The sequence below is a fragment of the Coregonus lavaretus genome (genome assembly GCF_964263955.1).
Source record: "Coregonus lavaretus genome assembly, chromosome: 37".
In the NCBI taxonomy this organism is placed as follows: Eukaryota; Metazoa; Chordata; class Actinopteri; order Salmoniformes; family Salmonidae; genus Coregonus; species Coregonus lavaretus.
This window is the reverse complement of record NC_140024.1, coordinates 15,249,747-15,320,816: the sequence shown is the minus strand read 5'-3', so window position 1 is coordinate 15,320,816 and position 71,070 is coordinate 15,249,747. Positions and strand designations below refer to the sequence as shown.

At 44.8% G+C, this 71,070-nt stretch overlaps 7 protein-coding genes across 9 annotated transcripts; 4 read left to right on the top strand and 3 right to left on the bottom strand.

Annotated features, from left to right (window-relative positions):
• Positions 1–13,793: 13,793 nt before the first annotated feature.
• Positions 13,794–18,152, bottom strand: LOC311111547 (putative sodium-coupled neutral amino acid transporter 8; the record flags this gene model as incomplete). The annotated part of the gene is made up of 10 exons (XM_084154299.1): positions 13,794–14,425; positions 14,629–14,680; positions 14,827–15,029; positions 15,120–15,267; positions 15,569–15,683; positions 15,909–15,966; positions 16,115–16,219; positions 16,367–16,523; positions 16,720–16,918; positions 17,964–18,152. The coding sequence occupies 10 exons, from the start codon at positions 18,150–18,152 to the stop codon at positions 14,323–14,325; spliced, it is 1,329 nt and encodes a 442-aa protein (XP_084010425.1). The 3' UTR covers positions 13,794–14,322.
• Positions 18,153–23,463: 5,311 nt separating this feature from the next.
• LOC311111356 (uncharacterized protein) lies at positions 23,464–26,999 on the top strand (the record flags this gene model as incomplete). The annotated part of the gene is made up of 10 exons (XM_084154074.1): positions 23,464–23,581; positions 23,703–23,841; positions 23,938–24,029; positions 24,218–24,439; positions 24,535–24,701; positions 24,901–25,022; positions 25,142–25,308; positions 25,415–26,175; positions 26,405–26,470; positions 26,697–26,999. The coding sequence occupies 10 exons, from the start codon at positions 23,464–23,466 to the stop codon at positions 26,997–26,999; spliced, it is 2,157 nt and encodes a 718-aa protein (XP_084010200.1).
• Positions 27,000–29,485: 2,486 nt separating this feature from the next.
• LOC311111355 (neuritin-like protein) lies at positions 29,486–30,783 on the bottom strand (the record flags this gene model as incomplete). The annotated part of the gene is made up of 3 exons (XM_084154073.1): positions 29,486–29,795; positions 30,136–30,283; positions 30,744–30,783. 3 exons carry the CDS (start codon positions 30,781–30,783, stop codon positions 29,486–29,488), a joined length of 498 nt encoding a protein of 165 aa, XP_084010199.1.
• Positions 30,784–35,895: 5,112 nt separating this feature from the next.
• LOC311111839 (THAP domain-containing protein 11-like) lies at positions 35,896–37,609 on the bottom strand. The gene has a single exon (XM_084154741.1). It carries the CDS (start codon positions 37,534–37,536, stop codon positions 36,712–36,714), a length of 825 nt encoding a protein of 274 aa, XP_084010867.1. The 5' UTR covers positions 37,537–37,609; the 3' UTR covers positions 35,896–36,711.
• On the top strand, positions 37,255–46,259 carry LOC311111837 (uncharacterized protein). Its single transcript, XM_084154735.1, has 14 exons — positions 37,255–37,522; positions 38,342–38,445; positions 38,610–38,739; positions 39,512–39,668; positions 39,803–39,896; positions 40,016–40,155; positions 42,655–42,721; positions 42,821–42,972; positions 43,203–44,234; positions 44,447–44,788; positions 45,054–45,153; positions 45,264–45,431; positions 45,671–45,775; positions 45,891–46,259. The coding sequence occupies exons 2-14, from the start codon at positions 38,357–38,359 to the stop codon at positions 46,021–46,023; spliced, it is 2,709 nt and encodes a 902-aa protein (XP_084010861.1). The 5' UTR covers positions 37,255–37,522; positions 38,342–38,356; the 3' UTR covers positions 46,024–46,259.
• Positions 46,260–48,456: 2,197 nt separating this feature from the next.
• On the top strand, positions 48,457–56,255 carry LOC311111815 (glucose-fructose oxidoreductase domain-containing protein 2-like). 3 transcript variants are annotated; one of them, XM_084154678.1, is made up of 4 exons: positions 48,471–48,783; positions 52,458–52,602; positions 52,873–53,245; positions 54,138–56,255. In XM_084154678.1, exons 3-4 carry the CDS (start codon positions 52,993–52,995, stop codon positions 55,058–55,060), a joined length of 1,176 nt encoding a protein of 391 aa, XP_084010804.1. In that variant the 5' UTR covers positions 48,471–48,783; positions 52,458–52,602; positions 52,873–52,992; the 3' UTR covers positions 55,061–56,255. The 3 variants fall into 3 exon arrangements, with proteins under 3 accessions (XP_084010805.1, XP_084010804.1, XP_084010806.1); XM_084154679.1 differs by lacking the exon at positions 52,458–52,602 and having other exon boundaries at positions 48,457–48,783; XM_084154680.1 differs by lacking the exon at positions 52,458–52,602 and having other exon boundaries at positions 48,471–48,725.
• Positions 56,256–61,975: 5,720 nt separating this feature from the next.
• On the top strand, positions 61,976–70,675 carry LOC311111148 (uncharacterized protein). Its single transcript, XM_084153836.1, has 3 exons — positions 61,976–62,442; positions 68,379–68,843; positions 69,024–70,675. The coding sequence occupies exons 1-3, from the start codon at positions 62,199–62,201 to the stop codon at positions 69,461–69,463; spliced, it is 1,149 nt and encodes a 382-aa protein (XP_084009962.1). The 5' UTR covers positions 61,976–62,198; the 3' UTR covers positions 69,464–70,675.
• The last annotated feature ends 395 nt before the right edge of the window (positions 70,676–71,070 follow it).

The window sequence follows — 71,070 nt, the reverse complement described above, 5'->3', positions numbered from 1 at the left end:
GTCTGCCAGACATGCAGAGATGCGATTCGCCACCTGGTTATCAGCCGAACCCCAACACCGTCCAGCCTCTCTAACCCTTTCACACAATCTCTCCCTATCTACGTCATACAATTCCCAAAATATCAACACATGCTCCACCGTTTCCTCCACTAAACAGTCATCACATAGACCTGTTTCATGTCTCCCTCTCATCCACAATGTGGCATTCAAACCTGTGCCCAAACCGTAGTCTACTCCACACAACTTCCTCTTTCACACATCCCATACTCCCCACCTCTTCCTTTACTGACCGTTGCACGCGATAAAATTGCCTCCCCTTACTACTAGCATCCCACTTCCTTTGCCAAGAATCAAGCCCTTTTGCCCGGATCAAGGACTTGACTTCCCTGTGGCCCAGCGGGACCTGAATATCTACCCCCTCTCTCCTCACAGCACTCTTAGCCACCACATCGGTCTTCTCATTACCCTCCACACCCACATGGGGGGGAACCCAGCAAAAGCTTACCAACGCTCCCATCCTCTCCAATCCCATTAACAGCACCATCCTCTCCACAAACAAGTCTCCCCTATCCGACCTGCCCGTCTTCACACTACTCAACACTGCAGCCGAATCAGAGCAGATCATTTCTCTGAGTGGTTTCACCTCTTCCACCCATTTCAAACCTATAATGTAGGGACTGAGGACACAACTCCGTCCTCCCAGAGTGCGAAGAGCCTTGGCGTGACCCTGGACAACACCCTGTCGTTCTCCACTAACATCAAGGCGGTGACCCGATCCTGCAGGTTCATGCTCTACAACATTCGGAGAGTACGACCCTGCCTTACACAGGAAGCGGCACAGGTCCTAATCCAGGCACTTGTCATCTCCCGTCTGGATTACTGCAACTCGCTGTTGGCTGGGCTCCCTGCCTGTGCCATTAAACCCCTACAACTCATCCAGAATGCCGCAGCCCGTCTGGTGTTCAACCTTCCCAAGTTCTCTCACGTCACCCCGCTCCTCCGCACACTCCACTGGCTTCCAGTTGAAGCTCGCATCTGTTACAAGACCATGGTGCTTGCCTATGGAGCTGTGAGGGGAACGGCACCTCTGTACCTTCAGGCTCTGATCAGTCCCTACACCCAAACGAGGGCATTGCGTTCATCCACCTCTGGCCTGCTGGCTCCCCTTCCTCTGCGGAAGCATAGTTCCCGCTCAGCCCAGTCCAAACTGTTCGCTGCTCTGGCACCCCAATGGTGGAACAAGCTCCCTCACGACGCCAGGACAGCGGAGTCACTCACCACCTTCCGGAGACATTTGAAACCCCACCTCTTTAAGGAATACCTGGGATAGGATAAAGTAATCCTTCTACCCCCCCGCCCCCCCGCCCCCCCCCCCCCCCCCCCCCTAAAAAAATAATAATAATAAAAATAAAAAAAATAAAAAAAAATATTGTAAAGTGGTTATCCCACTGGCTATAGGGTGAATGCACCAATTTGTAAGTCGCTCTGGATAAGAGCGTCTGCTAAATGACGTAAATGTAAAAATGTAAATGTAAATAATCAAGGCCATCAACAAAGCTGCATACACTGACACACAATCAGTTAACTGCTTAAATACTCTAACATTGTTCTTCTTCTTCTTTAAATGTGTATTGGCGGATCGCAACCGTGAGGTGCATACACCGCCACTTACTGTACTGGAGTGTGAGGCCATTCAAGGCCTCCCTAGTAATCTATTCCGCTTATCTAGCTCTGTGTTTCCACCTACTATTCTGAAGGGTGAGTTCATTACACTTCATAGAAAAATTGCAATACCAACTAACTTTACACCCATTAACCCCACCCCAGTTATCACTCCTTTCAACAGCGCCCTGCTCCTGGGAGCAAAGCAAGTCACAGTACTTGTCCCTAGGCACTTGGTACGAAGCGTCCATTCCCTCTGTGTGGTAGAAAAGCTAAAAATCATCATGAGTCCTCTTCAAGATACTTTCGCCAACTCAACAGTCCCCAACCTCTTCTCCACCCAACCTAACACCACATATGGATCTACCAGAAGGCAAGGATCCATTCTTTCTAAAAAATCTCAGTCACACTGGGCCAGAATCATCTTTGTCATCATCAGGACAAGGCTCAATCTCGGCAGTCTTCACCGCATCTGCCACCACAGGTAATTCATCCTCACTCATGTCAGGTGTAGAGGTAGATGTTGCCTTCTTCCACCTTTTACTTTTCTGTTTTCCTGCCATGCTGAACATACTTTCATTGACCTCCACGCTCTGCCGCCTTATGCTGTCTCTTTTCCCCGCCAACAAGACTGACAGACTTTCTTATTTTTCTCCATTCACCCAGCGGGTAAGGCGCCGGGCACCAACAACACCAGGAATTCTCTTCAGGTATTCAATGTTAACATCCATCGTCACCCCTGAGATGACTCCTTTAACGGGCACTCTGCTCTAAAGTTCAAAGCACGATACTTATGTTGTATGGATTATTTTGAGGCTTACTGCAATCTTCCTCTGTTCTTCAGAAACACAATTAATCAGAATAATAGCACTTCTGGTCACTTTGATAGATTCCTCTTTTCCCAGCGCATGCTTCAACATCTTCGACACCTCAAATTGGACGCCCAGGTATGCATCCTTAATCAACAAACGCATCCCAACAAGAAACAAATCATTATCCGACATACACGAAGATCTATCCTCCACTCCAACTTTAGATAATTTCCTTTTTGCTCCATTCTTTGACACTACTGTTGTCCATTCTGCTTCACCAACTTTGCTCAACGCACTGCTCGATTCAACCCCGGCATCCACTTCCGCCATCTTCCTCCAAATCGACCGCTTCCCACTTTAGGGCTCTTCTTCCCCCATCCTAGTCGTCCTCCCATTATTAGGCTATATATAAGCTTACATCTTATCACTCTTTTGCTTTTCCACCAGATCTATCTGGATTTTGTGCATTTTATAACAAATCAATCCAGTCTGTGAACCTCATCCAGACAAACACCCACACAAAACCAATGGTTTGCTACATAACATTTTGAAAAGATTGGATGATGATGACCTTAGGCTGCCTGGTTGGCAATGGGCAGTGCTTGACTTTGTCTGAAATAGGTGCCGGTACAATTTTTGGGTCCGGTACTGTTTGTATTTAGGTGCTGGAACTCTGCAATAGATTTAAGCCAATATTTAAGGTGTAGGAACTCAAGAAGTAGAACATTTGAGGTGCCAGTACAGTTCATGTGAGCTTGGGCCGAAGTCAAGCACTGGCAATGGGGCCATTTGTCAAGGCTGATGTGGATGCGGTGTTGGAGTCAGGCGCAGGACACAGAAGCTTAGTCGCAACGACTTTAATGGTCAAAAGGCAATACCCCAAAATACCGTGCCTCTAACACAGGAGGCGAGCGATTACGCTAACAGTGCGTAAAATACTAAATACTCGAGAACACAATAACGATACACCACACGGACAGGCGTACAACAACACACAACTGCAAACAAAACCAAAGGAAACTTATAGGTGACATAATCAATACATAATACGAGACAGGTGCACCAACAAGACAAAACCAAACAAACATAGAGAACATCAAACGGTAGCAGCTAGTACTCCGGGGACGACGAACGCCGAAGCCTGCCCGAACAAGGAGGAGGAGCAGCCTCGGCGGAATTCGTGACAGTACCCCCCCCTTGACGCGCGGCTCCAGCCGTGCGCCGACCCCGGCCTCGGGGACGGCCAGGAGGACGTGGAGCAGGCCGCGTAGGATGACTCCGGTGGAACTCAGTCAGGAGGGATGGATCTAGAATGTCCCTCCTAGGCACCCAGCACCGTTCCTCCGGACCGTACCCCTCCCACTCCACGAGATATTGTAGACCCCCCATCCGACGTCTCGAATCCACGATGGACCGGACTGAGTACGCCGGAGCCCCCTCGATGTCCAGTGAGGGCGGAGGGGTCTCTCTTATCTCACACTCCTGGAGTGGACCAGCTACCACCGGCCTGAGAAGAGACACATGGAACGAGGGGTTAATGTGATAATCATTAGGCAGTTGTAACTTGTAACACACCTCGGTCAATCTCCTCAGGACTTTAAATGGCCCCACAAACCGCCGGCCAAGCTTCCGGCAGGGCAGGCGAAGGGGCAGGTTTCGAGTCGAGAGCCAGACTCAATCTCCAGGGGCGTATACTGGACCCTCACTGCGGTGGAGATCGGCGCTCGCCTTCTGCCTGCGGATGGCCCGCTGCAGATGTACGTGTGCAGCGTTCGGCAGCGCCGAAACCACTCATCCACCGCAGGAGCCTCGATCTGGCTCTGATGCCATGGTGCCAGAACCGGCTGATACCCCAACACGCACTGGAAAGGGGTTAGGTTAGTAGAGGAGTGGCGAAGAGAGTTCTGAGCCATCTCTGCCCAGGGGATATACCCTGACCACTCCTCCTGCCGGCCCTGGCAATATGATCTCAGAAACCTACCCACATCCTGGTTCACTCTCTCCACCTGCCCATTACTCTCCGGGTGGTAACCCGAAGTAAGGCTAACCGAGACCCCCAAGCGTTCCATGAACGCCCTCCAGACTCTAGAGGTGAATTGGGGACCCCGATCAGACACTATATCCTCGGGAACCCCGTAGTGCCGGAAGACGTGGGTGAACAAAGCCTCAGCAGTCTGTAGGGCAGTAGGGAGACCCGGCATGGGAATGAGACGACAGGCCTTAGAGAACCGATCCACAACGACCAGAATAGTGGTATTCCCCTGAGAGGGGGGAAGGTCCGTGACAAAGTCCACCGAGAGGTGAGACCACGGCCGTTGTGGAACGGGCAGGGGTTGTAACTTCCCCCTGGGCAGGTGTCTAGGCGCCTTACACTGAGCGCACACCGAGCAGGAGGAGACATAAACCCTCACGTCCCTAGCCAATGTTGGCCACCAGTACTTAACACTAAGGCAGTGCACTGTCCGGCCAATACCTGGATGTCCAGAGGAGGGTGACGTATGAGCCCAATAAATGAGACGATCACGGACCTCGAGCGGCACGTACGTCCGACCCACTGGACACTCTGGGGGAGTAGGGTTGGTGCGTAACGCCCGCTCAATTTCCGCATCGACCTCCCATACCACCGGTGCCACCAGACAAGACTCCGGCAGTATGGGAGTGGGCTCAATGGACCTCTCCTCTGTGTCATACCGCCGGGACAGGGCGTCTGCCTTACCGTTCTGGGACCCTGGGATGTAAGTGATCTTAAAAATGAACCGGGTCAGAAACATGTTCCACCTAGCCTGACGAGGGTTCAATCTCCTAGCTGCCCGGATGTACTCCAGGTTACGATGGTCAGTCAGAATGAGAAAAGGGTGTTGAGCCCCCTCAAGCCAATGCCTCCACACCTTTAGGGCTTGAACCACGGCTAACAGCTCCCTGTCCCCTACGTCATAATTACGTTCCGCCAGGCTGAGCTTTTTAGAATAAAAAGCGCAGGTACGGAGTTTAGGAGGCGTGCCGGAGCGTTGCGACAGTACTGCCCCAATACCGGCCTCTGACGCGTCCACCTCTACCTGGAACGCTAAAGCGGGGTCCCGGTGCGCCAGCACCGGAGTCGAAGTGAACAGGTCCTTCAGTTTACAAAACGCCCTGTCCGCTTCAGCCGACCACTGCAAACGCACCGGGCCCCCCTTCAGCAGGGAAGTAATGGGAGCTGCCACCTGTCCAAAACCCCGGATAAACCTCCGGTAGTAATTGGCAAAACCCAAAAACTGCTGCACCTCTTTAACAGTGGTTGGGGTTTGCCAGTTACGCACGGCTGACACACGGTCAATCTCCATCTTCACCCCTGACGCTGACAACCGATGACCCAAGAAGGAGATGGACTCCTGGAAAAACAGACATTTCTCTGCCTTGACATACAAGTCATGCTCCAACAGCCTACCCAACACTCGGCGCACCAGGGCTACATGCTCGGCTCGTGTAGCAGAGTACACTAGGATGTCGTCAATGTACACTACCACACCCTGCCCATGCAGGTCCCGGAAGATCTCATCCACAAATGATTGGAAGACTGAAGGAGCATTCATTAACCCGTATGGCATGACAAGATACTCATAATGACCTGAGGTGGTACTAAATGCCGTCTTCCATTCATCTCCCTCCCTAATGCGCACCAAGTTATAAGCGCTCCTGAGAACCAGTTTTGTGAAGAAACGCGCTCCGCGTAATGATTCAGTCATACTCGCAATCAGAGGAAGAGGGTAACTGTATTTCACAGTGATCTGATTGAGACTACGGTAATCAATACACGGGCGCAACCCTCCATCCTTCTTCTTCACAAAAAAGAAACTCGAGGACGCAGGGGAAGTGGAGGGCCGTATGTATCCTTATCTCAGGGACTCAGCTATGTATGTCTCCATAGCCGCCGTCTCCTCTTGAGACAGAGGATACACATGGCTCCGCGGGAGTGCCGCACCTGTCTGGAGGTTTATCGCACAATCTCCCTGTCTATGAGGTGGCAATCGCGTCGCCCTCGTCTTGCTGAACACGAGTGCCAAATCCTCATACTCAGGGGGAATGTGCATTGCGGGCACTTGGTTCGGACTCTCCACCGTGGTCGACCCAACGGAAACACCTAAACATCGCCCAACACACTGGCCAGACCATTCCTTGAGAGCCCTCTGTTGCCACGAAATGGTGGGGTCATGGGTGATTAACCAAGGAAGCCCCAGCACCACGGGATACGCAGGGGTCAATTAGATACAACTGAATAATCTCCTCATGACCCCCCTGCGTCTTCATCTTTAGTGGCGCTGTGACCTCCCTAATCAACCCAGATCCCAACGGGCGGCTATCTAGGGCATGGACAGGAAAGGGTGCATCAACGGGCAGGAGGGGAATCCCTAACTCAGAACAAAATTTCAGATCAATAAAATTCCCAGCTGCGCCTGAATCGACTAGCGCCTTATGCTGGAAATGAGATGCAACCTGAGGAAATACCACAGGTATACACAAGTGACAAAAGAGAGCTCTGGGTGAGTGGGGCGCCTACTCACCTGAAATGACTCCCCAGTGCGCGACCTGTTGCCCCGATTCCCTGGAGACCCTCCCCAGCACCTAGCCGCAGTGTGTCCTCCACGGCCACAGCTGGTGCAGGGGACGGCCCCCCTCGGGTTCTCTCTCCTTCTCTCTCTAGCGCCAGCACCCCCGAGCTCCATAGGGCTCGGCTCGGAGGTGCTGGGGGATGGAATGGACGGCCCCAACTCGGGACGTCCGCGGGTGGCCAGCAGGGTATCCAGATGGATGGACATGTACACTAGCTGGTCGAAGGACAGGTTGGTGTCCCTGCAGGCCAGCTCTCGACGAACATCCTCACGCAGGCTACACCGATAGTGGTCGATGAGGGCCCTCTCATTCCACCCCGCATCCGCCGCTAGAGTCCGAAAATCCAGGGCGAACTCCTGTGCGCTCCTCTTCCCCTGTCGGAGGTGGAACAGACGCTCCCCCGCCACTTTACCCTCAGGAGGGTGATCGAAAACAGCCCTGAAGCGGCGGGAGAACTCCATGTAGCTGATGGTGGCGGCGTCTATTCCCCTCCATTCGGCGTTGGCCCACTCCAACGCCTTGCCGGAGAGACAGGAGATGAGGGCGGAAACGCTCTCGTATCCCGAGGGCGCCAGGTGTATGGTGGCCAGGTAGAGTTCCACCTGAAGGAGGAACCCCTGACACCCGGCTGCGGTGCCATCATACGCCCTCGGGAGCGAGAGCCGAATCCCACTGGATTCCGGAGCTGGTCTGGTGGGGCTGGCCGATGGTGGTGGTAATGTAGGAGGAGGTGTGGGCACGCCTCCCCTTTCCCATCGGCGCAGGGTGTTCATCACCTCCTGCATGGCGGAGCCGAGTTGCTGGATCCTGGCGTCCTGACAGCTGACCCGATCCTCCAGCGACTCGGTCGGCGCCGCTGCTCCTGCTGACTCCATAGTAGGGTGTGTTGTTCTGTCAAGGCTGATGTGGATGCGATGTTGGAGTCAGGCGCAGGACACAGAAGCTTAGTCGCAACGACTTTAATGGTCAAAAGGCAATACCCAAAAATAACGTGCCTCTAACACAGGAGGCGAGCGATTACGCTAACAGTGCGTAAAATACTAAATACTCGAGAACACAATAACGATTCACCACACGGACAGGCGTACAACAACACACAACTGCAAACAAAACCAAAGGAAACTTATAGGTGACATAATCAATACATAATACGAGACAGGTGCACCAACAAGACAAAACCAAACAAACATAGAGAACATCAAACGGTAGCAGCTAGTACTCCGGGGACGACGAACGCCGAAGCCTGCCCGAACAAGGAGGAGGAGCAGCCTCGGCGGAATTCGTGACACCATTAGGGCAATCCCACACTAAATAGCAAAGTCTGACCTAAGTCCTTCTCTGACTGTACCGAACCATTGGGAAACCAGCAATCCACAACTTCACCCCCATTCCCCAACGTCTCAGCCTGAAGAGTGGGACTGCGGGTGATGTAATGGCCTTAATTTGACATGATAATAGTTTGTTTATTAGTCTGAGAGAAAAACATGAGAACAGTGTGCATTCTACCCATACTGCCCCGAGGCGTGTACATCTGTGCTCTGTCTCACACTATGTTCCCATATTACTACTGCTGTAACTATGATAAGAGTTAGACATCTTAGATATTCCACTTATGCCAGTAATGTCACAATGGGGTTGAAATAATTGGAATTATTGTACATTTTACAAAATGTATTCACTAACCAAAATTATATTGTTTATTTGTGACATGCTTTAGCTTGAGGTAGTCTCAGCCTTTTCTCCACACTTGAGGATGCCATTCTCCTATTCAGACCATTTTAGAAAAGTAAACACACAAGTTATTTGTCTGCCTCTGTGACACACCCACTTTCTATTTTTCTTGCTTTGCTGTGTTTCCCTCTCTAGAGAGATGTTTCACTCTTCCTCTATAACGATGTGTGTGTTTGTAGTTATCTATGTCTGTGACATCTATGTCTCTTCATGATGTCACTGTCATTGTGTGTGTGTGTGTGTGTGTGTGTGTGTTAGAGGGAGCAGTGTGTTGGAACTGTAACACACGACAACAGAGACACTGCTGCTGAATGCTGGGAACAGGGCGGGCCTTTTGATGCCGTCATACAACTGTACACTACATGACCAAAAGGATGTGGACACTTGCTCGTCGAACATCTCATTCCAAAATCATGGGTATTAATATGGAGTTGGTCCCCCCTTTGCTGCTATAACTCTTTTGGGAAGGCTTTCCACTAGATGATGGAACATTGCTACGGGAAATTGCTTCCATTCAGCCACAAGAGCATTAGTGAGGTCGGACACAGATGTTGGGCGATTAGGCCTGGCTCGCAGTCGGCGTTCCAATTCATCCCAAAGGTGTTCGATGGGGTTGAGGTCAGGGCTCTGTGCAGGCCAGTCAAGTTCTTCCACACCAATCTCGACAAACCATTTCTGTATGGACCTCAATTTGTGCACGGGGCATTGTCATGCTGAAACAGGAAAGGGCCTTCCCCAAGCTGTTGCCACAAAGTTGGAAGCTCAGAATCATCTAGAATGTCATTGTATGCTGTAGCGTTAAGATTTCCCTTCACTGGAACTAAGGGGCCTAGCACGAATCATGACAAACAGCCCCAGACCATTATTCCTCCTCCACCAAACTGTACAGTTGGCACTATGCATTGGGGCAGGTAGCGTTGGTGAAATATAATTCATCACTCCAGAGAACACGTTTCCACTGCTCCAGAGTCCAATGGCGGCGAGCTTTACACCACTCAAACTGACACTTGGCATTGCACATGGTGATCTTAGGCTTGTGTGCGGCTGTTCGGCCATGGGAAACCATTTCATGAAGCTCCTGACAAACAGTTATTGTGCTGACATTGCTTCCAGAGACAGTTTGGAACTTGGTAGTGAGTGTTGCAACCGAGGACAGACAATTTTTACTGTTCCGTTCTGTGAGCTTGTGTGACCTACCACCAACGCTTAGCCGTTGTTGCTCCTAAACGTTTCCACTTCACAATAATAGCACTTTCAGTTAACCGGGGCAGAAGTTTAACGAACTGACTTGTTGGAAAGGTGGCATCCTATGACGGTGCCACGTTGAAAGTTACTGAGCTTTTCAGTACGGGCATTCTACTGCCAATGTTTGTCTATGGAGATTACATGGCTGTGTGCCTGATTTTATACCTGTCAGCAACGAGTGTGGCTGAAATAGCCAAATCCACTAATTTGAAGGGGTGTCCACATACTTTTGTATATATAGTGTATGTGAATGTAGTGGCAGCAAGAGACACACACACACGTTCCTTCTGCTCGGCAGTTTTCTTTCCCCATGATGATTGTGAACATCAGATTACATCTGATTAGGAATAACCGAGCTTAAAGTGTCCTCTAACTGTCAACTCAATTACTGAATAACAGCCTGAGAGAGGCAGAAGCAGAGGGAGAGAACGATGGAGAAGGGGCGAGCCAGTTGAGAACACTGCAATATTGTTGTGCAGTTCAAGTACACACTGGTTGTGTGTGATGTCTGCAATGTGCTGTACTTTAGTTCGGGCCAAGCTGAGCTCATTGGTGTGTGTCACACATCCCCATTAGGTGACAATTTTGGCTCTGATGCAGAAAGACTTGTGTGTGTATTCGTGCTTGTGAGTGCTTGAATGTATCCATGTGTTGTGAATACATGTCCACAACCATGACCTGGGAGATAACCACCACCTCAGAGTGTCTTTCTCCAAATCTACCATCTAACACACACACACACGACTGTAACTTCAGAGTATAGACCAAACCTGTTTATCAGAATGCCTTCCACATCGTCTGTATGGCAAGTCTTATTCCACACGAGACACACTTAATCATTCCTTAGTTATTATCTTACATTTTTTATGTTTTATCATTATTTTTACACAATTATTTAGGTATACTACGGATGTAATCGGTTCATATTTTATTCTAGTAGTTTGACTTCTATGGAGGGAAACTCATAGAACTCTCCAAGATGCACATCTAGTATTTCTGTTTCTATACTCTTCAGAATGCACATCGAGTCTTTGTTTCTAGATTGTTTTCTTGTTTCCATTTGATATACAAAAAAAAAAAAAATCCATTGATTTGTTTATGATATATTCAATTGATTAATGTTTTCTGTTTCTACAGTCTGTCCTTGGGATCTTCACCACTAGTCATATTGATCTAACAAAATGCCTTTCCACAACAGTCTAGTGCCTTACCCAGACCAGCCGGCTAGCCTTTCCATGCTATTACATTGATTTGATACTATTGGCCTTTTTTTGTTTGAATATCAACGTTTTGATTTTAAATATATGGCTGTGGTCTTCCCTTTTGATTTCTAGATGTACACTATGCATTCAATTGTATTTTTGTAACATTAGTCGTTCTAGTTCTATACTCATCATTTTCTATATCGTGTACCGTTTGATATCTACCAGTCACTGTGCCTCAAGTCTTAATGGTCCTATGTAGCTCAGCTGGTAGAGCACGGCGCTTGTAACGCCATGGTAGTGGGTTCGATCCCCGGGACCACCCATACACACAAAAATATATATATATATATATGCACGCATGACTGTAAGTCGCTTTGGATAAATGCGTCTGCTAAATGGCATATTATATTATTATTACACTGAGTATACAAAACATTAGGAACACCTGCTCTTTCCATGAAATAGACTGACCAGGTGAATCCAGGTGAAATCTATGATCCATTATTGATGTCACTTGTTAAATCCATTTCAATCAGTGTAGATGAAGGGGAGGAGACAGGTTAAAGAAGGATTTTTAAGCCTTGAGACAATTGAGACATGGATTGTGTATGTGTGCCATTCAGAGGGTGAAAAATGTACAGTAAGTGTCGCCTTTGAACAGGGTATGGTAATAGATACCAGGCTTTTATGTCAAGAACTGCAACGCTACTGGGTTTTTCACGCTCAACAGTTTCCCATGTGTATCAAGAATGGTCCACCACCCAAAGGACATCCAGCCAACTTGACACAACTGTGGGAAGCATTAGAGTCAACATGGACCAGCATCCCTGTGGAATGCTTTCGACACCTTGTAGAGTCCATCCCCCGACAAATTCAGTCTGGGCAAAACTCAATATTAGGAAAGTGTTCCTAATGTTTGGTATACTCAGTGTATTTCATGCATATACTGTAGATTATGTATCATGTGTTTACTTCCTGTTATCCCAGTTTCCAGTTATTCCCTAACTCATAGAGAAACACTGCTTCCCGCAGGGACAGAAATCCCTCTCATTACCAATGATGGACGGTGCAGCAGTGAGACGATAATTGCAATATCTGCCACAGATTACAGCGTTAGCATTTGTTCTCAAAATTAACCTATTAACAAACAGCCTTCAAAAAGAAAAAAACACCTATAAATAGAAGCAGAGAGTTGCTCCTTGATGGTGCCTTCAATTACATAATCAATCTCTTCATCTGCGATACGGTCATGTTTTGAACATTTACTTTATTCAAGCTCTGACGTGTGTTTTAGATACCTCAGGCAGTACAGAGCAATGCAGTGTAGGTTATGATAGCCTGCTTGTGCATGGATCACAGGGCAATCTGTCAGCTACTAGCGATATAATTATTGTATATTTGAAACGCCGGTACAATCTTCAAATCACACAAACTTCAATACACACACACCCACCCACACACACACTCGCTCACACGTTTAAAGTATTCTCAAGAAGCCTGACAGCAAAATAACAAAGCAAATAATGCGTGACTAAGAGGATTAAATGTGTTTATGATTGATCATCCGAGCACAGTGTTTCCCTCTCAGTCACTCCCTGCCAGTAAAGATCTGGGGGGGGAAATGCACAAACCCCAATCTCCTCTCCCTCTGCTTGAGCCATAGTAATCATTACCATATTCTACCGTCAGCTTGCGAGCTATCAGAGCTGTGTGTGTGTGTGTGTGTGTGTGTGTGTGTGTGTGTGTGTGTGTGTGTGTGTGAGTGTGTGCGTGTGCGTGATCTTGTGCTGCCACTGTCACATTAAATAAATGCTTGAAGGTCAGTTCCATTGTCTTCCTGTTTAATTTACATAATAATATCCAGTAATTACTCAATTGTCTTCTAATAGTGCCAATTTATTGAATTTAAGGAATTTAATTTGCCAAGGGCAAATAAGGAGGCAGATATAATGATGTTACACTGTTGTGAATGTGTATAAGGTATAAAGGCTGTGTCTGTGTCTGTGTCTGTGTCTGTGTCTGTGTGTGTGTGTGTGTGTGTGTGTGTGTGTGTGTCTGTCTGTGTGTGTTGTCAGCAGCCTGATCTGTGGTTTCGGCCTATGTCTCTCTATGCATAGATACAGTATATCCCTCATTTCCCCACTCTGTCACATAACTCATTCACTCACCGACTCACACCTACTCACACACATGCTTCACACTCTGCTATAACTCCTGAGTCTGATGTTGGTTAACACTATAACAGTCAAATTCAGCATCTCCGCTGTCAGGCTCTACACCGCACCATAATTGATAGACTGCTACTCACAGTTGGGATAGAGGGAGGTCAGTGTGGAGGGAGAGCGGGAGAGAAGGAAAGATGCAGAGCAAAAAAATAGAAATACGGTACAGAGGGAGAGAAAACGGAAGTGTTTCCATATGTTCTGTCATTCTGAGGTGCAGTCTTTATTTACAATATTGTGGAAGAACTCATTGTGGAAGAAACTCATTGTGGAAGAACTCATTGTCTTCCTACCTTCATCCCTATGCAACACTGCCCCCTGCCACAGCTCTGCAACATGACACACTGCACGCTGACTGAACTGTAGCTGCATATCTGTTGTGATTAGTTGTGATGGCCATAAAGGAAGAATCATTTACAAATACACATACATGTCCATGCATACATAAATACATAGATCAATTTCCCTATCCAAACCTCCAAACATACTATAGATGCATTCATTTTGTGCTTTTACAGTTGCAGTAAAATCCATAAATAAGTGAAGTACTTCTTTCAAACTATTTCAGAAAACATAAAATCTGATAAACAAGGACATATATGCTCCATACTGCATACATTTGGGATACAAGCAAATAAAATATAATTAGGTTATGTGCCTCACATGCAGTGTTGATATAGCAGCACTACATCAATATGTTATTCTAGACTTCTGACTCCCTTAAACCTCAAGTTTAAAAACATAATGAACCTCAAACAGAACCCAGGTACAATCATAATGATGTTGTTGTAATGATAATGATGCTGGTAAAGCTGATAGTGCTGGTGACTTTGGTGGTTCTGATGGTGATGATTATCAGAATTTGTGGAAGATCTCCATGATGGCAATGGTAGTGCTCTGTCCAAAAATGAAGGCTCCAACAATTACAGTAATCACCCCCCACACAGTGCACACCACCCTGCAGACAGGGAGAGAGAGGGAGAGAGAGACAGAGGAGAAAGAGATGGGTGCAATCAGGTCCATTCATGAATGTCTACAATAGTAATGCAATAGTATGCAATTTATTGGACCACAACTTCAGTTAACTCATGTTTTGTGGGCAGTTTGTGATTCAATTCAACACCACCAGGTGATCTCATAACTTCAAACTACTCCACTCACCTGACTATGGGCGACACAGGCTCTGACTGCATAGTGAATACCAGGCAAAGCCCTGCAACACACATCTCAATGTTAGTTGACACAAGTTTACACAAACACAGGATCAGCTCAACACAGGAACACTTGTGATTCACAAACAACCTCAGACACACGCCTACATACACACACACACACATACACACACACTTTGTTTCATACCAGGGAAGATAAAGATGAAGAAGGCACTGATTCCTCCAATAACGCTGATGACCTCACTCATGTCAGGGACAAACATGGCGATGAGGAGGGTGACTGTGATCCAGATGACAGTCAGAATCACTCTGCAGCGGTTCTCAAAAGAGCGTGTGACCCCACCGCGCCGGCGGCGACGAATACGCAACATCAGGTCCAGAATGACAGACCTGTGAAATTAACATAAATGTCCACACACAGACTCCGTTACATGGTAACACACAGAAACAACTGCCTGTATTGTCCAAGTGGGGCCCTACCTTCCCAACAGAAGTATAATTGGATAGATGGTGATGATTGAGATTCCAAATAGCAGTCTGGCAATGATCATGACCACATCATTTCCAGGATATGACATCAGAATATCAGCCGCCACTGTGCGCCCAAATGTCAGGAAGCCAAAGATGCCTGAGAACAGAGAAAGGGATATGACTGACAGCCTGCCTTGCCTGGAAGAGAATGCATGGCCAATAGCCAAGTGTCTAAACGCCATCTCCCACAATGCACTAAACAGCTGGACATCAGGTCCTGTTTGAATACTTCCTTGCATCCTTGTCATGCATACTTGAATCTTTAAATCCATCCTTGTTTCCTTGAGGTATTCACTGCTCAACGCTAAAACTATCCAACTGCTTTCACCAATCTAACCACTGATCAGTGATTACTTCAAGGAAGGAGGGATCATTCCATGGTTGACATGCCAGCTCACCTGTAAGGGTGTAGATGAACAGGCAGAAGAACATAGAGATCACGGAGATGATCACCCAATGGGAGAGCTTCTTGTTCTCCATGCTGCTGTAGATGGCTATACAGGCCTCATGGCACTGCAACACACAAACACACATTCATATACATACTAATAATACAAAAACACACATTCATATACATACTAATAATACACAAACACACATTCATATACATACTAATAATACACAAACAGAGTATAGGTGTTGTAGCAGTGTAACACACACACACAGGCAAATGCATAACCCTATAGTACAGATACTAACTGCCTCCAGACTTCAAACAGTTAAAAGCTTGTTCTGTACCTGGAAGCCAAAACAGATGGTGGGGACGACGCTGAACATTGAAGCCCATGAATCTATTCTAGAAAACACAGAAGACAGAGAATAACAGATAATCACACACAACATATGCACAAGCATACTCATACTTGCCGAAGAAACACGTGCACACAAACACACATGCGCATACATACACATACTCACACAACCCAACTCACACACTCACTGACCCTTCACTGTGCTCTGGGGTAATGACGGCCGAATGTTCATCCATCATGTAGTATTTGACGATGACAGCCACACAGAGATATGTAGCAGCCAGAGTGCCCAGCACACTGAGTGATACAGAGAGAGACAAAGAGTCAAAGAAAGAGAGGGGAAATAGGGAGTATGAATAACCATGTAGTATCCCAATTTCAAATACACACACACATGCACAACACATACTACACAGGCAAACACCCGCGCTCCAACCGACACACCTGGTGTATTTCTGGATGCCAATCTCTTTGGGGATGGAGAGAGGGAGGATGAAGATGAGGCACATGATGAAGAGGTGGAAGCGTTGGTCTGTATACCAGTGGTACGGCATCTCGCCCTCAAAGGACCCCGTCACCGTCTCATACAGAGACACACACACTGGAACACACACAGGAAACAACAGGATGAAAACACCTAATGGAAAACCCTCATAGACGCACGTTAAAACATATTCAGGACGTTGGTGGTTCTATCGGTATACCAGATAACCGCATCCATTTATATCTGTGGCTACAGGGCCATTGTGGGAATGGCGTGATGCTGTGCCAATGCTGGCCGGGATGTTATCACTCACGTTTGTCCAGCTGGTCCTGCACCACCACCAGGAAGGCCACAGAGATCATGAAGAGGTTGAAGCAGAAGCAGACCTCACACAGCTGGCCGATGGCTCCCCCACACACCTCTCGCACCACGTCCTGATAGGTGTTCTTTCTGCTGATGGATGAGGCATAGCCCAGGATGATCAATCCGCTGATCAGGAACACCAGTGACACCTGGGGGTGGGGGTCGGGGTGAAAGAGAGTGTTTTGCAGTACAGATATCGTTATGTCTGAGCATGTAAATGGTTCCAGCGCTATTCTCCCTTCCTCCCTGAATTAAATCCCTAAAATTGTTTGGATAGGTGATAGAAGTTTGACAGGGAGCTCACACTTGGCAGTTTAAATGCAAAACATGTTCCCCATCAATGATACAGTGAGAAGGAAACCACTAGAATAATTGTGTGTCATAACCCTGATGGATTAAATCATCCACCAATCAGACACATACAGAAAGAAGCACACATGCACACACAGACACAAGCACATATGCACACAAACACACACACGCAGGTCTTCGTTGTGGGTCCTGCTGCTATTACAGTATACATGCATGGGCGCCTGCCCGGCTCTTGACCCATGAGCCCTTCATTAGAGTTAGCCTGTGAAAAGATGCATCTCATTCACACCAAGGAGAGGAAATTCAACAAAGCAGGCCTAGGCCATGGGTGTATGCCGCCACACACAGGCAAACACACACAGGGGCAGACTAGGACCAGAAATCAGTCCTGGCATTTCTAACACACCAGATCATTATTTTCCTTGAGGCCCACACACTGGCCCATTTCTTTCCTTGAGGCCTCCACACCGGCCCATTTTTTCCTTGAGGCACCCATTATTAGTCAGTTAATTTTACGCAAAAGAAAAGTAAAACAGGCCCACTGGGCTAAAAATGGACCAGCCCATCTGGCATTTGCCTGATATGCCAGAAGACCAGTCCGCCACTGTGACACACACACACACACACACACAAACTAATATGAGAACATTTCAGTATTTACAGGATGAAGTAAACTCATTTTGACTTTAATGAAGGGTGCAACATGGTGCAAGGGTGCTATGACTTCCACAGATTTCCCATAGTGTATGTTTGATTGAATTGACACCTAGTTACAACACGTCTTGATTGTGTGGACAAAAAAAGGTTTTCTGTTTTATTACTTTCCTTTTTTTTTTTTAACAATCCCACTATTTTGGTTCTCGATTTATTGATTGCGCTCACCATTTCAACGCTGATGGCTGTATTCACTCCCCCCGCCTTCTCGAAAGCCCAGGGGAAGTTAAGCAGTCCCGCGCCGAGGGCAGATTTGAGCATGATGAAGATGGCACCGAACGAACCGAGCCGTGGGGGATCCGCGTGCGACGCAGACCTCGCCAACAGGCTGATACTCTCACGGGCAAGTTCTTCCATGTTTGGCCACACAAGTCACCGTCCTTGTCCGTCTTTGCAGTACAGTTTGCTGGGGTCGGGATGGCAGATGTTACCGGTGCGCTCCAAAGCGCTTCTGCCTTCAAGCGCGTCGAGCATCAAATAGCAATAGAGTGTGAGGAAATTAATTTAAATGAAGTGTCGCTGAAGTTTCCAGTCCCATCGAGTCCTCAGCGTTATGGCGTCAGAAAGAAAAAGTCGGCATTCATACATTTTTGCTACATATACTGTATATATAGGCCTACCCTAGGTGACCGCTCTTTCTGTCCACAAGGCTTCCACGCGCCATAATTACACAAGAGAATCCGAGGTGGACTAAAATAAAACAGCCAACACATTTCACTCTGAGGTGACAAATATGATACCAGGCTGCGACCGTTAATGTGTGTGTGTGTGTGTGTGTGTCTGTGTGACTGGGACACCTGACATCCCACTGGGTACAGACATCAATTCAACGTATATTCCACGTTGGTTAAACGTAATTTCATTGAAATGACGTGGAACCAACGTTGATTCAACCAGTGTTTGCCTAGTGGGATAATATGTCCTGTTTAGTGGTTATCAGCTCTTTGTCCAGTTCTATGAAAAACGGTGGCTGGCAGCGGCACGTATAGGGAGAGGAGCGCGGTGCATAAAGGTGCATGTGCGTAAAAGTGATACTAGCGACATTCCTCTAGAATTCGGGTTAACTCAGACTACACAGAGGCCCACTGAGAGTAAAATATGCTCAAAGGAATTCGGCACGAGAGTGATTCGTGCCAACAGCAAACAGTATCACCGGAGCACATCATAATGGCCAGAACAGAGTAAATGGAATGTCATCAAACACCTGGAAACCATGTGTTTGATGTATTTGATACCATTCCAGTGATTCCGCTCCAGTCATTACCACGAGCCCGTTCTCCCCAATTAAGGTACCACCAACCTCCTGTGGGTGACGCATGCTGACAGCTCACCTGACAACTGCTTATTTGGATGATCTAGTCTCCCGAAGCTATCCTTGCTAAATGAAATGAGTTGTATGATCAGCAGGTAAAACCTTTGTGATTTACAAGTACAACTTGTCAGTTTTGACAGATGGAAAACCCTCCTTGTTTGTAATGTAAACTTTAGGATCAGGACCAGGTCAGGGGTCATAGGGTCATCTCTCAGGTGCAGCTGACAAATAGCATGCAGCAGAGGGCTGTAAGTCAATAGAGAATACATTATCTCAGGTTCTTCCTCTTTCCCTGTGTGTGGTATGTAATGTACCTGAGAGGAGAAGATGCAGGTGCGGTCTGGATCTTCAACGTCCACATCCTCCAGGTCAGGGAGATCCTGTGGAGAGTCAGGTGACCATTAGTCAGGGGTCAAGGCTTTAGTGCTCTAAATTAAGGTTAGAGTCAAGAGCTAAATTATAAGAGTCTGAGGCAGTCTGAGTTTTTGGATAAGACACTGATGGAGAGGGACTTGATAACAACAACAAAACGTTATTACAGTGTAATAATCACTCTATTATAGTGATAGTGACTGGTAATGCTTGGGTGTGGTGGTCGGTCTGACTCACATCAATACGAAGTGGTGGGCGTGGCTCCAGGTGGATGGTCTCCAGGTCCTCTGTCTCCTCTAGCTCGGTCACCATTGGTCCAGGATGGTGCTCTACGACAGGGCTGGGTAGGTTACTTTCAAAATATAATCTGTAAATTACCTGTCCAAAATTGTAATCAATAACGTAACTTTTGGATTACCCAAACTCAGTAACGTAATCTGATTACTTAACTTTTTGATTACTTTCCCTTTAAGAGGCATTAGAAGAAGACAGAAAGGATCCATCAAATGCATTTGGTGTGTCATCATTGTGGTCTCTGACTTGTGGTCAGACTCGCTCAGGTGGAACAAATTTAAACGTGTGCCTTTTTCAATGATGAGTTGAATGTCATTGAGAAATAAGAAAGGTGTCATAATATATTTTTTCACACACATCCTTTCTACATTTAAAAGTAAACCAAGAAGTAATCATAGAGTTTTTCAAAAGTATCTTCAATATGATTACAATATTTTTGCTGGCTATGTAAATTATTCCATTTACAGTTGTTTTGTAATCAGATTATATGTAACTGATTACATGTAATTAGTTACTCTCCAACTCTGCTCTATGATCACCTCAGCTGTCTGAGACTTTGGCTGGCCATGTACTGACCACTCTCTAACTTCTCTCTCTGTCTGCCTTTTTTGTAGATGCTCTCTCTCGCAATGCTACTGTACCTGTAGACTTCCAGTCATTGTGCCAACACAAGTTAGCATTGGCTCACAAAACTACGGCTACTTCCTTCATACTACATGCAGAGACATAAAAATGGTATCCATGAGTTCATCTGACTCTGGGTAAGTAGAACAAGGGCTTAAATGCCATTATCTCACAGTCTCAGTACATTATTCTGCTGCTGTGCTTGTTCTCCCTCTGGCTGACCTCCAACCCTCTTGTTGCTAGCTCTCTAGCGGATCTCTGTCCGGATCCTCTCTTTCCGGTTGCAAATGTATAAGAGAGCGTGTGTGTGTGTGTGTGTGTGTGTGTGTGTGTGTGTGTGTGTGTTTGACATATACACTACCAGTCAAAAGTTTGGACACACCTACTCATTCAAGGGTTTTTCTTTATTGTAGAACAATAGTGAAGACATCAAAACTATGAAATAACACATATGGAATCATGTAGTAACCAAAAAGGTGTTAAACAAATCAAAATATATTTTATATTTCAGATTCTTCAAATAGCCACCCATTGCCTTGATGACAGCTTTGCAGACTCTTGGCATTCACTCAACCAGCTTCATGAGGTAGTCACCTGGAATGCATTTCAATTAACAGGTGTGCCTTCTTAAAAGTTAATTTGTGGAATTTCTTGCGTTTGAGCCAATCAGTTGTGTTGGAATGGAAGACCCAGAGTTACATCTGCTGCAGAGGATAAATTCATTAGAGTTAACAGCCTCAGAAATTGCAGCCCAAATAAATGCTTCACATAGTTTAAGTAACAGACACATCTCAACATCAACTGTTCAGAGGGGACTGTGTGAATCAGGCCTTCATGGTCGAATTGCTGCAAAGAAACCACTACTAAAGGACATCAATAAGAAGAAGAGACCTGCTTGGGCCAAGAAACACGAGCAATGGACATTAGACCGGTGGAAATGTGTTATTTGGTCTGGAGTGTTTTTGTGAGACGCGGTGTGGGTGAACGGATGATCTCTGCATGTGTATTTCCCACCGTAAAGCATGGAGGAGGAGGTGTTATGGTGTGGGGGTGCTTTGCTGGTGACAGTGTCTGTGATTTATTTAGAATTCAAGGCACACTTAACCAGCATGGCTACCACAGCATTCTTCAGCGATACGCCATCCCATCTGGTTTGGGCTTAGTGGGACTATCATTTGTTTTTCAACAGGACAATGACCCAACACACCTCCAGGCTGTGTAAGGGCTATTGTACCTAGAAGGAGAGTGATGGAGTGCTGCATCAGATGACCAGGCCTCCACAATCCCCCGACCTCAACCCAATTGAGATGGTTTGGGATGAGTCGGACCACAGAGCGAAGGAAAAGCAGCCAACAAGTGCTCAGCATATGTGGGAACTCCTTCAAGACTGTTGGAAAAGCATTTCAGGTGAAGCTGGTTGAGAGAATGCCAAGAGTGTGCTAAGCTGTCATCAAGGCAAAGGGTGGCTATTTGAAGAATCTCAAATATAAAATATGGTTACTACATGATTCCATATGTGTTATTTCATAGTTTTGATGTCTTCACTATTATTCTACAATGTAGAAAATAGTCAAAATAAAGAAAATCCCTTGAATGAGTAGGTGTGTCCAAACGTTTGACTGGTGCTGTATATCCTACAGTGCATAAAGTTTCACTTTGCATCTTTTATTAAGGTTTGCATTTTTCATTCAACTCTCCTATTTCTGTCTCCAGTGGGATGCAGGTCCCTCGGGATCGGAAGAACCCCTTGTTCACCATCTGCACGCATGCGTTCTTCTTGTAGGGAGCCTCCAGGGGCTTGTCCACACGCCAGCCTTACATAGACGATGAGAGAACAGGCACCTGCCTACCCCTTTCCTGGTGCAGCAGGACAAAATGGTTCATCAATCATTGACATCAATAATGGCCAGGAGGAGTTCTAAGTGGACTGGCAAAAATGAAGGTACATCTTCAGAAAGATTATGGCCCAGAGAAGAGGCTTTGTAAATACTTACCTCCTTATTAATGTTCAGTGTAAGGTTCACAGCCTTGTCATCACGTAGACACTTTGGGCTCATACCCCTCCCTGAGGTGGAACACTGCATCATAAACCCTTCCTTGGTCCTCACGTTGTGTATATAAAACACTGTGATTGGCTAATGCCATCATTGGCGGTAGTAGCGTCCCTGGAAGCATATTTTACGACATGATTACTGGTTCAAAACAAGCCCTGCCCCGGATGTAGCCTACCACCTCAGTTGCTACATGGCAGCAGTGTGTGAATCCAGTCTCGTAGACCTTTGTTGGAAATGTGCTCCCTTTTACATTAGGTTTTGTATTTGGGCCATGTCTTTAGAGCAGGGCAATAGACCAGCATCTGTTCGTTTAGCCTACAGCCTTTGACCTTTTTGGCACAGAGTTAAGGCTAAGGCACTGACTTTCCCATGTTTACTGCAACTCATATCAGATGAGAATAATACACTGTGGTGCAATGATGTAGGCCTAGGCGGATATTTGATGTCCCATAGCTATGCATTTGATTTACCTCCGGTAATATGCGCTGGAAATAAGAGGAACGGGACACCGCGTCCAGCTCGGTTTGAGTGAAGCTTCGCGTCCGCATGCTCGTGTTTCCCCCTTCTGTCTTGCTCATGTCACTGCACTAGCGTGGAACAACGTGTTGCAACGGTAAGCAAATATCTAGATGTCTTCATAGAAAGCTACGCTTTTCAAATAGACCTATCAGTTAAAAAGGTTCGCGCAACTCTCACTATGACGTCATGTGTAAAAAAATATTTTAGTTCTTCAGTTGAACTTCAGGGCTCATCTGTAAAAGAGACCTTGTTCTCAGTATGACAGTATGACAGTATAAATAAAATATGGCTCTGGCTTGCACACCCAATCATGAGAGGAGGGCGGTCGTCTTTTGGTGTTTCACCGTTCCTATGGAAACAGAAAAGCTTTACCGGAAAATAGTTGATAGGGAGTTTATAACAAGTTATTTCAACTGGCTAATACGTAATCAAAAACTGTTAACTAAACAAGTAAGTAGTATATAGTAGTAGTAATAACTTAAAACTATCGACGATGCATCCTATACCCCTCGAATCCGGTGAGGTGGAAGAAGAGAGTGGCGGGGACTCCAGGACGACCCTGCAAGCTGGAGATGCAGAAATATTGCTGGACACGATGTCAACAACTTCCAGTAATCATGGTTAGACAGTTCACTAAAAATATAATTTAGCATAATCGTCAGCACGTGGCAACATGTTAAATCAACCCATGTGTCTAGCCATGTCTAAAGTTATCCTCCTCTCTCACTTCAGAGGAGGAGGCCTCCACGGCGAACTGCAGCCCCCTGGCAAACGTTATCGAAGGAGAACGTTCTGTGTCCTCACAGACAGAAGTTGACAAACTCATACAAGCCCAACAACAAGAGAAAAAGGAGAAGGACTCAGGTCCAAGGTCATCTTAAAAGCTAGGACTTGGCTATCAGTAGTCTACTAGCATTCTTGTTCATTCTGTCTAGCATTCTAACTAGTGACGCTTTATGTTCCTCAGAATGACAAAGACATTTCTGAAGGACCACTGCAAGCAAAATAAACTCTACATGACACCTCGATTGAATGACACACTGTATTTGCACTTCAAAGGTGTGTGTGGAACTATTGTTGTTGTTTATGGATGGTTTAGATATATTGTGCATGAATAATTTATAGAAATTCTAATCATAAGCTTTGTGTGATCTACATAGAATTGTAGGTGGAATACAACTGCACTGTTAGTGTTCTTGTAGTATTCTAATGTTATTTGTTTTATGTTTTGTGTTTTCCCCTCTTAGGCTTCTCCACCATAGATAATCTGGAGGAGTACACAGGGCTGAAGTGTCTCTGGCTGGAGTGCAACGGGCTGCAGCGCATCCAGAACCTGCAGGCCCAAACAGACCTACGTTGCCTCTTCCTCCACCAGAACCTCATACACAATCTGGAGAACTTAGAACCACTCAGCAAGCTCTGCACCCTCAACGTCTGCAACAACTACATACGCACCATCAAAAACATTGGTGAGTCTGTCCTCACTCTATGTACCACACCTATCAGGCTATCTCAGTGCGTATAAATGTGTCTCCATCAATCTGATTTGTGAGTATTTTCCCAGCCTGCCTGCCTGATCTGGGCACCCTGCAGATAGCCCATAATAAGCTGCAGACAGTGGGAGACGTGGAGCATCTGAGTCAGTGCCTCTCCCTCAGTGTACTGGACATGTCCCACAACCTGCTGGATGACCCAGACATCCTCACTGTGCTGGAGAGAATGCCTGAACTGGTGAGAAGATATACTCACAACCGGCTCACACAGATGAACGATACTGTATGCTAATAGAGATCATATCATCTTCATTCATTAGTATGCCCATGCTCATGACACACTGACTATAACATGCTAATACTCTTGCTTCATGCTGATAATATACCAAAGCCTGTGTATGTGTGTGATTACACCCTTGTTGCTCCCTCCTCCTCAGCGCGTGCTGAACCTGATGGGAAATGAAGTGATAAAGAAAATCCCATACTACAGGAAGACTATGATCATACGTCTAAAACAGCTCACGTACCTGGATGACCGACCTGTGTTCCCAAAGGACAGGTGCATTACCAGTTGGTCTCTATTTGCCTGTGCATGTCATACTTATGGTTGAATCATTGTGTCGTCTGTGATGTTGGTCTTTGGTTGCTGTATGATTATCATGTGGTTGCGATATGAAGGGCGTGTGCGGAGGCGTGGGGGACAGCGGGTCCGGAGGGGGAGCGCAGGGAGAGGGAATCGTGGCAAACGCGAGAGAGAAGGAAGATCCAGGAGAGTCTGGACGCTATTGCAAACATCAGAGACCAAGCCAGGGAGAGACTGCGACTCAGAGAGCTGCAAGAGAGAGGTACGCACACACACACTCATATCCACACAGACACACACACACACTTGCACACTCATACACACACGACGTAGAGAAGGTTTGATAAGGGTGTGTTGACCTTTTCTAGGGGAGTGTGAGACCACCACAACTCCAGAACTTGAGAGCCCCAGTGAAGAGAACCAGAGCCAGAATCAGAGCCCGGGCTGGGAGGAGAGGATCCAGGCGTTTGTGGAGGACAGTCTGGAGGCCCATGAAGAGTTCCTACAGACACAGAGAGAACAGCCAGAAAAGGAGGAGCTATGGAATGAACAGCCACAGAAGGAGCAGCTAGACAGAGAACAACTAGAAAGAGAGGATCCGAAGAGAGATCAGCTAGAGAGAGAGCACCAAGAGGGACATCAGCTAGAGAGAGCGCACCAAGAGGGACATCAGCTAGAGAGAGAGCACCAAGAGGGAGATCAGCTAGAGAGAGAGTACCAAGAGGGACATCAGCTAGAGAGAGAGCACCAAGAGGGAGATCAGCTAGAGAGAGCGCACCAAGAGGGACATCAGCTAGAGAGAGAGCACCAAGAGGGAGATCAGCTAGAGAGAGAGCACCAAGAGGGAGATCAACTAGAGAGAGAGCACCAAGAGGGAGATCTGCCAGATGGAGAGCAAGCAGCAGAAGAAAGCTTAAAGGAAGAACTGTTAGATGTAAACCAGTCAAAGAGAGAACAACTACAAAGAAGGCAGAAGTTAGAGAGAGAGCAGTCAGTATGTGGCCAGCCACAGTCTCAGACAGCTGGGGTGATTGTAGAGCACGGTCCTGGACCAATGGTGACCGAGCTAGAGGAGACAGAGGACCTGGAGACCATCCACCTGGAGCCACGCCCACCACTTCGTATTGATGTGAGTCAGACTGACCACCACACCCAAGCATTACCAGTCGCTATCACTATAATAGAGTGATTATTACACTGTAATAACGTTTTGTTGTTGTTATCAAGTCCCTCTCCATCAGTGTCTTATCCAAAAGCTCAGACTGCCTCAGACTCTTATCATTTAGCACTTGACTCTAACCTTAATTTAGAGCACTAAAGCCTTGACCCCTGACTAATGGTCACCTGACTCTCCACAGGATCTCCCTGACCTGGAGGATGTGGACGTTGAAGATCCAGACAGCACCTGCATCTTCTCCTCTCAGGTACATTACATACCACACACTAGGCTGTAACTATGATTACCCAAAATAAAGAATACCTTTAGCATTTATTGTACAATAGTCAGCAGGTATATTCCAAATACACACAATTAGTCTCTCAATTAGTCTCAAATACTAATATTTTATTAGGTCAACACAGCATTTAAGTCAGCACAGAGTGTATTTAAGTCAGCTGTGTTGTGTCTGAATTGACCACCTGTGTTTCCAGCGAGTATTCCGGCCAAAGATAGAGGTAATTTCAGCGGACAACAACGATGAAGACCCAATCATACATCAGATTGGGACAGTGTGGACCACAAAGACCACACCCACCTCAGATCCATGCTCACATTCACTGTTCAGAGTCTGTGACAACACGTTAAACAAATCGCCCACCAATCACCTAGTAGCATTGGACCCAGAGGCGGGGGATGCCCCAGAGCAGGTGATATCAGAACGTCAGGGAGAACCCAGACAGAGGCAGAGCCCTGAAGCCAGCAAACCACATTGTCTCATTGAGGAGCTGGACTAACCCTGCAGAAGGTTGTGATAGCATTAACAACACTAGGTTTATGTGTTTAATCTGGGAAAGCCTTGTTTTGCTGAAGACAGGTACAATGTAAGCACAGAGAGCTGCTATGGAGCACAGAGATAACTGAGTTATTTCGCAGCCACTGGTTTACACCCAACACATTTTCCACTCAAAACAATGTTTTTGGGTTGGGTTTTTTGTTAGTTATTCGTAGCTGTTCTGTTACTGGTTATACTTTATATTCAGTATTCTCAGGCTCAGTGTTCTAAATGAAATGTTAATGAACTGCATTCAAGTCCATTCCAAGATAATCCCAGGCAGATTATAGCCAGGGTTCATAAAAGAACACGTTATAAATACAGGATGGTGAATTTGTCTCATTGCTTGTTACACAAATACTTAAAATATACCACTAGGTGGCACTTAAGTACCAAATGTGCACCTCAGATATGCAATAGACTGGCTCGTTCTTACAGAAAATAAAACATAAAAAACAAAAACAAGTTTAGAAAATAGAATAATTTTGTCATACTGGCCCCCCGTGGGAATCGAACCCACAACCCTGGCGTTGCAAGCGCCATGCTCTACCAACTGAGCTACACAGACTCTCCCGTATCATTTAATCTACCCGGGCCTGAGGGTGAGATAACATGGCCCAGTGCCCAGGTCAAATACTGGTGACAGGGAGACTAGATCATATATTCTAGTAGATTGGGTCTTTAAATAAAGGTACCAAAAAGAGGATTAACCAAAAATATATCCACCTGTCTCCTCATCTCTCTTGTCATACCCACACGCATGAACAAATGGGATTGTCTACTATTCTCTAAATATTTATTTCTGTTCATGACCATGTTCACATCCTAATTCACCATCTCTTCATGTTTCCATCTCCCTCTTCCCCCCCTGCCCTCCCCTACTCTGACACATGGCTAGGATGTGGAGTGTGTGTGTCCTGGGCTGTCAGGGGGCATGGAGGGATGCTGGGCAGGAACAAAGACAGATTAGATTGATCTGCTCATGACCTTCTGTTATGAAAGGGTTTAAGAGCAAAGATTACAAACACACACACGTACAGGACACACACACATTGCACGTTACATGCTACACCATACATATTCTTGTTAATATATTTTATTACAAATTAACACATGAATTAGCAAATCTCCCTGTCTGGATTAATCAGCTGTGTGTCTGATTTCACATTTTACAATTGAATGAAACAAAGCATGCACCCCTTAAAGCAACTGCTCTAAGCAACCTCACATTAAACTATGAAAACAAACATGTATCTAAGTGAAGTGCAGCTACTGTTATCATTTTTACATTATGATGAAACATAACATAATAAATCCACAGGCACACTGTGTAGTAGTGATGGCTATTCCATGCCCAGTGTCCACACAGGCAATGAAATAATCCATGATTAGGGAATAAAGGGATTTAGTCAGGTGGTGGGTGAGTAAAATACATTTTACAGCTCATATAAAAACACATAAGTGTATATATGTGTAGGGTGGCCCAGCCCCTAGAGTTACTTATCAACTGTATACAAGGATTCCTCTGTGTTGATCTCACCAACCCCCGTTGTTGCACCTCTGGGTAGCAGACGTTCTGTTGTCTTTACAGGTCTGTAGGTCTGATATCTGATCTGAGGTTAATTTTACAGTAATGCTTTTGGTCAACAACTCAGATTCTGTATCCAAACAACTCAGACATTATAAAATGTCTTAGATTCATTGTTCTTTCTATTTTTTGTTCCTGAACTGCTGTGGTGAGATACTCTATCTTTCTTTCTTTCTCCCTCTCTCATGAGCTATGTGCCATGGCTCAAGACATAGTTTCTTTGTCTCTCTCTCTCTCTGACCATGCCAACAATAATGCTTGTTAATGCTTTGTAACTTAAGCTTTATGCCTTGTATGTGAATCCATTCATTTTATAAAGTTATTAAATATTACTTGCTTTGATACTCGCTTCTCATAACCATTATTTGATCTTAGCATAATACTTGATTGCACATGGCTCTTGCATATTGCCATTTATCTTATGGAGTCCCCACTTCACATGTTACATATAAAAATAGAGTTCACACAACATGTAGATTATAGAGCAACTCTATCAGTAATGTCAGTTCTTCACTCTGATAAACGATAGGTGGTATTCAGAAAATTGCACAGAGAGGTTGACATAGAAATGTTATTTTACATAATATGCACAATAATGACTTCCATAACGCTTGGGAGTGTTTTCTTTCGTTTCTGTGTGTGTGTGTGTGTGTGTGTGTGTGTGTGTGTGTGTTTACATACATGTACATTCCTGTGTGTGTATGCATGTTGGAGGAGGTACGCATTTTGGAGTGAGGGGTTGTGTGCTTGCGTGTGTGTTGGAGTAAGGGGTTTTACAGGTGTGTGTTGGTTAATACATGCTCAGTCCAGTAAAACACAAGACTCACAGAGAGCCTATAGCAGTCTGAGGGAGATCAGGGCTACATCCTGAGCAGGAGCAGTAAAGAGATGCATGCTGAGAGCAGAAGCGTGGTGTAGGCGGGTCCAAGGTGATGCGTGTGCCCTTTTAGAGTTTCTTGATTGGTCTGGTCTGACGTTGGTGGGCTCTGTGAAGGTGGCACGGGCACTGTATTGGGTGCCAGTGTGGTGCGGCTGGCACACATGTCATAGAGGTTTCCAGAAAACTGTGTCTTCCTGGACTCTTGCCTCAGAGACTCCCACACAGCCGCTGCATCTCCAGGACAACCGGCAAGTGCCGCATTCGCACACACATGGAACGCGTCCCATGACCTGCAAGGGGGCAAATATGACAACATGAGAACTTGAGTGTGGTTTGTGAGGGAGTGTGTTTTTTGAAAGGAAATGAAAGGAAAACTAAGGAAATCTGAAGGTTGTGAATGAGGGACGTGTAAGGGAGTGTGACGTGTGTGTGTTTACAGGTGTTGGAGCACATGTTGGGTGACAGAAATGTCAGTTTGATTCTGTATGAGTGACTTGGTCTGAAAATGTGATTTAGTTAGATTCACATTTACAACAGTTATGTGTGTGAGGAGATGGGAGAATATGCGAGGAGAAAAAGCTGGAGTGATTCAGAGTAGGTGTGAAGTTGGAGTGGGAGAGAGAGACTCACCTGCAGACTGTGTCAATGTCCTGTGTGCTCTGCTCTTTCTGTGTGTCACCCAGACTGTCCCCCAGAGTGAGGAGACACTGAGCAAAGCTCTTGTAGATGACGCCACAGGAGCTAGGGAGCGCAGCAGCCCAACACACAGGTGCCAGACCTGATTGAGGGGATGGAGTGAAGAATATCGATGTGAATTACAATAGATAGATAAGCTTCGTTATCCACTGCTGTTAATAGATTACTTTTCTTTTTTTTATTGACGTCTGGGATTTTAGCATCGGAACAAGGTTGTTCATCAGCCTGCATTATGTATTACAGAGTTACATCACGTGTGTGTGTGTCTTTGTGTGTGTGTGTGTGTGTGTGTGCGCGTTTGTGTCTGTGTGTGTGTGTCTGTGTGTGTGTGTGTGTGTGTGTGTGTGTGTGTGTGTGTGTGTGTGTGTGTGTGTGTGTGTGTGTATAATCAATATGTGTACACACATTGGCAAACATACAAACAAACAACCACATCATCACACACAAACACACACACATTAGCCCTGAGAGAGGGTGGAGAAGGAACATGAAGATTAGTATCACCACAGGGGGAAGGTTGGGGTGAATACAACACACTCTACACATGAATCTCTTGCTCTTGTCTCCTAGCACGACATGCATGATTTCTCTCTCTCTCAACGTAACATTCATATAGCCTTTAATCATATAACCCTCATCCTCAGCACAAACCTCAGTGGGATAGTATTCTCCAGCTGTCCCACAACTGGAGAGACGAGAGTGGGAGGGCACACACACACATAAACATACACACACTGCGCTGTTCCGAACAAGATAGAACAGCATGTATTTCATTAGGATAAGTGCTTCGTAAAACCTCTCTCCTTCATTTCCGAATGGATTCAGAAAGAAATACCTTTTCACCCATACCATTGCTCTCCTCTCCTGACCAACTTACCATCACTCCATACCAAACCATCACTCCTGCCCTGCTATCTATGCTATCACTTCAGTTTAAAATATTCTTATTTTGAAGCATCACACTGCGCTCACCACACTAAAGTAACATCACTATAACACACACAGATAGAGACACACAGACATACAATACAAAAATAGATAAGGGAAAGGCATCCTTACAGAGGTAAAGAGCAACAGGCTGGAGGAAAGTCACGGTGCAGGCATGGGACCTCATACTCAACTGGCCCAACTGAGCCCAGTGGAGCCCCAGCACACAATTAATGGCTCTGATCTGATGACGTTCACAGCAGTGTTATAATCCTGGACAGAATGTTGGTGTCTTCTCAGAGTGAGGTGTCCTGTCATTCATTTGTTGGATCAGCAGAGCTCAAGAGTAGAGCAGAGCGTACAGGCAGATCGTAGTGAGTGTTCACTGGATTAACAGAGCAATGGGCCGACGTGCTGCATCCAGGGGATGTGTGTGTGTGTAGGGGAGGGGTGGAGGGCAAGCTGTGGAAAGCTTGGGGGCAACGGACCAGGGACGTCACATCATAGCACACTGGATTAGAGCATTCTCATTCCCGACCTCAGTATTAAGGGCATTTAGTGGAGGTTAAAAAAAACACATAGCACAAACTCACAATGCAGTGTTTGTCAATAGTTTGGTAGAGAGATAGAAGAGAGAGCAGAGTTTACAGAACATGCATTCTTACATGTAGGTAAAAAAGAGAGGGAAAATACTCCCTAACACAGACCCATACATTACTATTTCTCAATTAACATAATTTATTCTGGGTTTATTGAGAATTACTCAGTAAATCTGTCCTATCCACCCGCACACACACATGCTGTATATTTCTACAGTTTCTGCCTGTGTGGGGCTATGTCTTGTTTTCTAGGGCAGTGAGGTGGGCTGTGCTGTCCTAGGTTAAATAATCAGACGTTTGGGGAGAAGCGGGCAGATGGATGAGATCCCAGTGAGGATTAGAGGATCCTGCCCACCTGGGAGAGACGAGCTCCGATTCACAGCATCCTCTGGGAAACTCAGCCCCCAGAGGACGTGGAGGGGGGGCAGGGTTCAGGCAACATTAGTTACATTACCACACACAGATCATGTATGGAGTTTCCCGCTGCCCCCCGTTCAATGCCAGCCCTTCCTGGTTGAGCCTTTGTATTATATTTTACAGATAGTGTTAACAACCCACTTCCCACTGTATGCCTCCTGCTCCACCCTCCCTGCCCCACAGATGGCTGGCGCTGGGTGCATTAGTAGATAAGTCCTGTTTCACATCTGTAGACAGAGGAACGATATCTCAACAGTAATCTACGGCTTAATACAACCATTAACTTCTGAATAATCTGACTGCCTGTCTGCCTCTGGAGATACCTACTATGCCCCTCTCTCTGTGTGTGTGTGTGTGTGTGTGTGTGTGTGTGTGTGTGTGTGTGTGTGTGTGTGTGTGTGTGTGTGTGTGTGTGTGTGTGTGTGTGTCGTACCATCAGAATGACAATCAGAATGACAACCGGAAGCAGGGATTGAGATTAGGACACATGAAATGTATTTTTTGTTCTAAAGACATGCAATCCCATACTGGTCCTATACACAATATCCCTGACTATCTGATTGCAGAATAAGGGTCTCAGCATGGCAGGAAGCTGAGAGAGCCACAATCGTCACACTGCTGTTTAATCTCCCACAGTTCAATGGATGGCATCTTTATATAGATTTGAGGGTTGGTTTAGGTAGATTAAGAAGTAGGGACACTATGGTTAGATAAAGCATATGTGCTTTATCTTTATGGTTGTTCCGAGAATAGAGAAGAACAATGGCTAACAATGAAAGGCAAGGACAATAGAATATATAGCACCAGAGAACACAGGGGCTAACCAAATCAACAGGGGCAAACAAGGCTTAACAGGCTTAACATAACCAAAGGAAGAATTGTGCCACAAAAGCGAATGTAATATCCTTACAAATAGAGGCAAATCCACTTGGAACGATGCATGGCAGTGTGGTCACTTACCCAAGTCACGCGATGACCACTGAGAGCTTTGGCACGGGATTGTCTGATAGAGGATTTCATGAATTGTTTGTTTTGTAAAAAATATATAATTCACAGACATTCACGTCAAAACACAGTGTTATACTTTAATCTTGTTATACTCTTTAATGACTTAAGGTTTCCTCTTGCAAGTACCATGATATGAGAGGCAGCTGAGTCATGCACATCGTTTTTTGGAATTTGATTAATATTATATAATTAAGAGGCAGTAAGGAAGAGACAGTGAAATTATTAGACATGAGTGGCTACGCTACGTAGATACTGTGTGTGGTGAAAGCGAGAGAGAAAGACAGGATAGGGAAAGGGAGAGAGAGTTGTGTAAGTTTGATTGACAGGCCTAGATTAAGTCATTACATAACTCTACTGGGACTGGGAGTAGAGAATAAATCCAGATTAGGATCAGGAACCTCCCTCTCTCCATTCATCTCTCTCTCTCTCTCTCTCTCTCTCTCTCTGTCACACACATAATTTCTGTACCCATGTCAGCTAAAAAGGTACATTCTTTCGGTGGCAAACATTTGAAAAATATACATATATACACAAACTGCATAGTCAGTCATCCAGTTTACACACATCATTGATCTTAAAACTCCAAAATAACTAGCAATGCAATGTACACAGAATATTCACACACACCCATTATACAAACTCTCTAACAAACATACACACATACAGGTTGCCTATCCTGGGAAACAGCTCTGAGCTCTCATGTGAGCCGTGTAAACCCTCAGACAAACCCTTTGCTAACCAGCAGTGGAGCCTCAGAGTGGTCTGGTCAGAAGACTGAGGGTGCATATCAATACTCTTACTTGGCCTCCTCGTCTCCTTTCCTTAATCTACACTGTTATAATTTGACATCCCTCATAGTGTTTTTGACTGTCCGGTGCTTTTTAATCCATACCAATTAAGGAGGTGTCCATTAAACCTTTTTATGCTAGTAAAGTATATGTCGGATAAAACATTTAATGACCAGCCTGATGGAAACAGAGCATTTTTCGGGAAACTTTCCAAATGTTGACAAAACTCAATACGCTAGACATAGTGGGATCTTTTTGTGTCGGTAAAATGAATTGTGCGGGATATGTCGATGGAAACGCTTTTATGCGCGAATATTGGTATAATAACCATCATATCGAAGTAGACTCGGAGTCACGCGATGACATGTTGTGAGGTCCTCCCACTACGATTTGGGAAACCATGCAGTTTATTAGGCTACAGATTAAATAAATTATGATGAACTTCACAGGGTGGTGAAAGTGCAAGGTGATGAGCTTGATGCGCCTTCCCAATAAATATCGAGCGTCTTGTTATTGTGACATGATAATCGCTGTTTGGCTGCCGTTTGACAAATAATAATAATCTCACCATGTAGGCTATACGTGAGCTCTAACCAACAGCGCTAAAACTATATAAAGCTATCGCTATATAACGCAACATAGTTTGTGAGAAAACCATCAGTAGTACGTTGCAAAGCTAATCACATCTCTATGATAAATGGATTTGAATTAGTCTTTGCTAAAGATAAGTCACTCACTAATAGATAGAATCTACCACAAACGAATACAATAGAAAGTAACAATAAAGATTCTTAGAAATGTACAGTTTACTGATGCTAAGTGACTCAGGGCTGGGGCGAGAATGCATAAGGTCCCATATAACAGAGGAAGGTAAGATAGTGGACCATGATCGGCCAAGGGAGATGCAGAAAAGGTGACCGATAGGAATGGACACTAGACAGAATGGGAAGGGGAAAGTCCAGTGATTTTGATGTCCAAGCTGTATTGTAGTGCCATCTACAGTCTCTGTATAGTGCTGCAGGTCTGGTGAGAGGATTAAAACGTTATTTTGAAAATGAACTCCCCATACCAGATATTCCTTAATGTGAGCTAGTCATTTGATTTGATTTATTAGGATCCCCATTAGCAGACACCAATGGCGACAGTTAGTCTTACTGGGGTCCGACGCATAACGAAAAATACATTTCAGACAAAATACTTTACAATTTACATTTCAAAACATTAACATGTAGTGTGTGTGTGCATCTATCAGTTACACATACCTCAGTACAAACGCACAACAAGTAGGTCACATGGGGGAGAGGCATTGTGACATCAGGTGTTGCTTTATTTGTGTTTTGAAACCAGGTTTGCTGTTCACTTGCGCTATATAAGATGGAAGAGAGCTCCATGCACTCATGGCTCTTTATAATACTGTAAGTTTACTTGAATTTGTTCTGGACCTGGGGACTGTGAAAAGACCCCTGGTGGCATAAGTGTGTGTGTCAGTGCTGTGTGTAAGTTCACTATGCAAACAATTTGGAATTTCCAACACGTTTCTTATAAAAACAAGAAGTGATGCAGTCAGTCTTTCCTCAACACTTAGCCAAGAGAGACTGGCATTCATAGTATTAATATTAGCCCTCTGATTACAATGAAGAGCAAGACGTGCAGCTCTGTTCTGGGCCAGCTGCGGCTTAACTAGGTCTTTTTTTGCAACACTTGACCATATATGTTAGGCCAATAATCAAGATAAGATTAAGTCATGATTCTAGATCCTTATGGTGTTCGCTTTAGTGGATTTCTCTAAGAGAATGTCAGTTTCAATTGAAAAGGTAAATATAAATTATAGACATCAACTACATGATATGATCCAACCTACTGAGCTATACCCAAGAAATGAGTGGATAACTGATAACACTCATGCATCAATTTAAACAGATAAAGAAACAACTCAGGATATATTATTTCATAATGAAATTTACTTCAAATTGATATGGTTTAAGTTTCAGAACAGTCATCACATGACAGTAATTGCTGTCAGGTCAAAGTTCAACAGTCAGAGGTTAACATAACATCCATGCTTGAGTAGCAACTCTGCAGATACTGTATCAAACCATTTGTGAGGAGAAGGTTGAGACACGCAGTCACAGTGAACATTTAGGTCACAGTGAACATTTAGGTGGTGTAAAAGCCTTACAATCAGATGGAGCCATGGATCAAGACAGGTCTCTGGTGGAAATAGGCACCTCATAAGCACACATACTTCCATGATGCCAAGCACATTTTCCCACAGTCAGAGTCACAGAGCAACCTTGTTTTGGAGGATGGCCTCTGAACTGAAAAGCTGGTGTTCAATATTCTGCAAGGAGAATTCAACTGCAGACACACAAACAGCTTAACAACAAAACAATGGCCTAATAATTCCCCCATCCCCATTTAAAATGTTCTATGTCGAAAGTAGGCTACAGAGTTGCAGCCAGGAGATCCACAAGTACGCATTCGCCAATGTTTTTACACTCCCCTAAAAGGCTGCTTGCACTTAGCAAACACATGGGTGGACTAAATTGGGTAATGTTTTATAGGCAACTATGGGATTTTTACTATCAACTAACTAGCCAAAAATAGCATTAGTAGACGAAAAAGTAGCTATCTCCTCTATTGAAAATAAATTGTCATCGCTTTCGTACAAAAGAGGGTTTGCTCTGTTCTCCACGGACCCGATTCATCTCACGTTAGAGTCTTAGGTCGCGACGGTCTTTAGCTATCCATCCTTTGGGTGTGAATTATGGTCATATTTTCTTTACCGCTACTCCTGCGGACAGCAAACGGTCCCGCTCGCGCACCTCCTCCTGTAGCTTGGCCTCCGTCACGCGCAGCTGGCGGATGGTTGCCTTCATCTCCTTCATCTTAACTTCCATGAGTGCGATGATGTCCCGCTGCTCGTTCAGCTTCCGAAGCAGTTCGGCCGAGGTGGTCCCGGTGGTCAGCGAGTACGCGTGGTCCAGCGGGTTGCTGACAACGCTGTAGTACTGCACGGTCTGCTGCTGGACAGCGGCCGCGGCGTCCGCAGGGGTTTCGTCGCCCCCGGCCAGGTCAGTGGAGCTGGAGACGACTGCAGTAAAACAGGTCGCGTCACCCTGCGCGGGTGGATTTACAGGTCCGAGGTATTCGCCGTCCGGGCCGATCTGCACCACGATAGGGCCACCAGTAGCAGCTGTGTCGGTGACTGCATCGCTCTGAGCGTTCCCAGCGGCTGTCGAAACAACGTTGCTGATGACAATGCTGCCAGGACTGGGGGCTGGAACAGGAGCCGCCACAGACGCTTTCCTGTTCCTGCCCCTTCGGTTCTTGCGTTCATTCACTCCTCTCAGCGGGAAGAGCGTCGGTACTCGAACGGTATAGGTCTTTCTGCCACCGGGAAAGTGTACGCTACAGACGCGGTGTCCCGTAGTGGGTTGGAAGGTACTAAAACAGCCGCTCACCCCGGCCCGGGAGATGTTCTTGAGCCAAATCTCCCTTTGCGTGGTATCCTTTGGAAATGTGTAGAACCGCAGCTCTCTGTCCCGATGAGAGTTGTTGTAGCAGCCAGGGACACAGCAGGTGAATCCAGGCATGTTTATTACAACGAAAATCTGATGATAAGTTTATCTATTGAAGTTGTATCTAATTTATTTTTGTTTCGTTCTTCCTCGCGTTGTTATCAAGCCGATCGGCCTCAAAGCGGAACTACACGTCCCACAATGCTTACAACTTCCTGTTTTGTGTCCTAAGTAGGCAGCCCTCAAAAGATGACATTTTGTTTAGTGTTGCGCACATTTAATATATTTTTTGACGTATTTGTGTATAATATCTCAGAAGTTTATTATTTTGATGAATGTTTAACTATTGTATCCATTATTACTTCTTTCCAAGCAAGCGTGAATCAGAACTAAAATAAACTACAAGTCCCAAAATGCATACCCGAATATATTTTCCACTTCGCAAAACTATCATCTCGCGAGTTTTCACTTGAATTTTAAACGCGGGAGCCAACCGCTAAAAGGTAAACACTAGCTAGCAAGCTTAGGATACTATCATACAATACCACATTAAAACATTGTTTTTCCACATAAAAAGGCGACACTAATCTAACGTATCATGAACACCACTCGGTAAAATTCCTTGATTGTGTCAGTCAGTGTATGATATAGCTAACTTTAGCTTAGCTTGGATAGCTAGCTAGGCTAACTCGTTAACGAAGTTAACTTTAAACACGTTAGTCGCCTCGCTTACTTACTTTCAGAAGTAGTAAGCTATGTGTTTATTTGCATTAACGCTAGCTAGTAAGTACTAAACCAGTAGTTAGCTAGCTAGTTAATTGACATGCTGACAGCTTTATTTCCAGAATATCGATGACGTTGACTTCTTCTGTTTCGACAGACTGAACGTTATGCCATGGATTCTGTAGATGAGGACGTGTCTGCTCGGATTCTCCTGCAAAATGTAATTCATACGGAGTCCTCCAGGTCCCCAATTACCCGCAGGTAAATCAACACTGTCGAAAAGTGTCACCCACGGTACCTACTACTATATCAACTAAACTTGCTTTGGCTAGCGGTTGTCTACTGTTAGGTTGACAGGCTCTCGCTTGTCGACTGTGATATCTCAATTTTAGTGGAATAAGCCATGTGTGTTATGTCCTCTCTAGTGCCTCCCAGGCTCAGTTCCAGTCCCCGGGGTCCAGAGTCAGACGTAGTATCAGACTAAGGAGGAGTGATGTTGGGGCCCTTACCCCACAGGAGGCCCTCAAACAGAGCATCAAAAAGAAGCTTCGTGAGGTCAGGTTAAGCCGGGTGTATACTACGTGATTTTGGCCCCAATTTGAGCTGTGCCAGACACGTTTTTGAGATCGGAGACAAAATCCCCATGTCCTTGCCTACTCTGGGCGCGCGGACATTACCTACGCTCGTTTAATGTGAGCGGGTCAGAGACGCAATATGAGGGCTACCGATCCTGTCTTTGAACAGTCCCAGACGTCCCGATATTTTCAAACATGTTTGATTTTATCTGCACAAACTCTGTGTGTAGTGTGACATATGCAACGAGAATATTTGAGAACTGTGATCAGCAAGATGATGACGTTGTATCGCATCACCCAGAACTCTCGAGCAGGAGCGATGACTACTACTAGTATGCGTTTGTACTTGCTAAAGTGTCAATTCGTTACAGCTCTGACAAGCGCTTTACACACAATGTTATTCAATAAAAAATGTATTGGCTAGATATTTCAACTCTGTATGGCAAGTGTGAATCCTCACGTCCAAGTGAATAATCTTACGTCCAAGTGAATAATATTGTAGTGTGTGACCCCCCCCCCCCCCATCTTTAGTTTGTGCACCACTATGTTGGCAAGACAAACAACTACAGGAAAGACGGTAGTTTAATGTGTGAGGCTCAGTGATATTAGGATTTTTAAAGTAATGTAGTGTCCGCCCGGCATTACTTTGGATGTCATTCTTTCTGTCCGTTTGTCTGTGTAGGGCAGAGGGACTGTTTTAAACAAGGCTTGTGTTGTGTTGAGTTCATCAGCATTTGTCTTTTTTCTTACAGAGCACTTCCAGGTCTTCCCTGCCAGTGCCACCCAGTAAGAGGCGGACTATATCAGAGGGAGTCAGGAAGATAAACACGCCTGCACCAGCCACAGCCTCACTTCTCTATGACGATGACATCACACCTAGATACCTACTCAGGGGGATCCTGCAGACAGGTGAGTGTTGTCATGTCACAGTGAGAGAGTGGGGTAATATGTATGTTTATTATATGCTCATCATGGGCACATTATGGCCTGTTGTTCAGTGATCTTTGTCTTGTTGCTTTTCTGTCACCTCTCTGATTGGTCAGAGCCGGAGACATCCCTGCTGGTTCAGGACTGGCCAGTCAGGAAGGAGCCAGAGCTGCCCTCCACAAACTCCGGTCTTCACAGCAACCGCCCAAGGTATGCTGACAGAGATGGACGATATCCTCAGAGGTGCACTCAGGACACACAGCCCTCTGCATTATTGGTGTGGTGATGTGTTTGTGCGTTCACACCTTGTTTTTGTGTGTGTCTACTAGTACAGGGCTGTCTGAGTTGGATCTCCCTGACATGACCACCACAGTAAACCTGTCAAATACAGTGAAGGGACTAAGCAGGAAGCGACCACGTCGGAGTCTCAACATAACAGCATTCAACAGGCAGCTTGAACATGGTGAAGGTAAGGTCAAGGTCGGCACTGTACAGTTTGTGCGCATGGTTAAGTTTGTGTGATATCTGTAACTGGAGCATGTTCTGAACGTGTTAGAGAGGGCGTGATTAAGCATACTGGTTAACTGCTCTATATGAGAAGATATTTTCTGTTCGGCTCATTTTGCCCCACCGACAATCCCACTTTTCATGGTTTCAGGTTTAAATCAAATACAATTTTATTTGTCACATGCGGCAAATACAACGGGTGTAGACTTTACCGTGAAATGTTTGCTTACGAGCCCTTCCCAACGATGCAGAGTTAAAAAAGAATAATGCAAATAGTAACACAAGAGGAATAAAATACACAACAATGGAACTACAGTTGAAGTCGGAAGTTTACATACACTTAGGTTGGAGTCATTAAAACTAGTTTTTCAACCACTCCACAAATTGCTTGTTAACAAACTATCGTTTTGGCAAGTTGGTTAGGACATCTACTTTGTGCATGACACAAGTAATTTTTCCAACAATTGTTTACAGACAGATTATTTCACTTATAATTCACTGTATCACAATTCCAGTTGGTCAGAAGTTTACATACACTAAGTTGACTGTGCCTTTAAACAGCTTGGAAAATTCCAGAAAAGGATGTCATGGCTTTAGAAGCTTCTGATAGGCTAATTGACATCATTTGCGTCAATTGGAGGTGTACCTGTGGATGTATTTCAAGGCCTACCTTCAAACTCAGTGCCTCTTTGCTTGACATCATGGGAAAATCAAAATAAATCAGCCAAGACCTCAGATTTTTTTTTTTGGACTTCCACAAGTCTGGTCATCCTTGGGAGCAATTTCCAAACGCCTGAAGGTACCACGTTCATCTGTACAAACAATAGTACGTAAGTATAAACACCATGGGACCACGCAGCTGTCATACCGCTCAGGAAGGAGGACGCGTTCTGTCTCCTAGAGATTAACGTACTTGGTGCGAAAAATGCAAATCAATCCCAGAACAACAGCAAAATACCTTGTGAAGATGCTGGAGGAAACAGGTACAAAAGTATCTATATCCACAGTAAAACAAGTCCTATATCGACATTACCTGAAAGGCCGCTCAGCAAGGAAGAAGCCACTGCTCCAAAACCGCCTTAAAAAAGCCAGACTACGGTTTGCAACTGCACATGGGGACAAAGATCGTACTTTTTGGAGAAATGTCCTCTGGTCTGATGAAACAAAAATAGAACTGTTTGGCCATAGTGACCATTGTTATGTATGGAGGAAAAGGGGAGTAACTTGCAAGCCGAAGAACACCATCCCAACCGTGAAGCACGGGGGTGGTTTGCTGCAGGAGGGACTGGTACACTTCACAAAATAGATGGCATCATGAGGAAGGAAAATGATGTGGATATATTGAAGCAACATCTCAAGACATCAGTCAGGAAGTTAAAGCTTGGTCGCAAATGGGTCTTCCAAATGGACAATGACCCCAAGCATACTTCCAAAGTTGTGGCAAAATGGCATAAGGACAACAAAGTCAAGGTATTGGAGTGGCCATCACAAAGCCCTGACCTCAATCCTATAGAAAATCTGTGGGCAGAACTGAAAAAGTGTGTGCGAGCAAGGAGGCCTACAAACCTGACTCAGTTACACCAGCTCTGTCAGGAGGAATGGGCCAAAATTCACCCAACTTATTGTGGGAAGCTTGTGGAAGGCTACCCAAAACGTTTGACCCAAGTTAAACAATTTAAAGGCAATGCTACCAAATACTAATTGAGTGTATGTAAACTTCTGACCCACTGGGAATGTGATGAAAGAAATAAAAGCTGAAATAAATCATTCTCTCTACTATTATTCTGACATTTCACATTCTTAAAATAGTGGTGATCATAACTGACCTAAGACAGGGAATTTTTACTAGGATTAAATGTCAGGAATTGTGAAAAACTGAGTTTAAATGTATTTGGCTAGGGTGTATGTAAACTTCTCACTTCAACTGTATATACAGGGAGTACCAGTACCAGATCAATGTGCAGGGGTATGAGGTATTTTAGGTAGATACTGTATGTACATGAATAATAATAATATGCCATTTAGCAGACGCTTTTATCCAAAGCGACTTAGTCATGCGTGCATACATTATTCGTGTATGGGTGGTCCCGGGGATCGAACCCACTACCTTAGCGTTACAAGCGCCGTGCTCTACCAGCTGAGCTACAGAGGACCAGGCAGGGTAAAATGACTAGGCATCATAATAGATAATAATAATAATAATAAGAGTAAAATAAAGAACAGAGTAGCAGCAGCATATGATTGTGTGTGTAGTATTGTGAGTGCATATAGTCACTGCAAGAAAGGATCAATGCAGATAGTCTGTGTAACCATTAATTAACTATTTAGCAGTCTAATGGCTATTTTAGCAGTATTATGGCTTGGGGGTAGAAGCTGTCTTGGAGCATGTTGGTTAAGAGTCTGATTATGGATGTATTCGCTTTCTGATAGAATTTTATGTTTGTGGATTCCTTATTTGCAGACAGAGAGGGTGAAGGTGGCACTGCAACAGAAAAATACCTCTCATCCCAGTCTTCTGCCTCTCCAAGGTAAAGAGCTGCAAATGGGAAACATTTATGCTCTCTCATTGAATTTCAGTAGTGAATGTCAGAAATGTAACTGAGGGTGTTTTCTCACACATTTTGTAGCTCTATCACCCTCTCTCTGAAAACACCCTTTGTGGACGTTCGGACTGAGAAAAGGGGATTTCAAAGGAAGGTAGCAAATCGTAAAAAAATTAGCATTGAGGAGTTTGACAAGGCCCTACAGAATCGACAGGTGGCGATGGGTGGAAACACTGGTAAGCCCCTTCCTCTGCATCCTCTCATCCTATCCCATTTATTCCCCCTTATATCTCTGCTTGTCTTTTGTTCTGTGTATTATATTGTTTGATATGTACTTAAATTATCTGGAACAATATGAGATTGAGACTCTTATTTAAGACCACATTTTGTGTGAATAGTAGAACTTAAACCTAGTTCTTCCACCTATTTCTCTTCCCACGCCCACCTCTCTCTCCCTGTTTTTCAGAGCTGAGTGTTAGGGAGGATCAGCAGGGTCTCAGTGAGACTGTTCGGTCCGAGGGGTTCACCTTGGGACTGAGTGACCTCACCGCCCCTGACATCACCCATGACATAATCACCAGCAACACGGCGCTCTACGCCCTGCCTGTTGACACAGCGACAACCTTCACTATCGCCACGCAGGACAAAGACACCATCACAGGAACACAGATCCAGCGAGAAATGGGAGGAATGAAGGATGAGGAGGAGAATGATATGGAGGAGGTTGGGGAACAAAAGGAGTATGAGATGGAAGTAGACAACAAAGATGGAGAGGATTTGGCTGGAGATGCTGGGCAGAGAGAGGAGTCCAAATCACAGACAGAAGAAGTAGACGAGGTAGCTGACTCCCGGACAGAAGAAGTAGAAAAGGTAGCTGACTCCTGGACAGAAGAGGAAGCGGCAGCTGAATCTCGGACAGAAGAAGAGGTAGCTGAATTTCAGACAGAAGAAGATGTAGCTGAATTTCAGACAGAAGAAGATGTAGCTGAATCTCAGACAGAAGAAGAAGAAGAGATGGTTAAATCTCAGACAGAAGAAGAGGTAGTTGAATCTCAGACAGAAGAGGAGATGGCTGAATCTCAGACAGAAGATGTAGCTGAATCTCAGACAGAAGAAGAAGAAGAAGAAGAAGAAGAAGAAGAAGAAGAAGAAGAAGAAGAAGAAGAAATGGTTAAATCTGAGACAGAAGAAAAGGTAGCTGCATCTCAGACAGAAGAAGAGATGGCTGAATCTCAGGCCGAAGAAGAGGTATCTGAATCTCAGACAGAAGAAGAAGAAGAGATGGCTGAACCTCAGACAGAAGATGTAGCAGATGATGGGGAGCAGGTATTTGAAGAAGGGCAGGAAAAAGGTTTGACATCACAGAGTTTAGCACACGATGCGATGCACATCAGTCGGAGAGCTTATTGCTCAGAGGGTGGAGTCAAGGTTGCTGGAGTGATGGAAGGAGGGAGGGGCTACAAGAGCATGGGAGCAGAGCTCCATCCTACAGAGACTGGTGAGTCAGGTTGGTGATGAGAGCGCGATGTGATAATGAAATATGTGACATTGGCCGACGTGGACAGTATTCCACTTGGCTCAAATACTGCTCGTCAACAAGACTGTTCAGTGTTTTTGAAGTTTGAAAAATAATGTTAGTGGGTCTATTCTATTATTTAATATAGTATTTGTGAGACTGTTTTATTGATGTCTTTGTGTGTGTGTTTGTAGGGTGGGCAGGCAGAAGGTCAGAGGGGGACACTGCTGGTGAGTGGCACAGCGGGCCGGAGGTGGGAGCTAGTGAGAGCGCCAATCCCCGCACAGTAACCCTTAGCAGTGCCCCTCCCTCCCCGTTGCCCCAGGAAGATGAGCTGGAAGGTTTCAGTAGAACAGCCACCAGCCCTGGCAATGAGGAGATGGAGAACTCCATGCCTCCCTTAGAGATTACCTTTGAACCTGAGAACAATGCCCCTCACAGCAGCACGTCATCCCTGCACCCCATCACTGCCCAGAGCCCAGCTGACCATGAGGACTGGGATGATGTGGAAGAGGAGGATGGTATCCAGTGTGAAGGTTAGATCCACAATTGCGCACAATTGGCCCAGCGTCGTCCAGGGTAGGGGAGGGAATGGCCGGCAGGGATGTAGCTCAGTTGGTAGAGCATGGCGTTTGCAACGCCAGGGTTGTGGGTTCGATTCCCATGGGGGGCCAGTATGAAAAAAATATATATAAAAAATAATGTATGCACTCACTAACTGTAAGTCGCTCTGGATAAGAGCGTCTGCTAAATGACTTAAATGTAAATATGCTGTGATGACTAACCCTTTCTTTCCTACAGAGCTGTCTATGAAGACACCTGCGTTTGTCAGAGAGAAGAGGAATGCTCTGCCCATTGACCCCCTGGCCACACCCACTGTTCTCAAAAACCTTCAACCAAGGCAAGTCACACACAAAGACATGCAATCATTTTAGTAGTAGTACTGTGTGTTTATACGTGTGCTAGCTTATGCAAGCTTGTGACCTAATCTGTTGTGTTTTGGGGCCTCAGTGTTTCAGCTGGTGCTGCAGCTGCGTTGAAGCCCAAAGCGGTGAGGGGAAAGCGGGCTGGATCAGCCAAGAAGGACCCTGGTCTCCCTAAGAGCTACATCATGAGCGTGTTCAAACACTTCGCCAAGACCAAGGTGTCTACAGATGTCTACCCTGTCCTAAAGGAGATGTAAGAGACTAGACCCATCTTAGGAAAAAGTGCTTATGTTCATTCACTTACACATTAAGTGATATATACATTTAGTGATGTAACTGTCTGTTTTCAGACAGGAAAACATCAGAATGCAACTGTTATTTTATAATTGATGTTAAATTAATTGACGTACGTATTAGTGACAGAATAGAGGACTTACTTAAAGATAATGTATTGATTGATGAATGCATGTATGTATAAAATGGATTTGCCAGAATGGAGCGCTACTTTGACCGACTAGCTGATGACTTGGAGACGTTTGCTGCTCACGCCAAGAGGAAGACCATTGAGGTGGAGGACGTAGAGCTGCTGATGCGGAGGTTTGTGTATAGCTCTGGTTTCATCAGCTGTTTAAGTGTACAGTATGTACTATAATCTCCTTGTCGTGTGTGTGCGCGTGCATTCGTCTTTCTCTAACTCTGTTTTTCTCTCCAGACAGGGGTTTGTGACTGATAGCATGCCGGTGAATGTGTTGATAGAGAAATATCTCCCAATGGAATCCCGAAAGCTCCTCATTCCTGTGGCAACAAGTGGTAACTACGTCATTCCCAAACCGAGGAGAAAATGATTGGCCTATATTGAGAATGATCAGCCCAAATCATACTGTTGTGGGCTGATGTTGTATATTTGATTGAATATCTATTAACAGCTGTTCATTTATTATTTGTAGACGCTCATTCAAACACATCCAGGACAAGACCATGTAACCTGGTGTAAATGTGTTGTATTTGTTTGAATATGGCATTGTCTTTTGTTTGTCAAATATCACTGCAATAAAATTGATTTGATTTAATCAGTAGTCTGGTCTAGCGTTGCGTTGGCATTTGTAAGGGCCTTTGGATGAGAAAGGAGACTGGAGTTGAAGCCCTGAGGAAGCAAAGGCACTTCTAACCATCAGAGAAACCTGAAAGACACAACCAATACAAGCACTATAGTTTGTAGACACTAATCTAATGCCCTCTGTCATGCTGCCCCCAGTTTTCACAATCGACCCAGCTAATCACATTACAGTCTGAATAAAAATAAATTCAAACGGTCGCATTCGATACTCTGTGGTGTAATCATTACGCCGATTCTGTTGCAAAACGTTTAGTAACAAACCCTTTACTCCAAACGGAAAATGCAAACGGACGTTTCTATTGGAAAAATGCAGGTAGGCCCGTTTCGTTCGTTCTGTTTGGTTCTTGGTAAACGGTCAGCTTTCGGGCAGTAGCTCAGTAATCCGTTTGTAGCCCCCCTCCGCAGTAAACATAAATATTATTTCGGGGAAGCTCCCAAGCCATCAAGACTCACGCCGTTCGATTGGCAATGGGCTCTCAGCAACACTTCCACCGCCGCGTCTGAGGAGAAGCAGTCTGCCTTGTCCAAAGCGGAAAAGTAGCTAGCTAGCTACCGTCGGAGTCTTACAGTGAGCTAAATACCACGCTATATGTAAATTGAGCAAATTTGCTAACGAATTAGATAGGATTACGAGTAGAATCAGGTTTTTAGATACAGAAACTACAGTTATGCTGATGGACTGCCTCTTCTCATTTTGTCTGTATAACGTTAGTTGCATTGTGTCCTGCTACCATATACCCTAAGGCAAGGAGTCGATAACAATGATGTACATATGTCTATGTTTAATAAAGCTGAATTGCTGATTATCAGTTGATTAAAAAAAAAAAAAACTTGAGTTGTCTCTTACTACTAAACTTCCTGGTTTTGAATACATTAATTATCAGCCAATCAGCTGTCCCCTCTGTCTTCCCCTCAGAAGGGCACTTGTTAGACTTGTGTGAGAATAAACTTATTGGAGAGGGGAGGTGAAGGCTCAGTGATTTATGAAAATATTTAGAAAATGATTGTCTAGGATTTATGACTCATCATTACAATTGACTTGTATATAATGTAAAATATTACAATAGCTTTTGGTTGATAGACAAGTCTGAGAGCGCTCACTTGTACATCATCTCAGAGGTAATTCACCTCCGAGAGAGTGCTCTCAATAGGCCTACTTGCAGGGGACTTAGCGAATTGGGGGCCCGTTTAAAAAATGCTGTTGAGGGGCCCCACTAACCCCAATTTGGAGAAGAAAACAAATGATTGTGGGGGGTTGAGGCAGTTTATAAGGTAAAGGTAGAGGAGTGAAAGTATATGCTGTATTTGTTATTTAATTCCAGAATGGCAATTTAGCTAGCGAGCTTACTGTTCCTAACTAATTTGTCCTGGGATATAAACATTGGGTTGTTGTTTTACCTGAAATGCACAAGGTCCTCTACTCCGACAATTAATCCACAGATAAAAGTGTAAATTGATCTCGTTTCTAGTAATCGCTCCTCCTTCAGGCTTCTTCTTCTTGTTTGGATTTTATATTTCGGTTGGCAACCAACTTTAAGGTGCATTACCACCACCAACTGGACTGGAGTGTGGACCTCAGTTCAACTTTCAATCACCCACGTGGGTACATGCTCCTAAAAACCAATGAGGAGATGGGAGAGGCGGGACCTGCAAAGCGTTAAGCGTCACAAATTGAACCAAGTTCTATTTTAGCGCCAGCGGTGTGGGTGCAATGATTGAATAACATGAATGTGTACATTTATTTTGCAACGCGGGCGGTGTGGTCAGCATGAAGGTTACTGCTCAGTCTGTCAAAGTCGACAGTTTTTTCTTGATTTCATGAAGTGCAATGCGGCATACCAATGAGGCAACTTTAGCTCTATTTTTGTATCTGAAAACAAGCAATTCTACTCGTAAACCATATCTAATTCGTTAGCTACCTTGCTTAATTTACATGTAGCGTGGCATTTAACTCGCTGTCAGTCAATCGTGCTAGCTGGTTGGACGCGGCACTGCTGTAGGCAGACTGCTTCTCCTCAAACGCGGCGGTGAACGCATTGCTGAGAGCCCATTGGCTATCGAACGGCCAATGGCGTGGGTCTTGATGGCTTGGGAGATTCGGCTCCTCCTAGAAACCAGTCCGGGCGTTGCTCAGATGGGCGTGACTGGAATTTTGTCTCTCGGACAACACTGCGCAGACGCATCAGGACAACTTCGTGTAGAAAGACGGATGCTGGGCGAACGCGAATACCTAATTTGAAACCTCGAAAAGTATACTCAAGACAGAATACAGAAGTATGAATAAATTGAGAATACAGAAGTGTTAATAAATTGAGAGTCTTGCTCTGATACCATGAAGTTTTGACCTGAATGTGAATGGTGAGTCTCGCTGCCACGGATTAAACGGCACCGGGAGTCCGACGGAGGCGGGGGACGTCATCACATCAGCAGGTACACGGGCATCGCCTCCTAGCACTCGGCGGATCAAAAGTCATCGAGCTAAGCGAAGGTACTGTAGCTGACCACCAAAATATATCCTAGTCACAATAGTGGTTATAAAGAGCTCATCGATTTTCAAAATCCTTATCCAGGACCCCTGGGCTTCTGCCTCCCCAGCCACTGGTTAGTTCATGTTAGCTAACAAGCTAACCTATCTATACTGAACAAAAATAAACGCAACTTTTTCACAGAGTTACAGTTAATATAAGGAAATCAGTCAATTAAAATAAAAGAGGACCTAATCTATGAATTTCACATGACTGGGAATACAGATATGCATCTGTTGGTCACAGATACTTTAAAGAAAAAGGTAGCGGTGTGGATCAGAAAACCAGTCAGTATCTGGTGTGACCACCATTTCCCTCATGCAGCACGACACATCTCCTTCACATAGAGTTGATAAGGCTGGTGATTGTGGCCTGTGGAATGTTGTCCCACTCCTCTTCAATGGCTGTGCGAAGTTGCTGGATATTGGCGGGAACTGGAATACGCTGTCGTACACATCGATCCAGAGCATCCCAAACATGCTCAATGGGTGACATGTCTGGTGAGTATGTAGGCCATAGAAGAACTGGGACATTTTCAGCTTCCAGGAATTGTGTACAGTTCCTTGCCATTATCATGCTGAAACATGAGGTGATGTCGGCTGATGAATGGCACGACAATGGGCCTCAGGATCTCGTCACGATATCTCTGTGCATTCAAATTGCCATCGATAAAATGCTATTGTGTTTGTTGTCCGTAGTCTATGCCTGCCCATACCATAACCCCATCGCCACCATGGGGCACTCTGTTCACAACGTTGATATCACCAACCCGCTTGCCCACACAACGCCTTACACGTACGGCCAAATTCTCTAAAATGACTTTGGAGGTGGCTTATGGTAGAGAAATGAACATTACATTTTCTGGCAACAGCTCTGGTGGACATTCCTGCAGTCAGCATGCCAATTGCATGCTCCCTCAACTTGAGACATCTGTGGCATTGTTGTGACAACAGAACATTTTAAAGTGGCCTTTTATTGTCCCCAGCACAAGGTGCACCTGTGTAATGATCGTGCTGTTTGATCAGCTTCTTGATATGCCACACCTGTCAGGTGGATGGATTATCTTGGAAAAGGATAAATCCTCACTAACAGGGATTTAAATAAATTTGTGCCCAGAATTTGAGAGAAATATGCTTTTTGTGCGTATGAAAGATTTCTGGGATCTTCTATTTCAGCTCATGAAACATGGGACCAACACTTACAAGTTGCGTTTATATTTTTGTTCAGTGTATATATTGTTCTGCCTAGCCCTTGATCATGACTCTCAGTTCCATTACACATAATAAGAGTCATTGGACAAAGGCGTCTTCTGTAGGGGGGAGTTTTGTTAAGATCCCCGTCGCTCGGTCTGAACATTAACATGCATCGCTTGCGGTAAGGTTTTGGAAGCATATGAACCTTATCTTTCATATCAGCGAGAAATAATTTTCAGAAAACAAAAGGTTACATTTATACAGACCTTGATAGGGTTAGTGTTCCCACACTGCCATATCTCCATGTTACAGCGCTTGTTTACGGAAAACAAACTGAAGACAAAAGGCGACCACCTGTGCTAATTAACAATCTAGCATGCTCCGGACACCTGTGTGTAAGCATAACTTGAAGTGTAGTGGAAGTGTAGGATGGAAGCACCCATACAGTGGGGGAAAAAAGTATTTAGTCAGCCACCAATTGTGCATGTTCTCCAACTTAAAAAGATGAGAGAGGCCTGTAATTTTCATCATAGGTACACGTCAACTATGACAGACAAAACGAGAAAAAAAAATCCAGAAAATCACATTGTAGGATTTTTAATGAATTTATTTGCAAATTATGGTGGAAAATAAGTATTTGGTCAATAACAAAAGTTTCTCAATACTTTGTTATATACCCTTTGTTGGCAATGACACAGGTCAAACGTTTTCTGTAAGTCTTCACAAGGTTTTCACACACTGTTGCTGGTATTTTGGCCCATTCCTCCATGCAGATCTCCTCTAGAGCAGTGATGTTTTGGGGCTGTCGCTGGGCAACACGGACTTTCAACTCCCTCCAAAGATTTTCTATGGGGTTGAGATCTGGAGACTGGCTAGGCCACTCCAGGACCTTGAAATGCTTCTTACGAAGCCACTCCTTCGTTGCCCGGGTGGTGTGTTTGGGATCATTGTCATGCTGAAAGACCCAGCCACGTTTCATCTTCAATGCCCTTGCTGATGGAAGGAGGTTTTCACTCAAAATCTCACGATACATGGCCCCATTCATTCTTTCCTTTACACGGATCAGTCGTCCTGGTCCCTTTGCAGAAAAACAGGCCCAAAGCATGATGTTTCCACCCCCATGCTTCACAGTAGGTATGGTGTTCTTTGGATGCAACTCAGCATTCTTTGTCCTCCAAACACGACGAGTTGAGTTTTTACCAAAAAGTTCAATTTTGGTTTCATCTGACCATATGACATTCTCCCAATCCTCTTCTGGATCATCCAAATGCACTCTAGCAAACTTCAGACGGGCCTGGACATGTACTGGCTTAAGCAGGGGGACACGTCTGGCACTGCAGGATTTGAGTCCCTGGCGGCGTAGTGTGTTACTGATGGTAGGCTTTGTTACTTTGGTCCCAGCTCTCTGCAGGTCATTCACTAGGTCCCCCCGTGTGGTTCTGGGATTTTTGCTCACCGTTCTTGTGATCATTTTGACCCCACGGTGTGAGATCTTGCGTGGAGCCCCAGATCGAGGGAGATTATCAGTGGTCTTGTATGTCTTCCATTTCCTAATAATTGCTCCCACAGTTGATTTCTTCAAACCAAGCTGCTTACCTATTGCAGATTCAGTCTTCCCAGCCTGGTGCAGGTCTACAATTTTGTTTCTGGTGTCCTTTGACAGCTCTTTGGTCTTGGCCATAGTGGAGTTTGGAGTGTGACTGTTTGAGGTTGTGGACAGGTGTCTTTTATACTGATAACAAGTTCAAACAGGTGCCATTAATACAGGTAACGAGTGGAGGACAGAGGAGCCTCTTAAAGAAGAAGTTACAGGTCTGTGAGAGCCAGAAATCTTGCTTGTTTGTAGGTGACCAAATACTTATTTTCCACCATAATTTGCAAATAAATTCATAAAAAATCCTACAATGTGATTTTCTGGATTTTCTTTCCTCAATTCGTCTGTCATAGTTGTTATGTACCTATGATGAAAATTACAGGCCTCTCTCATCTTTTTAAGTGGGAGAAATTGCACAATTGGTGGCTGACTAAATACTTTTTTTCCCCACTGTAGCTGTATGGAACTGTGCAAAACTGCTACAGTAAGTGTATCTTCTTTATTTGAAGGATTGTTTCTCGCTGATGAGAGATAATGGCCATATCGCAAGTGATGATTTGATGTTTCTAAATGGTAAAACACAGCGTCGGGGTTGTAGTTCATACGAAGCAGTCATGGGGGAAGCTAATGGCTGAGAACTGTAGGGAGTTTGAGAGCTATGGTTCTGCTTATCTCACACATGCACAAGTAGCAGTCTTTGCTGTTCTGTTGTGTAAACTACTCGGCTATCAGCCATAAAACCATAGGTATGAATATCGTATTGTTTTCAAGAATAAGTTTAAACTAACCTGATATTGGCGACACTATCTTCGTTCTGGATTCGGCCAAACTTATCTTTTAAAATGTCCAGTTGCAGGTGGTGCGTTTTGAAGTAATCCAACAATGTGTATGCCGCCATCTTGTCTATTTCAAATCTTCTCTCATTGATCGAAACATGAGTGTCATCATGACATGCGACACTTTGGACTGGACCCATCTGTCTCAATCATAACCAGGTTTGTTGAAAAATCTCTGGCAACGTTTTGTATAGGCAAACCTGTAACTCCCAGTAATGGATACCAAAAATCTTTGGTTAAATCACATCTGGTGTAACAACCTGTAGCTAATGTGTAGATAGTTGGACAGAGGAGCAGCTAGTTGTGGACATTACTGGTTATATAACAAGTTCATAATCGAGCAATACATGTAAAATTAAAACAACGCTTAGTCTCTTCAATGTATATAATAATAATAATAATTCTAAAACATTTTCTCTGTGTTGCCAGGCAACAGCATACAGCAGACGCTCCCTCTGTGAGAGAAGAGTGGTGGGAGTAGGACGACGTTGGGATGCTTGCGTGTCTGTGTGGTGCAGACCAGACATACAGTGGAGAGGAGTGGCAGCAATGTTGCCTGGTGTTGGTGTGTTTGGCACAGGGAGTACAGCACGGGTGCTAGTTCCATTGCTGCGGGGGGAAGGGTTTGAGGTACGCGCGCTCTGGGGGAGGAGCGAGGAGGAGGCATGCGCCCTGGCGCAGGAGCTGGGCATTCCGTTTCACACCAGCCAATCGGACGATGTCTTATTGCACCCTGATGTTGACCTTGTCTGCATCTACATCTCACCCCCACTCACACGGCAGATTGCAGTCAAAGCCCTGGGTAAGACAACACAAATACATGCATGCACACTTGTACACACACACAGTTGGGTTTTCCTGCCCTGTGGGAGAGCATGGGTAATCAATCCCAGTGTTTACACCACAAACGTTGGCACAATGCCTACACAACACTCAGGCAACATACAGAATACTCTTACTGTGCTTTCATAGCACACAAACACTTGACGAGGCCATAGGGAAGCAATGCTTCCACAAACTTACATAAACAATACAGTCTCTGATGAACACTGATAATCGGTGCATTCCTCTTCTAATCTGTCTGGACTCATACCTCCCATACATCCCTCCCCCCATCTCTCTCTCTCCATGGCTGAGGCTCTCTCTTTTCCTCTTTCTCACTACCTCCCTTCTCTTAGTCTCTATTGAGCCCTCTCTGTCTATCACTGTATTCTGATTGATTTACAATAGTTGGCTATACGCTTTAACTGAATCGTGAGTTTTGAGGTACTGGTAGGTTATGATGTCAGAGGAGGTGAATTGACCGTCTTATCTGGGTGAATTCCTGAGCGTTGACCTCATCTTCCTGCTTTAGTTCCTGCTTCCTGAGAGTGTCTCCACCAACCGGAAGGTCCCTCCCTGCTCTGGGGGAGGGACGTGCTGTTTGCGTGTGTGTGTGCGTGCGGCAGAGGGGTCTGGACAGTATGTACTTCCTCCTGTGTCCGGTCGAATAGTGGACTCCCTGTGTTGGGTGGGGCTTTAAGGTCAGGGCTGAGGTTATATTTGCATAGAGACACACACACACACACACACAGTTAATAGATGGTGCCACAACCTACATACACACATGGTGGTTGTTGAAGCATAGAGGCATTTTCAGGAACACCTCTCTCTCTCTCTCTCTCTCTCTCTCTCTCTCTCTCTCTCTCTCGTAGGGATAGGTAAGAATGTGGTATGTGAGAAGGCTGCTACCGCTGTGGACGCGTTCAAGATGGTGACTGCGGCGCGGTACTACCCCCAGTTGCTGAGCATTGTGGGTAATGCTCTGCGCTTCCTCCCAGCGTTCGTAGCAATGCGGCAGCTGCTGGCGGAGGGATACGTGGGTGAGCTGCAGGTGTGTGACGCCCGTGTCTATGGCCCCAGTCTGCTCGACCAATCATACGGCTGGACCTGCGAGGAGCTGATGGGGGGTGGCGGGCTCCACACGGTTGGCTCTACCCTCGTGGACCTGCTGAGTCACCTGACGGGAGCACGGGCGATGCGGGTGCACGGCCTTCTCCGGACGTTCGTGCGGCAGAATGGAGCGATCCGCGGGATCCGCCGCGTCACCAGCGATGACTTCTGTTTCTTCCAGATGCTGATGGGAGGGTCTCATTCTGGTAGCGGGGCGGGGACTGGGACTGGGTCAGGAGTGTGCTGCACTGTGACTCTGAACTTCAACATGCCGGGGGCCTTCGTCCACGAGGTGATGGTTGTTGGTTCAGCAGGGAGGCTGATTGCCAGGGGGACAGAGCTGTACGGGCAGCGCAATGGAGGGAACGGGGAGGAGCTGCTGCTAGGGGACAGCGGAGGGACGGGACAAGAGGTCAAGGATGTCCCCCTGCCACACCTGCGGGGGCTAGGCTCCATGGTTACAGCTCTAAAATATGCTTTCCAGGCACAGGAGGAGCGTCGGTCATGGGCGCAGGGGCCGGTTGCCATGGCGTCAACGTTTGAGGATGGGCTGTACGTGCAGACGGTGGTGGAGGCGGTGAAACGGTCAAGCCGCAGCGGAGAGTGGGAAAGTGTGGAGGTCATGACACAGGAACCAGATCCCAACCAAAACCTGTGTGAGGCGCTGCAGAGAAACAAGAACTGAGTACTCATATTTATATACACACACACCTACACATACTAATATAAATGACCTACAGACAGCCTCTATGGCCTGTCCTGAGGAGACTGTCCCCTATCAACCACTACCCTCCCCTGCAAGAACCCACAGCCAGGCAGACTGGTGGGCACACCTTCTACTGGAACAGAACTACTGGATGTGAACTCTTCTCAGCAGAGTTGTTGTGTGTGTGCATGCCTGCGTGCGTTTTGAAATATTCCCAGCCAATCCGGCCCTAGTTCACCACTTTCCTGTCAAATCAGTGATCACCTTGAAGGAGGACGTGTTAAGTATTCACACTATAGTTTCTCACTGTGCCTCACTACTTCTGCTGATGTAAGAAATGTTTGTTGGAGTTTACATACATGTCATAGATTAAATGTAGGATTATCTCTTACACAAATGTGTATTATACACATAAACATATATAGTTATTTTTAAAGAGTAACTTACTAACTCAAGAATTTCATTTTTAAAAACTAACTTTTTACGAGAAGATGCGTATCATCATCAGACTGCCCTCACAGCAGAGTTACTCATGCAAACCCCCTTGACTTTCAGTTAGTTATTATTTGATGTATGTCTTTTTTTTTAAATCAGTAAGATATTGATTGTTGATCCCATTTTCCATATCAGCATTTCCTGCACTGATAAAATGCTACTACACCCGCTGTGTCTGTGGTAACCGGACAGCTTGTGTGCAAGCCTGTGAATAGAATGTGTCTGACTATATGGTGGAAAGACTGTACTGTATTTATTTCATTTTTACTTTTGTGTTTTACTAAGAAAAGGCTGTATGTTTTATTTCAGTAGTATGTGTTCAGCAAGTGGAAATGTGTCTGATAAGCTATAAGAGGTTTGTTGATGGATATTTATAGTTTGTGTTTTAAGTTTTTATAATTTCAGTTTTACTTGGCGTTATCACTGTTACCCGTGTAGCTCAGTTGGTCGAGCATGGCGCTTGCAATGCCAGGGTTGTGGGTTCGATTCCCACAGGGGACCAGTATGAAAATGTATGCACTCGCTAACCGTAAGTCGCTCTGGATAAGAGCGTCTGCTAAATGAGTAAAATGTAAAATGTACACACTACCTATGATTTTGTTTTCAGTGGAGGGGACAGAGGCTGTGAAAACGTACCGCACTCACTTTACTTCCCAAGTTAATAAATATCTCACTGTCATATTGCTGCCTCTCCTTGAGTGTGTTTAAATTGACTCAGAATTTAGGCTTTTCAAAAAGTACAGATCAAATGTAAATGTCTTCCAGTTGTGTAAAGTCATCCATACAACATAATGTTAATTGAATGATAGTTCCAATCTTCCCCTAGGAATTGGGGTCTCATTCAAATGTTGGATGTACAATTAAAGACAGCCCAAAAGTGCACTGCATCACTATGTAGCTAATTTAGACGGGATAGGGGTTTCAATCCTCTGCTTCAGCCTTTCGATGAATACCGCCAATACAATAGGTGGTAGCAAAACGCATGTTAGTGTGTCCTTTTCCAGCGGTCAAGCAACTCGCAACCACAGGTATAATGCCAGGCATACGCTACACGATTTTGTCAGGAATTCGCCATGTTTTTGCCGTCCCAGACACATTTTCATGATTGGGGTCAAATCCTCTGAACTTCGGCTAGGATCAGTACATCTGGGACTCGCGTAGTTTGAGCGGGTCAAGGACGCACCGATGATAGCTGTTCTGTTCTCCAGACCCCTGTCAGATGTCCCGAAAATGTTCTGACATGTCAGAAATGTTGGTTGTGCATCTTGTAGCATAAGCAGTGCTATGACGCGATTGGGCAAGGATTGCTGCCAATACGCATTCAGCATGTGACACCAAAATCAAAGACATGAGTATGAAGATAGGCTAAAACTGCGTATCCAATAGAAATCCCTGATCACACTTGTAGGCGATGTCATGGCGACGTCGGCTAGCTAAGCGCAGAAATACGTCATCGGGTCTAACCGTCGTCTCGCGCCGAACTGCGTCAAATCAAAAAAAATGTCAAATCAAAGGCACTCCTTCGATATAAAGTGTTTTTTGACGAAAATGAAAACGTGTCATTTAGTCACTTTCACGAGTTTGGAGTAATAACATGTTCAACTACTTAAGACATTGGCTCGAATCTAGTTTGTGCCTATAGATTTCGAGAAAATTAACAACTAAGGAATAATTTTTCACTTATTTCATTGACTTCTCAAACCCCATACCCGGCCTGGTCTACTTAGTCTGCTTCGCAAGAGTTCCCGGAAGTCTCTGGGTTTAGAAACTGTGCCAAAACGATGGCAAAGATGATAGCAACAACAACATGGACCGAGATAAATCGTAGACAAATTGCTGGAGCAGTGGCGTGAATGCAGCCGTCTTTTCAATGGGCGAGTTCGTTTTACATTGCCCGGTGCCCTGGTTGTGCGGCATTTGAATATGTTAGACTTGCCCAACCCTGTTGCTGGAAAGCTACCGTCCTGTAGGTTTTTGCGCCAACCCTAATCTAGCACACCTGATTCTAATAATTAGCAGGTTGATGAGATGAATCAGGTTAGTAACACCTGGGGTTGGAGCGAAAACCTGCAGGAGGGTATCTCTCCAGTAACACAGTTGGGCAACCCTGTGTTAGACCATACCATTGGTCCTTAAGTGAAATCTCCACTCACCTTGGGCACCGGGCCATGCAAAATGAACTCCACCAATATTACATCTGCGTCCTACCATGACACAAACCCAAAATATAATTTCATATTGTCATTATTATTTAATATCAAGTCCATATTCTGCACTTCCGTCTCTTTTTTGATGTTTCTGCACATAATAATGTGCACACTAATAAAGCAGCTCACTGTTTGTGTGTCAGCATTTTTTCCCTACACAACTGAGAAAAGCAGGGCAGGATCAACAAGGAAATCATGAAATGTGAGCACATCCAAGTTGTTAAGATTTTAGAAGTGGTGTAGTGTCATAGCCAGAAAGATGTTTGGGGGTGGGGGGTGCTGTGATTTTCTTTGCATATATACAGTATCAGTCAAAAGTTTGGACACACCTACTCATTCCAGGGTTTTTCTTTATTTTTACTATTTTCTACATTGTAGAATAATAGTGAAGTCATCAACTATGAAATAACACATATGGAATCATGTAGTAACCAAAAAAGTTTTAAACAAATCAACATTTCTTTTATATTTGAGATTCTTCAAATAGTCACCCTATGCCTTGGCAAGAACAGCTCAAATAAGCAAAGAGAAAGAGAGTCCATCAGTACTTTAAGACATGAAGGTCAGTCAATACGGAAAATGTCAAGAACTTTGAAAGTTTCTTCAAGTGCAGTCGCAAAAACCATCAAGCACCAGTGGCGGCTCCTGAAAAAATTCTCAGGGGGGGCAATTTTTCTGATGATTTAGGTGACCTACACACATTTTAAAAAAGATATGTCCAGCAACAACATGAAGACAGGGGCAGCATATAAGTCAATACCAGAAGCATTTATTGACTGATCTCAAAAGTGTTGGCTTACCAGGGTTGGTGGAGCCCTCAGTTTCATCTTTGCCTCGCAAAGCTAACTCAAACACTCCGCAAAACTTGTCCACCAGTATCTGTCTTTTTATCTCACGTTGTACATCTCTTAAAGCCTGTCTATCACCCCCAGCATAAACTGCCTTCTTCCTATCAAGTAGTGATTTTAGATGTTTTGATACCCAAGGCTTGTTGTTAGGGAAGATTTTACAGGTCTTAGTAGGCACAACTGACTCAACACAGAAGTTTACATAGTCTGAAATAACCTCTGTGAGTTCATCCAGATCAGAGCTGCTGTCCTCAAATACCTCCCACATTGTACAGTCAAAACACCCCAAGTGATACTGTTGTCATTCCAGATCTGGACAGTTTTAACTGTGGGTTTCTCCCTCTCCAGGAGGCGACAGTAAATTGGCCTGAGGTAGACCACATTGTGGTCTGATGTCCCCAGAGGAGGTCTGGTGGTGGCAGAGAACGCCTTTGGTATTGTCCCATAGTACAAATCAAGAGTCCTATTTTTCCTAGTGTGACATTTCACATACTGATGGTATGTGCGCAAGACTTTGTGCAAGGTACAGTTGTTAAAATCCCCTAAAATAAATTTGGGTGCGTCGGGGGAGATGGATTCCAGTTTATGTGACAGATTATAAATAATCTCTGATGCCTTTGTTATATTAGCTTTTGGTTGAATGTACACAACGGTAACAAACAATTGGGGGAACTCACGGGGCAGATAGTAAGGTCGCAGTGACACAGAAAGCAGTTCAATGTCGGGGGTACAGAGTCGCTCTCTTACCAGGATCGATTTACACCACTGGTCCCTGACAGACACCCCCGCCGTGAAGTTTCCCTGTGACTGTCAGATCGCGGTCCGCTCTGACCAGGGTGAAGCCGGCCGGCTCCACTTCTCTGTCCGGGACTCTGTCATCCAGCCAAGTCTCAGTAAATGCCAGCAAACAGGCCTCCCGATATTCGTGTTGGAAGCGCAGATTCGCTGACAACTCATCCGCTTTCCCCCTCAGTGACTGGGCATTAATCAGCAAGGTGGTGGGTAAGGGAAGTTTGTTCTTAATTTTTTTTAAGTCGTTGTCTGATTCCCCCGCGTTTTCCACGTTTGCATTTGGGTTTGTAATCCACTCGCAGACAATCAGGTATTAGATGGGCCATTGGGATATCCATCGCGTTCGTATTTGAGTTGCATTGTAGTAAAAACTCCCTGCTGTATTGGATTCCGCTGCCAGCAGCGTTTTCATTATTTAGTCCGTTCGTAGCGGGTATGTACACGATCAACAAGATCAGTCCAACACCGTGACCCCACCACTGGAAATCCATGGTTGGCAGAATGTTTGTAAACTAAGTGTACAAATTAAAAACATAAAATAACGCCACTAAGTGTACAAATTAAAAACATAAGATTAAAAACATAAGATAACGCCACACCAAACGTCACACACACTGCAGGTCGCAACAGAGACGCTGCTACCCGCTCTTTTCTTAGTTACGTTCATGGTTACGTTACGTATGACGAAAGCGCGTAAGTGCAAGCCCTCAGAAACCCATAGAGATTGTATTGAAAGCTCTGAAATTTGAAAAAAATAGATTTTACATGGGAGTCTATGACAGACTTCTGGGCGATTTTCAACCTGACTGAAATCGCCCCAAAACGGGCGGGGACATTTGAAGCACGACTTTAGCCTGATTGGACATTTAGTGGCAGTGTGGCACTGTGGCAGATAAGACGTCTAGATTACAACACTGATAACTACTGTTGCCGTGATATAATTGATTAGAAAAAAAATCCCTTCCTTTTCCCGTTTGGCAGTGCGTCGCCCATATCGCCCTATTGAACACACCGCCCCTGTCAAGCACTATAATGAAACTGGCTTTCATGAGGACCACCACAGGAATGGAAGACCCACAGTTACCTCTGCTGCAGAGGATAAGTTCACTAGAGTTACCAGCCTCAGAAATTGCAGCCCAAATAAATGCTTCACAGAGTTCAAGTAACAGACACATCTCAACATCAACTGTTCAGAGGGGACTGTGAATCAGGCCTTCATGGTCGAATTGCTGCAAAGAAACCACTACTAAAGGACACCAATAAGAAGAAGAGACCTGCTTGGGCCAAGAAACACGAGCAATGGACATTAGACCGGTGGAAATGTGTCCTTTGGTCTGGAGCCCAAATTTGAGATTTTTGGTTCTAACCGCCGTGTCTTTGTGAGACGCGGTGTTGGTGAACGGATGATCTCCGCATGTGTATTTCCCACCGTAAAGCATGGAGGAGGAGGTGTTATGGTGTGGGGGTGCTTTGCTGATGACACTGTATGTGATTTATTTAGAATTCAAGGCACACTTAACCAGTATGGCTACCATAGCATTCTACAGCGATACGCCATCCCATCTGTTTTGGGCTTAGTGGGACTATCATTTGTTTTTCAACAGGACAATGACCCAACACACCTCCAGGCTGTGTAAGGGCTATTTTACCAAGAAGGAGCGTGATGGAGTGCTGCATCAGATGACCTGGCCTCCACAAAATAAAAATAAAACCTTGAATGAGTAGGTGTGTCCAAACTTTTGACTGGTAGTGTATATAAATGCCAAGAGTGTGCAAAGCTGTCATCAAGGCAAAGGGTGGCTACTTTGAAGAATCTCAAATATGAAATATATTTTGATTTGTTTAACACTTTTTTGGTTACTACATGATTCCATATGTGTTATTTCATAGTGTTGATGTCTTCACTATTATTCTACAATGTAGAAAATAGTGAAAATAAAGAAAAACCCTGGAATTAGTAGGTGTCTGGAATTAGTAGGTGTGTCCAAACTTTTGACTGGTACTGTATACAGTAGGTGTGAGTAGGTGTGCTGTAGGTGTGCTGTATACAGTACCAGTCAAAAGTTTGGACACACCTATTCATTCTAGGGTTTTTCTTTATTTTCTACTTTGTAGTGAAGACATCAAAACTATGAAACAACACATATGGAATCAGTAGGTGTGTCCAAACTTTTGAGGTGGTGTGTCCAAACTTTTGACTGGTAGTGTATATATACATATATATACAGACATTACTGAATACATTCTACAGACCCTACTGATTATTCCCTACAATAATTTTACTGCGGCACCTAGAATAGTTTTTGCTCTGTAAGCCAACATTTATTCAATTCACATTGGGGGCATTTATTTGACCATAGAACATGTTTTAAAACCCACATTGAATGGAAATGTCACTTAAATATGAACATATGAATCACTTAATGTTTAGACAATTATTTTTCATATATCAATAATTAATACGGGTTATTTAAATTTTTCTACTATAACGTGTGGGACTTAATTTAGAAGAGTTCAGAAATTCCGTGACCCGGAAGTACCTTTTTGGTGTTGCTGACGAGACGGCTATTAGTTACCACAACCACAAAGTCAAAATGGGCTATATCGTAAACATAATTGGTCTTCATTTAAGGTTAGGCACAAGGTTATCAGTGTGCTTACAGTTATGGTTAGGTTTAAAATCACATTTTAATAAGATACATTCTAGAAATAGGCGGCCTTTATTACTTTGTGGCTGTGGTAACTAGTGACGACCGACGAGACGCTTATGGGAAGATGGCTCCTAGAAAACGAAGTGTCGTTTGGTCTTTTTTCAGAGCCGTAGACGAGAAGAAAGTGACTTGTCTGCTGTGTTTGGAGACCGTCCTTCATTGCGGCCACACCACGAACATGCTAAGGCATTTGCGTAGTAAACACCTGAATGAGTATAGTAGCGCAGCAGCATCAAAAGATAGGCGGTCTGGGGCGGCGGACGACAACAGTCAACCAATGATGATTAGCAATGAAGACTATTGTGATGGTATGATTTGATATTATGGAGACGTTATCATACTCGAATATCTGGTTATGCGAAAGTAAAGTGTATCAGACTTTCATTCGTCAACCCACGCTTGATGCACAGACGGTGTTTCGCTATTAAGTCAAATGTTTCCATTGTGTTAGGCCAGATGCTAACTTAACTAGCTAGCACACATTTGTACCACATAGCATAGACCGGGCTAGCTATGTTATAACGTCCCCCATATCCGAGTGTTATGAGTCTCGTGTCACGGCGGAAAGACTGGTTGCAAAGTTTGGTTGACTGCCTAATGTGTGGGTCTTTTTGATCCCAGATGCTATTTTTGATCATAGCCTAAAGGCAGTGTTTCCCCTATATTAATTTAGCAGCGGTGGGAAATTGTTGCCACCGCTGCAGAAAATGATGTAATTATTTTATATAAATATATTTCTGCCGAGACGCACTTTTAAATGGATAGTCGTTAGCTCAATGACTGGACGTCTATGAGAAGAGCTAGCGTTATAGCTGAATCAGTCACACTTCATATAAAACGCATTGAATGCTGCTTACCAACCAGTTATCTTATGCTGCACACACAATGCTGAATGCTTCCACCAAAAGCTAGCTAACTTGTAACGTTAGTAGCTAACATTATGAGTTTTCTGTTTTCATGAAGCAGCAATGCTGCCTGTTATGCCGCAAGTCTGTGTCCCGAATCAGCTGTTGCTGACCCACCGTTACAATGTAGTGATCGTGGAGAAACATGCTGATCTACGAACTGATTTGTGATAACATTCCCTCTTACTTTTCGGGCAGCATGTCTACAACTTTAGGGTAATTATACAAGCCAAGCAGTGTTGCCAGGTCGAGCTAAAATGTCTAACCTAATGACCTCTGAAAACCTGCCCACAAAATAAATGTTGTTTTGCAGCAACAGAGGAGTTGGCAAATTTTTCCATGAAAACCCTTTTCATAACTTTATCGAGCGAATTAAGAAGGAATATCTACGTAATTTTGTAAGAAGTAGGTTAAGAAGCGAAATTCTGTTTTCCATCTCCAAGTTTAAGAATGTTGCAAGAGAAAAGATAAATCGCCCTTATTAAACTCTCCAGATCATTTTCCATCAATGGATGTCGATTTAAATTGTTTTGACTGCTATGATTAAACAATAAGGCCTTTATAGCAATTATAGCTGTGAGTCTTTCTGGGTAAGTCTCTAAGAGCTTTCATTTTCATTTTTACATTTTAGTCATTTAGCAGACGCTCTTATCCAGAGCGACTTACAGTTAGTGAATACATACGGTATATATATATATATATATATATATTTTTTTATACTGGCCCCCCGTGGGAATCGAACCCACAACCCTGGCGTTGCAAACGCCATGCTCTATCAACTGAGCTACATCCCTGCCGGCCATTCCCTCCCCTACCCTGGACGACGCTGGGCCAATTGTGCGCCGCCCATTAGTCTCCCGGTCGCGGCCGGCTGCGACAGAGCCTGGATTCGAACCAGGATCTCTAGTGGCACAGCCTTAGACCACTGCGCCACTCAGGAGAGTCGAACCCTTTTCCACACCTGGATTGTGCTATGGCCAATATACCACGGCTAAGGGCTGTTCTTTGGACATGGCCCTTAGCAGTGTTATATTGGCCGTATACCACAAACCCCTGAGGAGCCTGATTGCTATTATAAACTTGTTAACAATGTAAAAAGTAATTTTTTTGTCATTCCCATGGTACACAGTCTAATATACCATGGCTTTCAACCAATCAGCATTCAGGGCTCAAACCACCCAGTTTATAATTGGAAATAAATCCTGTTTGCGCATGTGCATAACTATAGATACATCTGACAGGAGAGTTTGAGTGATGAAGTTGGATAGAGGATCTCAATATTTGTGCAAGAAACACTTGGACAAACGTAAAAAAACGAATGTTAGGCTTTCTGGCAATTGTGCCTTCATTATGTGCCAGATGGTAAGGCTACAAACTGTTATAAATGGCCTATTTGCGAGATTGACTTGTTATTTCAATAGGCATAGGCTACTGACTAAAATCTGGATTTATAATTGCACTTCAACTTTGCCATGGTTTGCTGATCTAGATGCAGGTAGCCTATAGCCCAGGGTTCTTCAATTCCGGTCCTGGAGGGCCGAAACACCTCTGTTTTCATCCTCTCCTTCTAATCAGGGGCTAATTCAGACCTGGGACACCAGGTGAGTGCAATTAACTACCAGGTAGAAATAAAAAACAGAAGTGTTTCGGCCCACCAGGACCGGAATTGAAGAACCCTGCTATAGCCCCTGAAAGGCCAACATCTAATTGAAACTGACTTTAAATGTGGAGAATGATACATTTTGCTATAGAGCTGTGACCATGATCACAGCTGATAACTTCTAATTTAATTAACTAACATGGCCATTGACAATTGCATAATACACAAGGCTACAACAAAAAACGGAGTTATAGGCTATTTATTAAATCTGTTTGCCAACTCCAGGTAGGCTACACAAGTGGCACAAATTTATTTGCCATGACTCCAGTGATATTGTAATTTCAACATATTTATTGTATAAAATGCTTGTGGCTTGAATAATAGTGACTTGGTCCCATCTCTGGAGCTAGGTAGCTACAGTCGCTTCAGTAAGTATTCATACACCTTGACTTATTCCACATTTTGTTACAGCCTGAATTCAAAATTGATTAAATAAAACAAATTCTCACCCATCTACACACAATACCCCATAATGACAATGTGATAACATGTTTCTAGAAATTTTAGCACAGTTATACAAAATGTATTAATGCATTATCTCATTTACATAAGTATTCACACCCCTGATTCACGACTTTGCAAAAGCACTTTTGGCAGCAATTATAGCTGTGAGTCTTTCTGGGTAAGTCTCTAAGAGCTTTCCACACCTGGATTGTGCTATATTTGCCCAGTTTATTATTTTCAAAATTCTTCAAGCTCTGTCAAATCGGTTGTTGATCATTGCTAGACAACCAGGTCTTGCCATACAGCTTCAAGTAAATTTAAGTCGACTGTAACTCGGCCACTCGAGAACATTCACTGTCTTCTTGGTAAAAAAACTCGTGTAGATTTAGCCTTGGGTTTTAGGTTATTGTTCTGTTGAAATGTGAATTCATTTCCCAGTGTCTTGTGGAAAGCAGACTGAACCAGGTTTTCCTTTAGGATTTTGCCTGTACCGTTTTCTTTTTTATCCTGAAAAACTCCCCTGTCCTTAACAATTACAAGCATACCCATAACATGATGCAGCCACCACTATACTTGAAAATATTGAGTGGTACTCAGTAATGTATTGGATTTGCCCCAAACATAACACTTTGTATTCAGGACAAAAACATAATAGCTATGCCACATTTTTTGCAGTATTACATTAGTGCCTTGTTGCAAACAGGATGCATGTTTTGGAATAGTTTTATTCTGTACATGCGTCCTTTTTCCCGCTGTCAATTAGGTTAGTATTGTGGAGTAACTACAATGAAAGTTGATCTATCCTCAGTTTTCTCCTATCACATCATTAAACTCTGTAACTATTTTAAAGTCACCATTGGCCTCATGGTGAAATCCCTGAGTAGTTACCTTCCTCCCTGGCAAATGAGTTAGGAAGGACGCCTGTATCTATGTAGTGACTGGGTGTATTGGTACACCATCCAAAGTGAAAGTAATAACCTCACCATGGTCTGCTTTTTATTTTATTTTTACCCATCTACCAATAGGCGCCCTTCTTTGCGAGGCATTGGAAAACCTCCCTGGTCTTTTGTGGTTGAATCTGTTTGAAATTCACTGCTCGACTGATGGACCTTTACAATAGTCTGTATGTGTGCGGTACAGAGATGAGGTAGTCATTCAAAAATCATGTTAAACACTATTATTGCAACTTTATTATGTGACTTGTTAAGCACATTTTAATTCCTCAACTTATTTAGGCTTGCCATAACAGAGGGTTTGAATACTTATTGACTTAAGACATTTGTAAAAACATAATTTCACTTTGACATTATGGGGTGTTGTGTGTAGGCCAGTGACAAAAAAATCTAAATGTAATATATTTTAAATTCAGGCTGTAACTCAACAACATTTTGAAAAAGTCAATTGGTGTGAATACTTTCTGAAGGCACTTCATGTAAAATACTCTACATGACCAAAAGTATGTGGACACCTACTCGTCGAACATCTCATTCCAAAATCTCGGCCATTAATATGTAGTTGGTCCTCCCTTTGCTGCTATAACAGCCTCCACTCTTCTGGGAAGGCTTTCCACTAGATGTTGGAACATTGCTGCGGGGACTTGCTTCCATTCAGCCATGAGCATTAGTGAGGTCGGGCACTGATGTTGGGCGATTAGGCCTTGCTCGCAGTTGGCGTTCCAATTCATCCCAAAGGTGTTCAATGGGGTTGAGGTCAGGGCTCTGTGCAGGCCAGTCAAGTTCTTCCACACCGATCTCAACAAACCATTTCTGTATGGACCTCGTTTTGTGCATGGGGACATGCTGAAACAAGAAAGGGCCTTCCCCAAACTGTTGCCACAAAGTTGGAAGCACAGAATTGTCTGGAATGTCATTGTATGCTGTAGCGTTAAGATTTCCTTTCACTGGAAGTAAGGGGCCTAGCCCGAACCATGAAAATCAGCCCCAGACCATTATTCCTCCTTTACAGTTGGCACTATGCATTGGGGCAGGTAAAATTCTCCTGGCATACACCAAACCCAGATTTGTCCAGACTGCCAGATGGTGAAGTGTGGTTCATCACTCCAGAGAATGCGTTTCCACTGCTCCAGAGTCCGATGGCGGTGAGCTTACACCACTCCAGCTGACGCTTGTGTTGTGGAAATTAATCACTATACTTTAGTTCTTCCAGAGTTTTTGTAGAATCAAGATTTAACTTTATTTCAATTCAAGAAAGCCCGTGCTGGTCTGCAGAGTAGCCCCCTCTTCTCTCTCTCTCTCTTCCCCAGCTATATAGTCCCATTCACATCTCTTCTAGCTCAAAATCCCTCCCTCTTCAGTTTCCAGCTCTATTGCTCCGCCCACTTCCTTTGTCTATGATGGCGGCTAAATTCGACTTTCATTCAGTTCAGAATCAATATTAATACAATCAATCAATCCCTTATCTTGCAAAAACACACGTTTAGTTTAAACTCTGTTCAACCCCGGCTCTCCCGGGCTTGACCTGAAGACTGATTGTTGGACATGACAGGTCCATACTTAATCTTTCAAACATACACAAACCCCACCCCATCATGGTGTAATCAATCAAGAAGATAGCCAAGGAGAGACAAAGGTTTAGCCTGAACTCTGTCCAACCCTGGCCGCTATTTCACTTTGTTTGAGGAGAGAGGCAAAAGGCCACAGTCTGGTTTGAGTCTCTGATAAATTAGGACGGCCATGGATTTAAGTAGGAGCGAGCAATTCGACCCTAGGTCAGATTCCCACTTCACCCACACATACACACAGTGAAATGACCCAATTAAGTTATTGTCTAGCAGCAGAGAATTCTAACTATATGTTCGTGATTAACTCAGTTTTATCTCATAGTCCACTAAAAAATCTCCCTCACTTGGCATTGCACATGATGAACTTAGGCCATGGAAACTCATTTCATGAAGCTCCCGATGAACAATTATTGTGCTGACGTTGCTTCCAGAGGCAGTTTGGAACTCGGTAGTGAGTGTTGCAACCGAGGACAGACAATTTTTATGAGCTACGAGCTTCAGCACTTGGCAGTCCCATTCTGTGAGCTTGTGTTGCCTACCACTTCGTGGCTGAGCCGTTGTTGCACCTAAAGGGGTGTGGCTGAAATAGCAGAATCCAATAATTTGAAGGGATGTCCACATACTTTTGGCCATGTAGTTAGCTGTAAGATAAGGTAGCTAGTCAGACAGTCCTCAGTGGAGTAACTTTTTTTTGCTGGTCTGTTTGTGTTTCAGTGGAGGTAGCACTAGAGGAGCAGCCCCCAGAGCAGGCAGCCTCGGTGAGTGACGCAGACATCGCAAGCGCCATCAACGGCATCCTGAAGGCAGCAGAGGATCATGCTGTGGTCAGAGACAGCGGGGCTGGGATTGTGGGCCAGGGCGGTGCAGGGGCCGCACCATCCGGCCGGAAGTGGAGCTCCGTGTGGACGCACTACGAGCGGTTGGAGGAGCAGAACCGTGCGCTGTGTCTGATCTGCAATGAGAAGATCCAGCACCAGAGCAGCACCAGCAACCTGCTGCGCCACTTGTCCAAGAGACATCCAGAGGCCTTTGCTCGCCTGGAGGGCCACATCAAGAAACAGAAGACCAGCGGCATCCAGAAAACATTGCGCAAAGACGGTGACTCAGGCCCCAAACACACCAACCTGACAAGGAGAATTGGAGGGGTTGCACTGAAACAAAGCCCAGGGAAATTTCCAGGTAAGTCTGATGACTGTATGTATGTGTGCATGTCAGTGTTGCTCAAATTGATCCCAAAATACTGTATTCTGTATTCGATGAACTGATCCTCATACATCTGTTCATTTAGGAAAATACATAAGTTAAGTTAACCTGAGCTCTTGATTTCATGCGGTCTTTCCTGTCTCTCTCTCTCTGTAGATGCATTTGATGTGATGGGAGCATGTGAGGGGGAGGTGCGTGTGTTGGAGCGTGAGCGTGAGCTGACGGAGGCCTTGAGGAGGGCTCAGCAGCAGGAGGCGCGGGCGCTGGAGCAGCAGAGGGAGCTCCTGGAGACTCTACGTCGGGCCAACACCAGAGAGGCATCTGCAGAGAAGGAGGCCCTAGAGACCCTGAGGAGAAGCCAGGAGCAGGAGGCCCGCTCCCTACAGAGGCAGAGGGAAGACCTGCAGAGAGAGAGAGTGGAGCTGCAGATGGAGAAGGAAAGAATGCAAAGGGAGAGGGAGGAGCTGGAGTGCTTACGAAGGGAGTCTGGGCAAGAGAGGAGTCCGGTGCAGACAGTGGACCGAACCACTGGGTTGTTCCAGGGGGACGTGGTACAGGAACAGGAGGTGACTATGAGGGAAGAGGTTCTTGGTTAGGGGATGTTTCAGTAAGCCAACAGGACGATACTGTGATGTTCAGAAGTTGACCACCTATCCTATCACCATGCATTCAGACTAACTCAAACACCTCTCTCTTAAAGGTGGGAGATGGTGGGTGAATGCACTCAGGAGGGGGTTTAGTGATATAAATACTTTTGTATCTTTTTTTAATGAAAATAAACCTGTACCATGTCATTAAGTTGTGGAGTTTTTAGTTCAGGAGTATAGTAAGTCCTTGTGCAGAAGACCACCAACCATTAAACCATTGTAATATAGAACAAAGTGACACATTTGAGTTAGGAGTGTAACATATTTAGTCTTTTTTTAAATATATGTATATTTATTACAGAATTCAAGTGTACAATCATTACAATTCATACTTTATTTTCATCTCTGGGAACAGTCCCAACCCCCGACCCCAATCCAACCCCCCTTTCCATCCCAGGGAAATAATAATAGAAGGCTTTAGGTGAAAGGTGCATACATCATGGCATAGAAAACCGCATCTCATTTTAACAGGAAGAAATTAAACGATAGGAGTACAACGCGTTCTTTCTTAGTGATTATCTGCTTTAAAATTAATTGAACTATTATGTGATGTACTGTATAGGACTGAAGCAAAACATTTCCTTCACAGTACTTCATTTCCATTAGTAGACTTCCATTCATCTCAGTGAGCTAAAGCGTCGCAAACTAAAGTGAGCTTTTGGTCAGAACTTCGATGTATTTGCAGCAATTTCTCCCTCTGGAGGCACTGACTGCCTCATTCTTCCAGAAGAGGGCCAGACCTCGCTTCCATCGGAGAGAATGTGGGTGCTAAAGCTCTGTCCAGTTGTCATGGCACTCGGCTCTGCCCCCCGCAGTCTCTTAACACAGATCCACAGGAACAGGAAGAACCCTGTGGAAAACGGGAAGCAGTGTCATATTAACGAGCAGAGGTGTATCCGGAGAGCGCAACATTACTGAATGTTCAGAAAGAAATACTCTGTGTAGAACAGCCATACTTGTCTGTGGAGCTTGAAACCATGTCAGCAGTTCTCAGCAGTACATTATTGCTATCTGCAGTGTTAGAAATGTAAAATTGCAATGTTCCTGAATAAGCATTATTTAGATTGTTCATCTGTATGTACAGGATATCTTTCACCCCTATGTTACTTGCTTGTTTTCTCACTCTTACGAAAATAAAGTATGCCATTGGCTCCCTCCGATAAGGATGATAGGTTACCCTGCAGTGAGTTGAGAATGGTGAAGATGTATAGGATGACGTGGTTGGTGTAGCCCATGGAGAAGAAGCCCAGCCCCCAGGTGAGGCCCAGGGCACAGGTCAGCCCCAGAATGCTGCAGGTGATGTTGCAGCTCCGCCTCTTCTGCTGCGGCAACATCACAGAGCGCAGCTGGAGCGTCGTTGTGATGACGATGATAAAGATGGTGCCGTTGAAGAGCAAGCCCACTATCAGGTAAGCCACAACAGAGCCGTACTGCACATCAGAGTCTTTGATCCAGCACCTGTGTATCAGAGGGAGAAAGTCATTCTGAGGGCTGGTATGCAAAGCACCAATATGATGTGTTTTGTTAATGAACTCACATTCCGTTATTCAGCCCAT

Coding starts and splice junctions, on each gene's coding strand:
- LOC311111815 (XM_084154679.1), top strand. CDS start 52,993: ATGTTGCCTGGTGTTGGTGTGTTTGGCACAGGGAGTACAGCACGGGTG. Junction 53,246..54,137: donor GATTGCAGTCAAAGCCCTGG/GTAAGACAACAC, acceptor TCTCTCTCGTAG/GGATAGGTAAGAATGTGGTA.
- LOC311111148 (XM_084153836.1), top strand. CDS start 62,199: ATGGCTCCTAGAAAACGAAGTGTCGTTTGGTCTTTTTTCAGAGCCGTA. Junction 62,443..68,378: donor CAATGAAGACTATTGTGATG/GTATGATTTGAT, acceptor TTTGTGTTTCAG/TGGAGGTAGCACTAGAGGAG. Junction 68,844..69,023: donor AAGCCCAGGGAAATTTCCAG/GTAAGTCTGATG, acceptor CTCTCTCTGTAG/ATGCATTTGATGTGATGGGA.
- LOC311111839 (XM_084154741.1), bottom strand. CDS start 37,536: ATGCCTGGATTCACCTGCTGTGTCCCTGGCTGCTACAACAACTCTCAT.
- LOC311111837 (XM_084154735.1), top strand. CDS start 38,357: ATGGATTCTGTAGATGAGGACGTGTCTGCTCGGATTCTCCTGCAAAAT. Junction 38,446..38,609: donor AGGTCCCCAATTACCCGCAG/GTAAATCAACAC, acceptor TGTCCTCTCTAG/TGCCTCCCAGGCTCAGTTCC. Junction 44,235..44,446: donor GCTCCATCCTACAGAGACTG/GTGAGTCAGGTT, acceptor GTGTGTTTGTAG/GGTGGGCAGGCAGAAGGTCA.